At 40.6% G+C, this 61,918-nt stretch overlaps 2 protein-coding genes and 3 long non-coding RNA genes across 6 annotated transcripts in view; 2 read left to right on the top strand and 3 right to left on the bottom strand.

The window, feature by feature from the left end:
• The first annotated feature begins 4,666 nt into the window (after window positions 1-4,666).
• Window positions 4,667-6,803, top strand: LOC145551886 (uncharacterized). The gene is made up of 2 exons (XR_014087750.1): window positions 4,667-6,519; window positions 6,612-6,803. It is a non-coding gene; the product is annotated as an uncharacterized LOC145551886 (long non-coding RNA).
• Window positions 6,804-8,025: 1,222 nt separating this feature from the next.
• Window positions 8,026-9,054, bottom strand: LOC145551961 (uncharacterized). The gene is made up of 3 exons (XR_014087857.1): window positions 8,771-9,054; window positions 8,327-8,471; window positions 8,026-8,150 (listed from the first exon to the last, which is right to left on the bottom strand). It is a non-coding gene; the product is annotated as an uncharacterized LOC145551961 (long non-coding RNA).
• An 8,709-nt stretch (window positions 9,055-17,763) lies between these two features.
• On the bottom strand, window positions 17,764-27,257 carry LOC103470751 (mixed lineage kinase domain-like protein). 2 transcript variants are annotated; one of them, XM_008419400.2, is made up of 11 exons: window positions 26,739-27,257; window positions 24,572-25,025; window positions 24,205-24,291; window positions 22,380-22,545; window positions 21,796-21,896; window positions 21,589-21,724; window positions 19,775-19,859; window positions 19,549-19,700; window positions 19,175-19,224; window positions 18,606-18,752; window positions 17,764-18,488 (listed from the first exon to the last, which is right to left on the bottom strand). In XM_008419400.2, exons 2-11 carry the CDS (start codon window positions 25,023-25,025, stop codon window positions 18,439-18,441), a joined length of 1,428 nt encoding a protein of 475 aa, XP_008417622.2. In that variant the 5' UTR covers window positions 26,739-27,257; the 3' UTR covers window positions 17,764-18,438. The 2 variants fall into 2 exon arrangements, with proteins under 2 accessions (XP_008417622.2, XP_008417620.2); XM_008419398.2 differs by lacking the exon at window positions 26,739-27,257 and having other exon boundaries at window positions 24,572-25,079.
• Window positions 27,258-32,297: 5,040 nt separating this feature from the next.
• On the bottom strand, window positions 32,298-54,324 carry LOC103470750 (uncharacterized). Its single transcript, XR_014087749.1, has 3 exons — window positions 54,129-54,324; window positions 33,595-33,676; window positions 32,298-32,711 (listed from the first exon to the last, which is right to left on the bottom strand). It is a non-coding gene; the product is annotated as an uncharacterized LOC103470750 (long non-coding RNA).
• A 6,355-nt stretch (window positions 54,325-60,679) lies between these two features.
• tmed6 (transmembrane p24 trafficking protein 6) overlaps window positions 60,680-61,918 on the top strand; it is a 7,926-nt gene continuing 6,687 nt past the window's right edge. The window contains exon 1 of the mRNA XM_008419396.3: window positions 60,680-61,918. This exon is cut by the window's right edge and continues 381 nt beyond it. The gene's annotated coding sequence lies outside the window, so the exon portion shown is untranslated.

The raw sequence follows: 61,918 nt of genomic DNA, 5'->3' as shown, positions 1-61,918 counted from the left end.
CTTGTGGCACTCAGATGTGCTCTCCCCCTGTTTCTGAGGCAGAACTGTGTGCACTCAGTTCAGCCCCAGAAACATCCAAACTAAATTGCAAATGGCAACGAGTTAGAGCCAATCGTTATCAGGATAATCTAGGAGCATAGTTCCTACCATTCCTAGTCATACAAAGAAAGTGCAGCATGTCCACCACAGTCATATCCCAGGGTGATTCAAACTCACAGCTCTGTGACTTGCAGACATCTAAATGATTTGAAACAACAAAAATGAAAATAAAAAAATAAAAAAATATCAAAACTAAAAGAAGCTCTGTTCCTGGAGACTGACAGCTCAGATGTACACAGTGTATAACACTCACTAACTGAATGTGATAACAAGTATGTGCAGCCTTAATCCAAGAACACAGTGTAAGTGCATTTAACAAAATATTATTCCTTTCTTTACTGAATAAAAGCTTGACCTCTAATAAGTAACACTCGGGCCAGCTTCTGTTGTCCCCTCCACTGCAGCAGACTTATGTAAACGACCAAAAGAGGAGGACCTAGTTAAAAATCAAAAGCAACAGGTGTGATGTCAGCGTGCCCCAAGTCAGTGGGACATGTGGCCCAGAACACTATACCATACCATACCATACCATACCAACTTTATTTATAAAGCACTTTAAAACAACCACAGCTGATACAAAGTGCTGTACATTAAAACACAGCATAATAAAAAAATAAAAACTCTTACAGTTTAAAAACAAAACCATACACTCTAAAACTAGATCCCGCAGGAGTTAAAAGCCAAGTAAAATAAATGGGTTTTAAGACGAACTTTAAAAGTGGACAGTGAAGGGGCCTCTCTGACCTGCAAAGGCAAGTCATTCCATAACTTGGGACCTATGACAGAGAAAGCCCTGTCCCGTCTGAGCTTCCTCCTGGATCTTGGTACCTCCAAGAGCAGCTGATCTGCTGACCTGAGAGACCGATAAGGTACGTAGGGGTGAAGAAGCTCAGAGAGGTAAGCCAGGGCAAGATTATGCAGTGATTTAAAAACAAACAAAATAATTTTAAAATGAATCCTAAAATATACAGGCAGCCAGTGAAGTGAGGCCAGGACAGGGGTCACATGCTCCCTCTTCCGAGTTCCTGTCAAAAGTCTTGCAGCTGCATTCTGAACCAGCTGCAGACGTGAGAGCAGCGACTGACTGACTCCCAGATAAAGTGCGTTACAGTAATCCAGTCGAGTCGAGATAAAAGCGTGGATCACTGTTTCAAAATGTTGCCTGGAAAGAAAAGATTTCACTGATGCCAATCGCCTTAAATGATAAAAGCTGGACTTAACCACGGCTCTGATTTGGCTGTCCAATTTAAAATCACTGTCCACCTTAAAACCAAGGTCCGTAATAACATGTTTAAAATATACCTCCAAAGGTCCAAGGTCAACAGAGGAGGACTCAGAGGAGCCACTGGGTCCAAACACAATCACCTCTGTTTTGTTTTCATTACAATTTAAAAAGTTCAAGGCCAACCAAGATTTAATATCACCAAGACATGCCAGGAGATGTTTGATAGAGTGGACATTCTTCTGCTTCATGGGCAAATAAATCTGACAATCATCAGCATAACAATGAAAAGAAATCCCATGTTTCCTAAGAATAGAACCCAGAGGCAATAAATAAAGAGAGAAAAGCAGTGGGCCCAGAATTGAGCCCTGCGGGACACCATAAGTCATTGAAACAGCAGATGATTCAGAGTCACTAATTTTCACTGAAAATGTTCTCTCCTCTAGGTAAGACTGGAACCATTTAAGAACAGTGCCATCAATACCAACAATGTGGTGTAATCGCGATATTAAAATATTGTGGTCTACTGTATCAAAGGCAGCAGTTAAGTCAAGTAAAATCAGAACAACATGGTTACCATGGTTACTATATTTCATATGTTTCATGGATGGGAGAAGAAAAAGCGAGGAGCAGGACTATATCGTCAGTCTAGAATCAACAGGGAGCATGAAATTACACATCCCAATAACTAAGGCTATGAGCCAGAGTGCAGAGCCAAAAGACCATAAGGCACTGCCACTTCTAGTATGCTTTTGAGTCAAACTCATGCACCAGCAGCTACTTAGGCACAAAAATGCAAAAACATGTTCCAGGCACTACCTACTAAAGTTACATCAACCTACTCCTGGAAGCATTCTGTCCAATTAAATCATTAAAACAGGGTGGCATGGGAAAAGGTCAAAAATCAGCCCAGAGAACACAAGTGTTCGGATCTAGGGTTTCCAAAGTGAGAAGCAGGACCAAAGCTTGGTGTGTTCATTCGTGTCCAGCTGTCAGCCAGGTGCTCCACTGATAACTGCAGCAGAAAATGTCCATGTGTAAAATCATGCACAAGCGTGTGCAAAAATGTGGCGACAGGCAGAGTCCAGTGTACTGCAGAGAAAAGAACCACTGATTTTATTCAGTCAGAGAGGTCAGTGTTCATCATGGAGGGTCCACTCCTGCAACCACCACAAAATGGCAACAAATGTCCATCATTCTTCCCGTCGATCAGGAGATCTGGTAGTGATCTCAGATCAAAAGGTCCTGCGTGTGTGTCAATATCGTCCAGCTTGTTTGTACTGTGCATCACATCATGGGACCGACGCAGGATCTGGCGCTTCTCTTGGCAGTTATATGTCAGCCGTACTGCCTCCAACAGGAATATGAAGCTTGTGTGGGCATTGTCGAACCCAGTGGCCCTGTTCACCACAATAAAAACACATGTCCCTGCAGTTCACACCTTGTTGACTCCTTCCCCTCACACCTGAGAAACCGGGTGCCCTTTTCCTTTTGCCACGCCATCCTGGAGCTAAATTCTGCCAAGATGCAGCTGCAGACATGCGAGGGCCAGAATGTGTTGCTGGAGCAGGAACCCGACCCAAAACAGGTGGAAAATTTTCTGATAATGTATCAACTCCCACCTGCATTCGTTTTTCATTTTTCATCACTTTGTATCTAGCCTCCTTTATCTGAAGCTTAAGCAAATGTTTCTTTAACCGCTCCAGCACATCAACCGCAGTTCTTTCCGCATCCTGAAACACATGCAAACAATGTAACAGATGTTTCTCCCACTCAGCATGATCACAACCTATCAGCTCCCGATTTTGGGTCATCTTTTCAGCTACAGAAGAAGGGACACCAGCTAGGATGGCCCGACGAAATTGTTCCCTCTGCTCTGAATGATTAGCCGGATGTAATCCCGTATGTTTAATCCAGATTTCAATACCCCTGTCCAAATAGAGTCTGGGACTATTAGTAAGGTCCCAAGTGAATTTTGGAATAAACAAAGGAGCCAAGAGGGGGAAAAGAATCCCTACATCTGAGCTCTGTTTATGGAGATGAACTGTTCCTTGCCAAAAAACCAAGCAACGAGCCCATTCGTGCCTGATCTGCTCTGCCTTCTCCAGGTTTTTAAAAGCGGCACCCTTAGTGAATAAACCAGCTTCACAAAGGTCTGACCGGGCTGCAGTCTCATCCGCGACTGCCCGTTTCAAAGCCTGACTTAAAATTAGGCCCAAAGGCATTTCGGTATTTAAAAGTTTATGCTGTTGTAATACTTCCCGTTTCAAATCGTCTGCCGTCACTTTAACTGTGTTCCACCCCAATTGTTCCAAAACGCTAAGTAAACCTGTGATCTGTTCATTCAAAGTTTTCCACGGACCTGAACAGAAACTCAGAATCCTATCATTTAACAAATCAATATCCATATTTAACTTTACACAAGATCCGCAGCGCAAAACACGAATTCAAATTCACACAAACAGCAGTTTTCAAACGCAGCGTCCCACTCACACTGATTTGCTCACACAGCGCCACAGACACACAGCGCTCTTTACATTCAAACAGCACAGATACAGAGAAAAACAGAGAACAAGAGAGACAGGCTCAGGTAACAGGAAAAACGAAGAAAAGAGAGGACAAAAAATTTTTTGGAGCCGGCTAAAATATAGTTCTACTGCAACGCAAGAAATTCCCAACAACTTCTACATTTTCAACAACTTCTACATTTTCAACAACTTCTACATTTTCAACAACTTTTCAATTTTCAGAGTCGGGTCAAAACTCAATTTCAATATGTTCTTCCATCAATCCGCCCAGCTACATAATTTACGAAGAGCCAGCGAAGAAGGCGACATAATGCCCTATTTTCCAATTAAAATGTCTAAAAGTCCCTAAAATCGCCCAAAACGACAGACTCAGCCAATTTAACCCTTAAAATCATAAGTCCTTGAGGAACGAGCAAATTCCCTGGCCGAATCAAGCCAATTCTACAACTAGAACACACAAAATTAAATCCAATTAAATTTGTTAGTTTACAGGCACAGTAACATTCCTGCAGGCCACAAATTAAAGCCTAGCTTGAGACAGAGACTGCGCGTGGTACTCTGTGCGGGCCCGCCACCGGCCCCCTGTAGTGTGTATTCATTCATTAACATTAAACTATTCTTGCTCTTTTCGGGGGGAATTTTCTATGACATTGCAGAGAATTCCATAATTCTGCGGCGTCGCACAGCAAAGGGAAGTCGGAAGGGTCAAACGAAGCGGCACCGCCCGCAAACTTAACACAGGCTTACCAGACCGCAGCGTCAGACCCAGACGAATTAAAAAGTCCCCACAGGCGCACGTCCGAAACTTCGGAACCGGTACGAGCCCCCAAATGTTAAGGAAGAATTTTTATATTACTGGTAAATTTAGCAAAACTCTGGCTCTGATACTTCCTTTTGATCCCGGGTTTTCTCGCGTGGCCACGTGCGGGGACAAAAACACAACAATGCGTGTTGACGTCACAGAATTACAGGATTTAATCCAATCAGAAGAAAATATAAGATAGTACAGGAAACTGAAGAAACACAGATACAAACATTGTTACCTGAGACAAGAAGACAAAGAAATATCAAGGACGTCCTTGGAGAAAGAGCTGGTGCAGAAGTAAAATAAATCAGCTTTTTTCTGAATTGTTTCCCTTGTGCACAAACTTTTATACCTGTAGGTGTGTTTACCTCTTTAATGTATTCAAATAAGGCGTATCTCTACTTGACCAATTGGAAGACATCTCTGGCCCTTTTAAAATTTAGAAAAAGTCCCGCAGTTTGGTCGCAAGATCAAACACCTTTTGTTAAATAAGGTAGAAGCAGGCTCTCCGAATTCATGGTGGTTTATGGCTTTTCACAGATCAGTGTGAAAAGCTGGAACTTCTTACTGATTGTTTCCCAACAGACAAAGAGCAGATCAGAAGATCTTGGCAAACAATCTGCTTTAACTACAGTAAAATAAAGATCAATAGGCCAGAATATGTTATAAATTTTAAAACTATAATTATGGTATTTCAATCAAGTCATAATAAATTCTAAAACTAACTTATTTTAAATTTATTTTCTTAACAGTATCCGGCCTCCTGTGGCTCTACAGCCATCTGGGCAAAGAGAAACAGATGCAGGAACCTCACAGGTAGCTGTGAAATTCTGGTTTCTCTTCTGCTCTGCCAGGAACAAACCTTTAATACTGTATTTTTAATTCAATGAAAAGTTCTCCAAAAACCCAATTTGTTCTTCTGCACTCAGCATCTCCAAAGTTTAGTCCTGATATCAAACCAAAAGCAATAGATAATATCAACAGAAAATAATGAAGTATAATTCCTGTTTCTAATTAGGAATTAAAAACAAATAAGAATTAAGACATTCATTCACCATAAACCTAAGTATTTTCTAATACTAAACAAAACATTTTCATGTGATTCTAATATAGTCAGAAATAATACAATTTCAAATACATTCATCATTAACTAAATTAATTATAAAACAAGATAATAGAATTTTAGTCAAAACATGTTATTAATAACTAAGAAAAATGTCTTACAAATTAAATGTTAGTGATTTAAAACATTTTATGTTCAGTTTTTTTGCCCCATGTCAGATGTTAGTTTAGAAGAATTCTCATCCTGGTTACGTGAACCGACCAAAGTTCCCTTTCTCAGAGTAATTCAAGTGATACTGTCCTCCACCTCCCTGCATATGTTAATTTATGACCTCCTGTCTTTAATGATAAGACTCCAGGGGTCTGAGCCGAAATTCTCTTGCAGATCCTCTATTCTCCTTTGTATTTTAAATACTTAACCGAGCAATAGTTCTTTGGGTTTTAAATCACTAACACAAACCTGTTCAAACCTAAGAAATTCGTTCTAAAAGGTTTAAACTGTGTTAAACACTCAAAATAATAATTTTTCTCAACAGCACCACCAGCCCCCCTGTGTTCAGTGTGTTCAGATCATAGATGGAAAGATTTTAAGGTAGTTTGTCTCCTTAAGTCCACACTTAAAACAGCTTCACAGTTATTGCCAACATAAACTGATTCTATGACATTGCTGACAATTTTTTTCTACTTCTAACATAAACAGGCAAAGAAGACACCCAGAAATGTTTTTCCACCCCAGGTATCCGGTCCCAGTCATCATCAGTTCTGATGTCACATACACAGCGAGTACAAAACGTCTTAAAATTGTAAGTATTATTTTTTTTATTTGCCATTTTTCTGCCTTCTTTAAAATACAAACGCTTTCTCTGTTTAATTGCTCTATTGTTCTTTTTTGTAGGTTTCTGTAAGGTGCAGTGAACGGGAATGTTCTGTCGTTGATCCTCACTTTCATGTTTTATTGTCACACTTAAAATTTCATGTTGTGTTCACTTTTGACGTGTAAACTGATAATTTATGTAAAGTTCATAAAGTTGTGAGTAAAATTGGACAATTTTAAAATGTTGGTAATAAAAGAAAATATTTGAATTACCTTGAACATCTTGTATAATTAATCCTTCCATGTAATTGTAGCCTAAAACAATGTACGTACTGTAGTGTAGTTATGCATTACAAAGTAGACTTATGAGTAATTAAAATTGTACTTTATTAACAATAGCAGTAAATCAAAAATAAAAATTAAGTGTACTTTAAATACATTACTAATATATTAGTAGTATATTTAAACAGATGGCTGCACAGTGGCGCAGTTGGTAGAGCTGTTGCCTTGCAGCAAGAAGGTTCTGTGTTCAATTCCCGGCCCCGGTCTTTCTGCATGGAGTTTGCATATTCTCCCTGTGCATGTGTGGGTTTTCTCCGGGTACTCTGGTTTCCCCCCACAGTCCAAAAACATGACCGTCAGGTTAATTGGCCTCTCCAAATTGTCCCTAGGTGTCAGTGTGTGCTGCCCTGCGGCAGACTGGAGACCTGTCCAGGGTGTACCCCGCCTCTCGCCCGGAACCTTAGCTGGAGATACGCACCAGCAACCCTCCCGACCCCACCAAGGGACAAGGGTGTATAGAAAATGGATGGATGGATGGATGGATATTAGTAATGTATTTAAATTACACTTAATTTTTGATTTCCTGCGATTGATAAACTACAATTTTAATTACTCGTGAAAGTCTTTATTCCTACGTACCTATTTTGTACATGACATGCATAACTACACTGCAGTACATTACTTGGAAAGATTAATTACACAAGATGCCCAAGGTAATTTAACTATTTTGTTTTATTACCGACATTTTAAAATTGTCCAATTTTACTCACAACTTTATGAACTTTACATAAATTATAAGTTTACACATCAAAAGTGAACACATAAGTGTGACAATAAAACATGAAAGTGAGAATCAACGACAGAACATTCCTGTTCACTGCATCTTACAGAAAGCTACAAAAAAGAACAATAGAGCAATTAAACAGAGAAAGCATTTGTATTTAAAGAGACCAGAAAATGGCAAATAAAAAATAATACTTACAATTTTAAGACGTTGTGGACTCGCCATGTATGTGACATCATAAGAACTGATGATGATTGGGATCGGATGCCTGGGGTGGAAAAACATTTCTGGGTGTCTTCTTTGCCTGCACTCTTTGTGCTTCTGATACAGAATGTTTATGTTAGAAATAGTCAGCAATGTCACAGAATCAGTTGATGTTGGCATTAACTATGAAGCTGTTTTCAGTGTGGACTTAAGGAGACAAACTACCTTAAAATCTTTCCATCAATGATCTAACACACTGAACACAGGGGTGCTGGTGGTGTCCATCTCCAGGAGCCATCAGATGAGAGGCAGGGTTCACCCTGGACAGGTCACCAGTCCATGACAGGGCCCTGAAAGTCAACAACAAATAAATAAAATTAAGATAAATGTTAGATTAACAAGAAGAGAAAAATTCTTTCTAGTTACCTTTAAATCAAATCATGTTTATGAAGCACTTAATGTTGGTAACACAGCAGTTCCTGTTGTTGAAAATGTAGCTAGTTCCTCATTGAAAAAACAAACTTACATCATGAAGATGATGTGGAGGTTCATCCTCAGAGCTGGTTGGTGATCTTTTGGAGTCAGAGCCTCTTCTGAGACATGAAAGTCTTTAGGTTTTCTAACACCCGATCTCTCTGGATTCCTCTTTCATTTTCATTTGCTTAGTTAGACTGCAAACATATGTTGAAGATAAAATCATTGATGAACAAGTTAGAACAACCACATCACAATATCAAAGTCTCTTTTTCTTATGGAGCTTAATTAAAACCAGGATAGTTTATGAATTAAAGTATAAGTCGCAACAAACAACCTCCATGCAGTTATAACATGAAGCTGAATGATCGCTATAGTAATAATCATACAAGTCACAATAAAATTGATAAAATAATTATTTAAGAAACCAACGTAAGTTATATATCTTTAATGCACTGTTTATAATTAAATTAAGATAATTAATAAGCAAACTTACCACCAGCTAGCAACACTTAGCAGCTTTCGTCCCCCCGGGCTCCTTTTGTGACACACATTTAATTTCCGTCGGTTATTATCCCGTTGTGTTGTCGTCACCAGCTTGAATTTACCAAAATTAGTAACAGGCCCTCTCTACTTTTAAGGCATTATGCAAGTACGAATTTGAACAGCGTCTGTTATCTTCCCTGCGTTCAAGTTTTTTCTTCTCTTTGTGGCGTTTTTTTAAATAAATGAAAGTGTGCAATACCGCCACCATCTGGTCTGGAGTATCAACTGGAGCTAATGCCGTTGATTATAAGGTTTTACATCACACATCTGAAAATTGGATACTTTCTTAAAAATTACATCATGATTATAATTTTTTTATTGTATGCAATTTTAATAAATAGTAAAAGATTATTAAGGCACTTAAAAATGCATACATATTTTGTTCACTTAAAGTATAGGCTACTTTTTATATATATTAAAAGTGTATTTTGGTACAATTATATTTAAGTGTGTTTAAAGTTCTAATTTCGAAATTGGTACAAGTGTATTTTTAGTATACTTCAGATATACTTATAGGTAGTACACTTAATATTTAGCATACTTAAAGTGTACTTTCACAAATTTAAGTATGTTTGAAGTATACTTCATATATATACTTTTTCAGTATACTTTTTTTTCACCTAGATGTCTCCTTGAAATCTGTAGCAGAAGCACAAACAGTGCAGTGTGCACTGTCTCAAACTGCATAAAATCAGAGGAAGGGGAGGCTCTGTCTTCAGCTCCCTGCAGAAGCCATGGTGTTAGCTCAAAAGCTATAGGTATACATTTAAAGATGATTTTATGGGGTGCTGCAGGTATAAATCACAACCCATGTTTGGAGGCCTCGGTCCTAAGCACAGCTGTCATGGGCAGTGATGGCATAGTTACTTTGAAAACATAACTTTAATCGGATTACTGATTACTCCTTGAAAAAGTAACTTGGTTAGATTACTGATTACTTGATTTGGAAAATTATTAAGTTACATTAAAAGTAACTTTTTTAGTTACTTTCAGCAACTGCTAACAACAATGCTCTGCCACCTGTGAAAATTACTCTGAGCTTTGCCAATGCTTAATTGCCAATTATTTTATAATGGTAATATCAACAATGTGTCTTCACTTATAAGGTTGAACTGAAGGGGAGATTGTTTAATGGTTACAAGTTGGGTTCGAGTCCCACCCTGATGACCTCTTCTCCCGCTCTCATTACCCACGTTCCTGTTTGACCTCTCTCAAATAAAGGCCACTAGAGTCAATAAAACCTTTTTAAAAAATTATTTTATAAAATATTTTCAAGTATATCTCTGTTTGACATAAATGCTACAATAATCTAATCTGTAGATGTTTTTTATAGTAATAGTTCTGCTCATGTATGTATTTTGAGGTATCTTTGCTGCAAAGTTCAAAACATTAGTGTAAAGGCCCTGTATATCTTATTTTTATCATTTGGTAATTTATTTATTTAGTGAATAGGCAGCCAGTGTTGCAAGATCCATGGTTGTAATACACCAGCAAACGCCCTGCTTTATTGGCCCTCATTGAGGTTTGGCTGAAGGGGTTAATTTGCTGTGGCTCTTCAGCCTGGCAGCCATGTTTTTATGGGCCACACTGAACTCTGTAAATTTCTTATCGAGGACTGAGTCAAATGCAGGGCAGATAAGAGCGATTTCCAATGGCAGGTGTTAACAGGCCTGCTCTTTGTCTTATCTGTGTTTGTTAATTAACCCAGTGAGTACTGCAGAGGCGCAAAACAACAGGGTAATAAAGAGAAAATAGGAAATGTCAGAGGATGGTCAGGCACTGTGAGGTAACTGTCAGGGGCGGAGCCAAAGGGGGACCGGGGGGATGATTGGCCACTAGGATGATTGGCCATCCTAGTCCCCGACCCCCCCGGTGATTGACAAGTAACAGCACCAGGTAATTCCTGTCCATTATTTGGAATCATTCTAAGCCGACCTAATATCTAAAGAAGAAAAACAATAATAAATATATGAAAAGAAAATGTATAAAACTTTATATAAGTCCATGTGATGACATAAATAAATAGATTTATATCAGGCGCGATACCAGCCTCCTTTACTTGTACTCATAACAACAAGCTGATATTCTTCTCCTGGATGTTTCCGTTGTGCTGTGCTGTGGTGCAACTCAAAGGCTAAAGCACTTCATACCTGGTGGTTGTAAAACACCAATAAGTTATTTATTGATCCTCCGCAAAAAAAAAAGGAAAAATAACGAAGAGGGGCCGACAATGTTCGTAGTTTGGAGCTAGAGTTTTTTCGTTGCACGTCAAAGAAAAAAAATCATTTTATTTTCAATTTGTAGTCATCCAACGAAACATTTAGTATTTCTCTGCGAGAACGTTTTTGAAATCAGGTAACAATTCACGAAATTACGTGATTAGAAGACAGCAGAACTCTGATCGTTTCCTGATCCCGCACTCAATTCTCTCGGCAGGAGAAAACCCCCGCACAAGCGGATCAGCTGCGCTAGACGCTCCAAAGTCTCTGGCTCGTTAAAGCGACCAGATCAGAGATGATTCTCTGACAGATATTGTTCTTATAATGAGCTCCGCGATGTTCTCTGTGCGTAAAGTTGAAACTGTCTGCGCACCAAGTGATCAGCTGCGCTTCATCACAGTCTGGACAGAAGACGAGGGTGAGGAGGGAATCTGACATATTAACTAGGTTAAGTTTTTACTGGTTTTGTTTTTAAAACATCATTAACTAAGCAGTGTAACTATATATTGTATATTTGGCGTTTGTCATCTCATGTGTGATTAATTGGAGCATAACCGTGGAGCATTTATGCGCATTTATTGCCCAGCGCACTGCGCTTGTTTCCGTCTAACGAATCTGCACTTTAATTTCTTTCCTCCCTCAACAGTCAGCTGTTATTCCTCTACTTAAACTACAATAAGTAGATCAACACAACTTGATCACACATTCTCTTTAGTTTTTCTCTGTGTGCTGCAAACTCATTAAATGTAAACTCATGAGAAGCCCGAACCACCATCAGGCAAACAATTCTTGTCCGACCAGAACTACTTTTACCTGTCAAATTACCTGTCAAAACATACTAACATAGACTATTTAGCCGCATTTTTATGCGGTTTAGTTAATATTCACCTAAATGAATCCAGATTACATCACACATAAAGCAGATAAATGCATTTAACTTTTTCTCCGTAGTGACACAAACCACTGACTGAGGCTCTAATAACTTATAACAAATGAAATTAAGCGACTCCACTTAAATTACATCTCTTCACCCGCTGGGGTCTGAACGCTCAGCTTCTCAAATTTTTCCTGGTCGCATCTGCAGAGAAACCTGCGCTGGTTTATCGACAGTTGGATCTGTCTGAACCAAACCGAACAATTGAACTCTGCGAGATTTTTCCTTTTTTTTTTATTTTTTATTTTTTAACCCTGTCCGCAGTTCGGGCGTGCGTTTTTGCCGGGGTTTATTTTATTTATTTATTTATTTATTTATTTTTGCATGGTTTCGCTTCTCCAAAACGGACAGATGTTACGTCTGCCGCGCTCCTTCTGAGCATCGCTCTCCTTCTGGGTGCGGAGGGTCACGTCTTCACCTCCATTTGGTTGAACTTGGTAGAAAGCTAATTTCTGGGGAAACAGACACCTGTGTTTTAGATTTCATCTTCTGAATTATGGCTAATAAGACTATAATACATTATGTCCATACACATAGTGAGCATTACTAAAGATTCCTATTCACCCAATATGTTTTTTAAATATACTGCTCAAAAAAATAAAGGGAACACTTTAGTGTTCACTTAAATGTTAAAGTGTTCCCTTTATTTTTTTAGCAGTGTATTTGACAGAGTAAATTACTCTTTATCAGAAAGAGTATTTTTCTTTGCACGAGTTTTACACAGCTGAATTCCTCTTCATTAGCTACACTAAGACCTGTTCACTGTTATTGTCTGACCTGTGGAGTCAGGAAATCCAGAATATATAGAACATTACTGACTCAAGTAGGCTTACATCTCAAAAAACAACATATGACACCCCAACCTAAAGACATTTAAGAATAGATGAGAGACAGTCACTGACGTCTGGAATTAGTTGCAGAGTCTTTTGAACTCTAGTGAACCAAAGTGAGACTAACTAGCCACAGTAGAAAACAATGAGATTCAAACAATAAAAATGAAAAAGCAGTCTTCTTGAAAACAATTAGCTAAAATTGTTGTAGTTAGTATAAACAGATTCATAGAAGAACTGAGAAATAAATTATAAATGATGATGTACTTTGCAGAGTACTTTATGATCTCTTGCAGAAACTGCTGGAGATAACCAGCATTTCAAAAGACAGTTGGATAGAATAGAATAGAATGTGACAGTTTTTCCATCATAATTCTAAATTGGTATGTTCCTCATTTTGACTGGGACATGTAGATGAGAAAATTCTACATGCTTCATAACTTGTTGTTTGCTGCATTAATGACACTGTAGGATGCAGAGCACTCCAATAACATAATGAATGGTGTTTGTGTCTTACACCAGTGAAAAAAAAATGGGACTGGCAAATATTATTGAGAAAACCATGTTAGTATTGTTTCCTGAGAGCGGTGAGAACTGAATGTGAGGCCTGAAAATGAACCTGCTTCAGACTGATTACATAAGCCAGTCCCTTTTTTACATTTAAAATCAATTTACTGAATCATTTCCGAGGAGCTATTTATATGAGATGCAAATCAAATGATGGAATATTGTGTCCTGTTTTCATGTTGTGCAGCAAATTAGAAAAACATCATCTGCACCACAGTGGTTCTTTATATTTCTAATAGATGGTAAATTTGCAGCACTTATTAATCCTTCTTAAGTTTGATATAAATTCACAATATTTCCTTTTTACCCACTGACACTTACACCTGTGCTTCTGTTCACTGTAGATCACATGTTCACTGTTCACTGTAGATCAAACTCGGTGAACAACTCTAGCCCACTAGAGCTATTTATGTGGCCGAGTCTGAGTTTAGTCTAGATTCTAGAGTTTAGTCTAGATTCTAGACTAAACTCTGTGCTTAAATATCATGTTATCAATCAAATCATTGCAGTTTTTATTTATTTATTGCCAAATTATTTCAATCAGTTCCTCCAGTTTCTTTAGAATTACTGTGGACATTCATGCAAAATCTACAAATCAGCGCCCTTTTTTGCACTAATAATTGGAAGTTTATTGTAGATTTTTATCAAATTTGTCAATAACTTTCTTAATTGTACTAAACAGCTGCCTTAGTCTTAACGGATATCAGATATATAAATCCATGATTTATACACCGAGTAATAAAAAGTCACATTTACTGTAATAAATAAGCAGAAATGTCACAAATATGTCCAAATTAGTACCACAAACACTTTGATTTTTATTGGAAAAAAATCACGAAGAATCACAAAATCCTGGAATGACTGAAAAAATGTTCAATAATATTGAATTTTAAAAATCCATTGACAGATGGTGAACAGGTTTTATCGATACATTCTGGCGCAACCGGCCCTTTAAGAGCATTCATGATCTTGATTTGGTCCAAAACTAAAATGAGTTTGACAACCCTGCTGTAGATGGATTTTATTCCACAATAAATTCACAGATCCTCATTTCAAAGATGCCAAACTGAGTTTTTACCTCACAATGTGGGTGTTAAATAATGCATGTTTGCACTGAAATGACGGAAGTACTTTAATGGAGTATTCACTTGAAGTAACACTGGCGTGCTCATTAAACTGAATCTCTAGGTAACATCAGCAATTACATCAGCAATATGAATAAAGTAAGCTCATCCTTTCAGAGTAAAGCTCACCATATCACCTGTCAAAGCTATCTGCAGCTTACGCTCAAGTCTTAAGAGTGCAAGAATTTATTTTTAATTCAAAATTCTTATAAATTTTTAAAATATATTTTTCCAACATAAGTCACAGTACAAACAAACCCAACATTAAAAAGAAATTTGGCATGTAAAAGCAATTCAATAAATGTTTTTTATTACATAAATCAGCAGGTATCTAGTGGATCATCATGTAGGGCAGCATCCATGAAATCTTCACTTCTTGATTTTTCCTCCTATTACATACCAAAACATTAGGCACTGTTGACATTCAGAGGGCCAGATGGAGGGGGTAATGCTCATGACCCCCCCACAAGATGCCATTCCGGGCAGTTGCCTGTGTCGCCCATATCAGAAACTCCCAGTGCTGTAGTACTCGAGATCGGTCTTGGTCTCAAGACCGGTCTCTAGACCATTTTTTTGATGTTCTCAGTTTCGTCTCGGACTCGACCGCATTTGGTCTCGGTCTTGTCTCGGTCTCGGGCGCTGAGGACTTGGCATTTTATTTCAAGACCAGTCGAGACCGCAACTGTGAAAATATCACTAAGCGTACAACATACTGTCCAGTTTATTTGTTAACATCTTTGTTTTTGGTGGATGCAAAATGCACCGATTAAAATCCAAGCAATAACGTGTTTCTGTTACTCCCCCTCCCCACCTTTCACTCACACGCGGCACTTCAGGACATGCGCAGTGGTTTTCTCTGAGCGGCAGAAAGTTGTCTGTCTAATCGTCAGTAATAGAATAGCGCTGCATAAATAATAAGAAATCCGATGGCGACAGCTAACTCAGCAGCACTTCGCTTTCACAGACAACATCTGTGAAAGTTAGACAGACAACGTCTAACTTTTTTCATCACTTAGAAAAGAAGCTCAAAGAAAGGTAAGCTCTGTTGACGTGAAGTTAGCAAAGCTAGCTGTACAGAGACACATAAGTATTTGTGATGGAAAAAAAGTTGTCACTCACTGCACTTAATTATTGTGTGGAGGTGTTGACTGACTTGTCGCAAATATGGGACAGCTGTGTCCAAAAGTCTGCAATATAGTGATGTGACATTCAGGAGCAGTCTGATTCTTCTGAACAGCTCTTTACTTAGAAAATAGGACTGGAGGGTCACTGAGAGCCGTTCTTTGTTCTTGCAATGCTTTGCATACACTGCCGTAGCTATCATTATTTTATTTAATCATATACATTGATATTTTTTTAATTAACAAATAAATAAAACACTAGAACGAAAGAGCATGCACATTGCTCTATGATTGTTTTCGTTCAAACTGGCAGCTGTAATGTCTGCCATGGTGTCAGACTACCTGGCTTCATGTAGCTGGAGAGAGGGTAAAAACAGTCATGGTGAGCGCCTTGTGCTTGGTTACTTCTTTGTTGCTCCCTTGTCAGTGTTCATAGTTGAGCGTTATTTGCCGTCAGGGCATTGCCTCAATTGCTATGTTTAATGGTGCAGACAGTGATGGATTCTGACATGAGCAATATGGGCAAACACCCAGGGTGTTATCTTTTTAGGGATGGCATGAGACCACCGCGGATTGTAGCACAAAGATGGAAGCAGTTAATTTTAATATTGGTAAAATGTATTAAGTATTTAACCCTCCTGTTGTCGTCATTTTCTGTGTATAGGGAAAACACATACAAATCTCGTTCATTTTGACCCGAGGACAACAGGAGGTGTTTTTATGGGAATATGGGTCTTTCAGATCAATTTGAGAAGCAATTTTCATCATATTTAACATTTTATCGTGTCATTTAGTGCGGGCCGCTGGTCTTGGTTTCGACCCGGTCTTGGACCCTAAAAGTCTTGGTCTTGTCTCGGTCTCGATACGCTCTGGTCTTGGTCTTGTCTTGGTCTCGGGTTAGGTGGTCTTGACCACAACACTGGAAACCGCCACTGAGTGTGGCAATAGCATAACCTACCAGCATGCTATTTTACTAATAAACCTCCAAAGAATACCAAGGGAGAAGACTGGAACACAAATCCAGTCTTCAAATTCTTGTCACACAGCAAGGTCAGTTACCATGAAAAATAAAGACTCAATGTCTGAATGCCTTTTATGAACCATAAGTAGACGTGTTCTCAATGTTCTCAATGTTCTCAATCTTTGTCTGTGACCGAAAAGACCAGCTGCATTATAATTAGTCATTCATAATTCAATGTCTATCCAGCTGCCTTGACTCTACTTCTTGAGGGATAAGAATATTGTCATCCCTAGAGAAAATGTAATTGCTAAAATAAATGATTCAGATGCGTTGAAACTTGCAGCCATATAATTCATTTAAGTCTGTGGAGGAAATGAGGTCTTCCTGTCCAGAGAATTTATTCAGTCCACCAGAGACTCTAAACCAGGTGAAAACATTTGAGCTGGTTATAATTAGAACAAATATAATGACGAAGTAACAAAAGACAAACATGACAAAAGTCAGTTCTCTTCAATAAGCACATACACAGTAAGATGCATCCAAAGGAAAGATATGTGAAGCAGAAAGAGTTTTGCTCCTTCCACGTGCTTTTCAGCTCCACTTCTGTTTGTCTTTGAAATCTGCATTAGAAAGAATGAGTTGCTTTTCATTGTAATGGACTAGTGACCTGTACAGTCAAAACAAAAGAGTGCTTTTCTTTTGAAGGGACAATTTAACTCCAAAGGCAGCTAAACAGCAATCAAATGACAGAGGATAAATTGTCATAAATGCCATAAGCAGACAGAGGATAAATTGTAACTGAGTTTATAAGCTCAGTTACAATTTATCCTCTGTTATAAGCTCAGTTACAATTTATCCTCTGTCTGCTTATGATGTAAATAAGAACTTGTTTTAAATGTTGTGTGATTTAAATTGTGCATTTGTTAATTATATGCCAAAAATAAAATTAATTTACGTTGTTAACATTATTTTAAGTTAAAATTCATCTGTAAGTACAGCTAGCAGGCTTGCTGTACAGGATAAATCACCATTGTAACTTATTTGTTACCACTTTTGTGAAACCGAATCAAGGATTACTTAAGCCAAGATATCTCAAAAATCTTAACTTAATCACTATCCTGGTTTTGTGAAGCAGCCCTCTGATCTTTGTCTACACTTTGAAATATTTTTTATAAATTACATCTATAAAAGAATAGAAGAATCTTTTATTTGTTCATTAGTAAGACAATTTAGTACAGCAACACAAAAATGGAAGAGCACGCGAATACACTACAGATAAAGAAAATGAATTACAACTGAATCCAAGGTACATACTTCCACAAAGGACATAAACATATTGTTTTGCAAACAAAGGGAAGCAACACTTACAATTTAAATACTTTTTTTCTAATGAGTGCTGAACTTCTGCTTCTCAGTTGTGGCCTAAATAACACGGTGGAAATAGTTCTATTTTAATCATGTTTTCTGCTCCTTATTTGAAAGAACGTCTGTAAAGAGCAACAAATTTCAGTCTTGATCTGCCAATACAGAAATATCATAATGTAACTCTCTACCTTATAGAAAGGTTACTGTGGTATCATAATGTTTTCTTTGCATGAGTATCAAGTTGAAAGTGTTGGTATTGTGTCAACCTCATAACCAAAGATTATTTAAAGTTACCAGTTACGTAGTTACTATGACATTCTCATGTTGGGGCTGTGGAAGAAAGGAAATGGGACTGAGAATTACAAGACAAAATTAACAAAACTACTAAAAACTACAGGGAAAGTAAAAAAAAAAAGAACAAGATTACAGTCAAAATAGAAATAGAAGAATATTATTATGACACATCACATGAACAAAATTATCAGTGTTGAAGGCTTTCATTGTTTCTCGAACTGTACCAGCACACTTCGCAGTTTATCCACCAACACTGCGGAGAACAAGAGACAAAGTCAGAGACATTTAAGGCTGACTCTACTCCGTTTTAAATGTTCAGTTGTAAAAGTTGGCCCCAGAGTGGAACTGAGCGAAAACAACAGCTCCATACCTCCAGCAGATGGCCTGCGAGAGCTTTCATAAGCCCTGCAGGCATTGATCATCTCCCCTAGGGATTCAGGACAATCAGCAGGGAGCAGCTCCTGATATTTCTCCTCACACACTTTTTTAGAAATGATTTTGTCGTCGTCACTGCAGTCTGGAAGAAGAAAGAGAAAATTTCAATAAAGATCAAGGAGTGACTCAGCCATGGCTCAGATCTGATTGAGAACTTGAAATGTTTGTCCTTCCATACTCAAAGACTGATTGGAACAGATGATTTGTTAAAAATACCAGAGGAAACATGCCAGAAGTTTCTCAGCAATTATATAAAAAAGGCTGGACTACCATGATTCCAGTAAAGGCTTTTCTACTGCATATTGAAGATGATATAAATACTTTTCAACAGTTAAATGTAAAAACAGCAAAAGTATGTATTTCTAAAAAAAATTACCCTCTTTACATGGTCTTTTCTAGTGAACAAAACTGAAACAAACTTCTTTGTTGATGAAAATACAAATAAATCTAAATCTAACAGATTTAGCGAAGATTATTTGCAAAGACAGGTTTCCAGATGCACACCTTCAAAAGGCTTTTTACGAGTGGCAATTTCCCACAAAACGATTCCCAGGCTGAAAAAGAACAAGATAAAATTTTTCTATTATTATTTCATTTGTGACATATTTCCATTCAATCATCCTGATTAAATTTTTACCTATGCAAAGAATAAAAGCCATATTAAAAACCCTGCTGACTTTCTGACTTCTGTTTCTTTCAAACGTCTTGAATGAATCAACTTATCCTGTCTTGCTAAAATAGCACATGAAAGTTTTAGTATTTTAAATATTAACACTGTAAACACTAATTGTGAAACCACTGCAAATCAAAAGCGATTTCTCAAAAAACATCCTGTAAAAGCAAACACTGACTGGATAGTGGCCCCTGGTGATACCAACCTGTAGATCTCGCACTCTTTGGTGTATGCATGGTTGATGTTGCTGAGCTGCTGGGGAGAGGAGTAGCACAGCAAGCTGATGGTTTTATCCTCTTTACTCTTAGTAGTTCTTTTCAGTGATGTCTCTGTTTTGGCTAGTTCTAACCCTCCCAGCTGAAAACAGAAAGAGTATAAGAAGCGATGAATAGTTATCAGCATCTCATTCCAGTGTGTTTTGACTTTTTTACCTTCACTCTGTAGTTCTCGTCCACGAGAAACTTACTGCTAGTGATGCTCATGTGAAGCTTACTTATTTCCTCAGTTAGATGGAGTCTAAAAGACAACATTATTAGACATAATTTTATTCATTTATGTATAAAACCACCCTGAGCTTAGATGATGCTTTAGCCAAACAAGTATATAATACTGCTCATCTCGATTTGCTAGCTTTAAGTTACTACACCACACATATTTGGAGGAAGTAGGTGGAGACCCAAACATCTCTACATCAGCTCCTCATGGTACTTCAGCTCCCAAACTTTAACTTTTTACTACACCTGGTGAAACATGTCACAATCCACAATGCTGCCTTGTTTTGTTTCAACTCAATATGCCCGGAATATTTCTTGATCTGAATTTGAGTATGGAAGTGTAACCTGGTTGTAATTCTCTTTTGTTATAATTACACAAAATGTCTATTTTTTGTTATTTGTCTTGTTCCTTATCTTACTGAAACACCTCTGTCATTGTTTTAACTGTGTTACTTTAATATCGCAAGCCCCTCCTTTTTATTTCTTCTTCTGTGGTATTGTCTTTAAATTGTTTGCGCCCCTTAGACCCTCCCCTTTTGTCATGTTGTCCTGCGGGAGAGGTGTGCTGTTTATTTTTCCAACTAAATACATTCAGTTTATTTATAGATCTATTAAGTACATTTTTGTTATATACTTTTGTTTTGTGTAGGACTTAGAGCAGGCAGCCTTTAACACGGTTGTTTTGTCTTTGTATTCTCGTCAGGTATGTTGTATAAAAATGTTTATTTATCTTATTTGTAAGTTGTGAGAGGTGTTCCCGCCCTTTTTGTCATGTTGTCCTGCGGGAGACGACTTGGAGCAAGCAGCCTTTAACACAATTGTTTTGACTTTGTATTTTCGTCAGAAATAAACCGAGAATCATCCGCTTGAAAGATAAACTGTTACGGTCCATTCACTTGATAACCAGCACAACGCAGAAAAGGATCCGGTTACAGAAGCCCATTCCTGCCATGAAAGAAGAAATAAAAGACCAACAGGAAGCCATAATTTCAACTTTCAAAGTCGAAATTATGACTTTCAATCTCATAATTATGACTTTGAAAGTCGAAATTATGATTTTGTAAGTTGAAAATATGACTTTCTGTTGGCCTTTTATTTTTTCTTTCATGGCTGAAATGGGTTTCCATAGGGGTTACGAGTTCTGAATTTGGAAAAATTAAGTTCTATACAACTTGAGATTAATTGAACCTTTTGGGAAAGTGCTTTGTATTGACATTGGGAGTAATCTGCTGCAATATGAATAAGTCAGAGTTTAAAGAAGACAGTGATGCAATGGACCATTGAGAACATTAAGAACTTCTCTAACAGGCTGCAAACACAGAGCTGTTGGACAAACTTGAACACAGAACAAAACATTCCTGTCTGAAATTTCCGATCTCTGCCTCTACTACTGGGTGACATGAAATCTCCACGATTTTTACTACATTGGATTTAATGTCTTCAAGATCCCTTTGATGGTTTCCACATATTCCCCATATTCCATGAGCACTGAGGAACAAAAACACAGATGTGCTTTATTTAGGACTAGCTGCTGACAAGGCAGGTCAGAGGCCTCGAGCAGATTGTCTGTTGACCATTTTCTTCCACAAAAACAAAAATTTCAATAAGAATTACTTCTCAGAAAGTTTTCCAAAATGTTTCAACTACTTTGGTTTTAGTTCTCTTAAGCTAATTTTCACAAACACATTTTCTAATTCCTCTTTTAATCTTTAAATGTGAGTTTCGCAGACAGTGAACTTTAGCCAACTTACCGGTAAAGTCCCTGTGCTGCATCCAAACACATGGATGCTTTCCTGGTCCATAACAGTTCATGTTTGGAGTTCAGAACATCTCGAAGACTTCCTTTTTCACAATACTCCATGATGACGAGGAACTCAGGTTTTGAAGCTGCAGAATTAAGCGTGACATAACTCTTTGCTATTTGAACTATCTTGAGCATTGTGTGCATCACTACTCACTGTTCTCTTCTCGGATGCAGATGCCGAACATTCGCAGGATGTTGGGTGACTCAAAACGTTTCATGGTCTCAACTTCCTTGTTAAAGACAGACTTTACCATCCTGCAGGTAGAGAAGGTGTTTATGGTAACAGTATGCTACAAAGAGCTGTATTTCTGAGAATTAGGCTATGTTTGATAGTCTTATTCAAAACATATCTAGAGCAGGCATGACTATGAATAATAGATCATAAAATGGTTGTGCTCAGTCCAGTGACACGTCTGTCCCGTTGGTTAGAGTCCTGATCTACAACTCTGCAGAAACTATGAGCAGCAAGGAACTTGTGCATCTGTGTTTTACAGAAACACTTAGACGTCGTGTAAACGTTCTTACAATGAAACGCACAAGTACTTTTTTGATAAAGAAGTTCTTTAATAATTGATATCAATCTGGATATATTGTTTCCAGGGCAGCTGAAAATAAAAAAATTTAGTAGATTATTTTTGATTACACCAAGTTAGATCACAAACATATAGACTGTGCTTCTCAATTTGCTCTTCAATTTCTGAAACAAAGTTCACACATGACTTTAAATAGGCCACAGACCCTAGTTTGGCTCCTGTGTATTTCTTGATGGCCACTGTGAAACCACCAAATTCTCCTTTGTAGACCTCAGAGGTCGGTGTTGTCATGAAGGGCTTTTCTTCAATATTCTTCAGTTCATCTGGTTTAATCATTCGGATGTCCATACTTATGATTCTGGGTTTATTCACTGTGAAAATAAAAGGCAAATACTATTTTCAAACTTACCAAAAAGGTTATGACTTTACTCAACTTGGACATCACTACTACAGTTTTTGCCATTGATTTAAAAATGGTTAACAAACATTATAGCTTAATAAAGTTCTAACAATTGAAATGTCAGTAGAAGGTTTTACAAATAATTGTAAAAAATCTAACTTGATCTGACTAACGGTTTGAGTTAGTGAAGGATGGGCCACACAAGAACTAAAAAAAAAAAAATATATATATATATATATATATATATATCATCTGTCAATTGTCCCCTGAACAAGTTTGCTAGTACCTGTATGTATTTCCCTGGTTGCTTTTGAGTACTGGGAGACTGTTACTGAAGCTTGCCTGGCACACTGTTACTGCAAGAAGCTCAACTGAGTACATATCTATATTTCAAACATAGAAGGGCATTGTGATTAATCATGATTAATCATAGCACTACAGATAAATTGTTAAATTTTTTAATCAAGAGGCAGCACTACAACATATATAAATGGGTTTTTTATGTATACATATAAATGTTTTTATATAAATGCTAAAACTGGTGTGTGTCAGGTTCTGGGCTTTTCTTTAAGAAAAGTCTCTCTCCCCTTCGGCTCCCCGTTGGGGAGTGGTCTGGAGTGGAGCTGCACACCTGAAGCTTGTTGGCTCATCAGTCAAGAGAGGATTTAAGGAGCCATCGGACCTCTCCTCTCTGCCGGATGATTATCCCTCCATGGTAGTCTCTAGCTCGTTAAAGCCTTCTACAGAAACGCCAGCATTTTGTGATTTTCTCGAAGAAACCTCTGCCTGTTGTCAACCCTCCTCACTAGCTCCCTGTTCTTTCATTTTCGGGATCTGGTCAGTTTCCATCGGCAACTCTGCCTGCAGCTCTCAGAGCCTCACCTGCCTGCCCGCTCCAGCCCACTGCTTGTTGCCCCCTCCCCCGTAGGAAAGCCTTTCAAGAAGACGTAAGCAGATAGCCCCGGTTACCCATCGCTCTTTACCCTCCTCTACCAGACCATTAACCTGTTCTCTCCGCTTCCAGGCGTGACTTGGACTCGGACCTAGACCCACGGACCCCTTTGATTGTTCTTTTCTAATAAAGATAGTAACTCACCAGTAGTTTCCGGGTCTGATTCTGCATGTGGGTTAGAAGTCTACCTTCAATCATGACAGTGTGGTTGACTATTAATTTACTGTTTTATATTGTTAGATATTATTTTATAAATATCCTCAGAAGTTATACCCTCTGCTTTACAGTTAAGAGGTGCCACTATTTCCACAACTGAATCTTAACATGTTGCATTTCATGTCACCTTCCACTGTATGACTGAACTGCTGCCTTCGTTGTAATATTCCTGATGAGTGTGCATATGACCATATTCCAATACTCCACTCCAGCTGAATGGGTGAGTGAATATTTTTGGCAAAATAAGGTATCAAAAATAATAATAATAATGATAATAATAACAAAACTCAAGTGACAAAATACTAAACCATTGGAATTGCAATAAGTCATTTTATCATAGTTGAGATTTGTTAAATATTTTTTTTCCAATCACCAAAATGGAAAACATTAACAAAAGAGTAATACCTGAGAAAACTACAGACTTTCTGGAGTTTCAACAGAGTGAAGTTACTGTATACTCACGCATCTCCACGATTTTTACTACATTGGATTTAATGTCTTCAAGATCCCTTTGCATGGTTTCCACATATTCCCCATATTCCATGAGCACTGAGGAACAAAAAAACAGATGTGCTTTATTTAGGACTAGCTGCTGACAATCAACATAGCTGTGCTTTAAAGAAGCAATCTATAATGGAATGTTAATGCAGATATGATCTTTTTTAAAAAGGCAGCCATTTTGTTCCGTCTTGGCCTACACTAATTTTATGTGATTTGTCAAACATGAATCGGATTTATTTTTCAGATAACTACTGTATACATCTGCAGTTTCATTTAACTAAAATCTATCATTTAATCTACGAAGTTAAATTAAAGTCAGTTTTTTTACTTCTTTTTAATTCTGCATCATCTTCCCTGCTGTCAGCTTCATCTTCCTTCTGCCTGGAGATCTGGTCAAAAACCCTGAACAGCTGATTTCCATGCTCTAGATGCAGAGCTAACACTAGGCTTTGGAAGGCATCATTGAGCCGTTCATTCACACTGTTGAATTCATCTCCATGACTGCTGGACTTCAGGATGCGCTTCACCAAGTTTGACAAAGTGTATTTCTCAATGAGCTCCTGAGCTGATTTGAGAGTGATGGAGAGTCCCTTCAGGGAAGTCTCCACCTCAGCAGAGTGATCGACTGCATTCCTCTGTTTGATTGACTTCACCAAGTCCTCCAAGGCTTTTACTCGCTCCACAACACGACAGCAGCGCTTTTTATTGGCCTTAACTTTCTCAACCAGGGTGTAGATCTGTGAAGCAATAGACAGAATGGGCTCTACATAATCCATGATCATCTGAAAGGGAGAGAGAGCATAAAGTTTACAACAGAACATTAGAATATAAGTTAAGGTAAACTCTGTGAGACTCGGGCATAAAAACTACCATAAATATCAAACAACACAGAAATATATACATACACAAGGGAAAAGGGGTGAAAAGTGATGACAATTCTAATGGCCCTGACCAGCAGGGGGCCCTCCACAATTTAATTGCTTTCACTTTGTGATAATATTTTTACACACATTAATTCATTTAATTGAACTAGCAAATGTCAATTGCAAAATGTCACGTGAAGTTAGATTTTGTTGGTTATTTCTATCTGTTCATGACTGAACTGGAGGAGGAGCGATGTTTGTCAGTCTAAAGGCATGTTGGCATTCATTTTTCTGATGGCCTCGCTTTACTTGCTGTGGATATGAGCCATGTTATTTTGGTTAAAGACAAGATGTAAATTTGGACAGCTTCAGACTTAATCCTGGAGAAGCAAAAGAGGTTGTGGATTTTCCTGTTTCCATCGTGGCGGTCTACAGCATGAGGTTGGACATTGCTGTGAGACTTATTCTTAACAGTGGTGATTATAACATTAATATTCTTATTTTGAGCGTTAATGAAAATTTTTATAATGACTATAATTTGTATGTTTTGATAAAAAAATATGAAATGGCGCCGTAAAAATGGTCAGATCCGCCGAATCCACCTCTCTGGCTGCAATGCGCGCTCCCGACACAGGGGGAACAGATTTTCACAGGGGAACAGAATTTCTCACAAGACCGGCCCCCGGCCGGTGCTCTTTATGCCTTGTATTCTAATTAAATTGCAATTATTGTTAGTATTGTGTTGTTATTTTGTTTGTCCTTAAGTTTTAGTGTTTCTCTGAGGGAGATGACTTGAGATGTCTCCTTGCTGCCTACTCATTTGAGACAGGCCTGTGTGCCACAGTTAATTTCTGACGTGGTTCCTCAATGATAACAGACATTCTGTTCTGCAGGGCTAACTTAAAGTCCTCTAAGATGTTATCCAAAAGAATCTTGCTCAATCCACTATTTTCACATGTCGTAAGATTTAACTGTATTAAACACTAAGAATATTTATTTTTCTCAACACACCTTAACTCCAATTAAGGTCAAAACGGTGTATAAAAAAAAGTGTGAGCTCATTAGCATTAAACAATAAATGGTTTGACATTCTGAATCATATTTTGAAATTCAGTTTTAACTCTGCTTGGTCTGCTTTTTGACTGATGTGCAGCTCTTTCAAAAACAAACAAACAAAAAAAACAAACATTTGATTCAATTTACCTCCCTGTGATCAAATTTGTCCTGACAAATGGAAATAACATAAAGTTCATTCCAAAGAAAACTTTTTATTTGGTAAGGTGTTTAGTTGTATGTTGTCCTTGTCTCTTGCTGTGCATGTGGCCAGACATTCTTCTGACACTTGAAGACTTCGTGATCCAGGAGTGTAATAACCTCTGAAAAATGCTCTTTTGATTTGAGCAAGATAAAAAAGGGGTTCTATTCACAACGGCTTTCGAACAGTGGCCTTGAATGTAACATTAAGAATACTAGGTATTTACAAAGAGTCAGCTCAGGGAGTTTTAGAGTTTCTTTTGGGAGTATCATACTGATGAAGAGAAATTGCTTGTATTTGGTGATTCAACAACACGATGATCTGGTAAGCAGAGCTTTCTATGTTACAGAGAATCAAAAGTAAAAAATATAATTTACCTGCAAGAAGTAGCCAGCAGCTAATGCGGCTGCTTTCCCAGTGCTGTGCTATCTGTTAGCATGGGGTGAAAGTGAAACCTCGTAGCTTAGAGGTTCACGGTTCTTCCTGTTTGCCTCTGAAAGTTGCAACACTGTGGGAGTGTCCTATGTTCCTATAGCCTGACATCTTTACAAAGCAGAAACATGACTCACTAAAATAGGAAGGGTGTGTCGAAGAGTTATCCTTGTTGGATTTCTGGAGACTGATTACAATTGCTTTGAGTAATATGTTTTAATGTTTTATTTATTTTTAATAAATTAAAGAAAACAGATTTTAAGCAATAATGCTCTCACTCGATTTTGCACAATGTGAATATTATTGTGGTCCACCAGATGGAAGTGCTGTTTGTAAAGGTAACGACTCAATTCTTCCACCCAAGGAAGCCAGGCATGGGGGTGTTGGTGGGATTCAACAACAGAAGGGGGGCTCTCACCCGGGGGTGCTTGATCACCTGCCCCTTTTTCTCCTTGCCCCCAAGTGCGCTTTTGGTCAATTTTTTATTTGTTTTGGTATTATTTTCTAAGCCCTTTTCTGACACATAACATGTACTAAAATTATTTAGTTTTTGTTGTTTTTTTTTTTTTTTGCACAACATGATAAGCCCTCCGGTCACCTTGTTACCTTTGACCTTTTGCCCGTGACGCATGACGCAATTGCCTCTCGCGCAGTGAGATAAGGCGGCTAACTGCGGAGCTCAACGTAGGGAACGTTCCAGATTACAGAACAGGTTTTGGTGAATTAAAAAAAAAGTTTTTGGTGAATAAAGTGGAGTAGACTTGCTACTTGTCAGATGACGGAAAACAATGAAGTATCGTTTCTGCTTCTGCATGGAGTAGCGGTTTAAGCAGAGAGGTAATGAAATACAACAGACACTGACAGGCCTCTGCGTCTGCCTTTCTCTGTAGAAATACTGAGCGGGACGAGACAGCCAGGTGAGGAAAAACTGTTCTTATCTATCGATTCAGTATTTTTATCATACAGACATTAGACTGTTGTTGATGTGCTATTAGCTAGCTGCTAGCTAACGACTTTGCTAGCAAAGCAAGATAAATAAAAAGCTGCTTCCCTATATCATTAAGATTAATGATATCAGTCATTCTTCAGTATCGCTTATGCAATGGGGGCACATCGCCCGTCCAAAACCGATCATCTCCATAATGGATACATGTCTTCTAATTTCTTTTGCTGCATAATGTACATCGCATTTATTCTGGCATTAAGTAAATGTATCTTGAAGGAGAATAACACTTAAATAAAAGTCCAACAAGGATATTAATTTAGAATTAAAAATAACTCACCCTGAATTACCAAGATAGATATAACGTATGTAATAAAAGTGTGTCATTAATGAACCGCAGCATAATGAATAGAAATTTTAGGACATAATGGCGCGTGGCCCTAACCTCAGTTAAGGAAAATAAAATTGTAATCAAAACTTTTGGAATTGTAATGATTTCTTTTTTTAAAAAACAAAACGTTTTGTTTAAAAACCTTTTTTTAAATTAAATAACTCATTCGTGAACTTAAAAAGTTATTTGCCAAACTTTTATTTGCACACATCAGAAATCTTTTGTTGTGATTTTAGGCCCTGCCCACGATGTCATGTGAGAATCACAAGCAAAACTTTGAGTCATAAACAGAAACTTGGAATAGCAAGAAAAGATTTCTGACATGCGCAAATAAGTTTGTTTTGCAAATTATTTTTTCACTTCATGAGACAAAAATGTGTGATTTTAATTTTTAAAAAAGTTTTTTAAGCAAAACTCAGTAGGCTTTTCTCATGGTGACATGCATTAACAATTAAATTTTTGCTTTTGTTCTTTTCTTTTTTCTGCAGTTCCACATTAAAGTTTGATGCAGATTTGCTTTCCTGAATGGACCATCTTCATCTCCACTGCAAGTGTAGCAAACTGGCAGCTCTTTTTTATAGATTACAGTACACTAAAAGGTTGCATTGTGCCCTTGTTTATATTTTAATAGTGTAATTCTGTAAAGACAAAATATGTCTGGTTGTCTAGCTCTGATTTACATATCTTGCTAAATTTCGGGTTTGAATATTGGAATACTTTCCTATAACAAAATAGACCTGCAGAAAGAAATTACTAATAAAATATCTTACATATGCATAGTTGTATGCTCTATATAGAGATTTTCCTTAGCTTTGATTGTATATCTCACAATTTTGTAATTTATCATTGTTTATTAAACTGTGAAAGCTGAGAGGCTTTGTTAATATTCTGTCCTAAAATGTGGTTAGCTGTGCCCTTTTTTTTTTTTTTTTGAGCACCTGCCCCTTTAGTGGTCTCTGCACGGCCCTGTTATTTATTATTAATTTTTCATTCTCTTAAGAATGTAGAGCTAATTAAATGATCTAAACAAGACCGTAAAGTGGTTCCAGTTTCTCTTAATGGAAAACCTGTTGAAACTGTGGCAAATTTTAAATACCTTGGGTTGTTCTTGGATAGTCAGCTCAACTTTGCTAAAAACACTGATTATATTTTGAAGAACTGTTCTCAGAGACTCTACCTTTTAAGAAGACTTGGTGATCTTGGGGTGACCCAACTAGACTCTAGTTGGGTCACCCCTATGTCTCGAATTGGGGGGGGGGGGGAATCATATTTTATTTATCACTACAGAAGGGTTCAGTGAATGCGCATATAAAACTGGTGGGTTCAGTACCTCAAAAAAGGTTAAGAACCACTGTCCTAGGAGGAGCTGCGTCTCAAAGACGGCGCTACCAACTTCACCATCATGTAACAGGCGTTTTGCACCGCTAAATGGTTGCCCTGAGGGACTAAAGGATTTCTCGAACATGCATGAAAGAATCAAGGCAACACTCCATGTATTTTTTTTGAGGAGAAAATCACATTAAAAACATTATAACGTGATGTAAAGCTCAAAAAAGTTCATTTAACATAACACTGCCCCTTTGATATAACAGAGGCAAGACACTGAAATTCAAGTTATCAACCAATTCTGTGCACGAATGTGTAAATGTGAACATAAGTGTAACTCTTATTTGTTACTACCCAATAGTAAGTCCCGCCTACTCCTTACAACTCTTTGGACTCACTACTGCCCAGTTCTCTGTCTAACAGGTCCGGAAAATCCCCAGAACTTGGGTCTTACCCTAGAGGTAGTTTGTGGAGAATTATCTGTCTAAAGTGGGGTCGGAAAGGACTCGTCTAGCTCTGACTACCTTTGATCCAGAAGTTATGACCCTTTACAGTTGAGGAACAATCAGCTGAGTAGCCCTCGCAGCTGCATAACCCCTACAACCATTCCTGTTAACGGTAGCTCCTCTCCTATAATAACGGCACTTGTTAACGGCTAGATTAAGTTTAGTGACTTAGATTCAAGTCCCAGGGTCATTATTTTAACACTCACCAGAGGAAAACACAAAGCCACCCTGTCTCTAGAATCATGTATGTTAACTTTACCATATTTAGGAGAACCAACAATAATTAAGATTGACACAATTAAACTCACTGTTCACAATTCTCATTGGAATTTTAGAATATAATTTTATTAAGCAAGCTTTAGCAGGGGCATATGACAAACAGGTTAAATTCCCAAAGGTTATAAAAAAAGGTAAAAATATAATAAAATCAAATTAAAACCAATCACATCCTACCCTTATTCTTATCCCTAACCTGTATCACTAAGTTTACTGAGCGAGGCTTTGGGGGAAGCTGGTCAACTCATACCCGATGGTTCTTGGTCTCGGCAGCTGTAATCTTTAGATGTCCTTGGTCAGAGTCTTTGTCCAGTCCTCTTTTCTGAAGAGAAGGGGAGCAAAACCGTACGTTGTCCTTATAACGTGCAGAATCTTTGTCTTTAAATGACCTCCGTCTCTTTTCCAAGTCGGCTGCAACTGAGTTGAGAGCGTTGGGTAGAGGCAGAGGAGTTGGTCGGATCAGGAACCAGGGTCGGTGGCTGGTGGAACTCGTCCCTTCTAGGCGGCGTGAAGTCTTGAAGCTTCCCTCGGTCCCGGGGTGTAGTCCTCTGCTGGTCTTTAGCCTGCTTCCTCTTGTTGGCTCCTCTTCTGCGCCGTGGACGAAGAACCCCTTGCCTTCCCTGTGCTCCAGCTTTTAAGCCCTCTCAACGCAGGGCGGTCTATGGGGCAGGGCTGCGTTACTGTAGAACCTTCCCACTGCGTCTCACTGTCTGTGGAAAGTCCCTACCTTCCCCAACTCTCCAATGACTCATTCATACCTCATCACCACATCCAATTATGGATGTTGACCATCTGTTTCTGATTCTGCCGTGCCCTCGCTCAGAAATGACTCATCCTCCACTGTTTCTCCTTCTAAGTCATTTTTGTCTTACAAAACATAATCAATGTTTTACTTTGTTGACATTTTACTTCAGTATGTTTCTTCCTCACTCATTATCTTTTAATTTTTAATAATCAATACTTATTATACAACAATCAAGTTGTTCAAACCTCACTTTCCATACTGTATTATAACATTCAGCTGATTAAAAGTACAGAACATACATTTTTGATTATACATTACAGACATTCCTTCATTGGCATGTATTATTGTTATTGTAAACTTGTTACAAACCATAATCATCATTAAATCATTATACAAGGTTTACTGTTATTTCTCAGGCCTTTATTCCGTTTTCTGCGTGTACCTGGACAGATCTCACATGCTTATACCAGGTTTCATGAGAATCTGTAAAAGTGCATCAAGGGGCTGATATGCAAGTTGTGTCCATTTAGTATTTTGGACTGCAAATTACTGAAAACCAAGGTTATTGACTGGATAATGTGTCACATCTGTGGTGTTTTGTACGGTAATGTTCATTACGGTAGAGCCAGACATTGATGCAACATTGCCAGGGTTAAGGGGCTGGGCTGGAACTGAAGCAGGGAAAAGGTGAGGGACCATAGAGATGTACCCTGACATGGGGGGGTGGATGCTTGGGGCTGGCACAGCAGTTGTAGGGTTAGACCTTTGAATGGCGGGAGGAACGGTGTGTGTTGTGGGTATGAAAGATGGTGTTGGGAAAGGCAGAGGTGCTGGAGGCCTGAACTGTGGTGTCTGGGAAGGCAAAGGTGCTGGAAGTCTGAATTGTTGTGTTAGGGGAGGCAAAGGTGCTGGAGGTCTGAATTGTTGTGTTTGGGGAAGCAAAGGTGTTGGAGGTCTGAACTGTGGTGTCTGGGGAGGCAGAGGTGCTGGAGGTCTGAACTGTGGTGTTTGGGGAGGCAAAGGTGTAGGAGGTCTGAATTGTTGTATTTGGGGAGGCAAAGGTGCTGGAAGTCTGAATTGTTGTGTTTGGGGAGGCAAAGGTGCTGCGGTTCTGAATTGCAGTGCTTGGGGGGGATAAGGTGCTGTGTGTCTGAACTGTTGTGTTTGGAGAGGATAAGGTGGTGTGGGACTGAATGGTGGTGATGGAGGAGATATTGGTACTGCAGGATGTGGCTGACCAACAGGGGAAAACACTGATGTTGCATGCCAGGGCTCTGGCATTGGGAATGGCAATGGAGATGTCTGTGCAGGGCCATTACCTTCATTAACACTCTCTTTGCTTGAGCAGAGTGAAATTAGCATATCCCTCTGCTCAATCTGCAGTGCTCCTGACAGGACCTGGAAATTATCATCTAGTTTATCATTCATCTTACTAAACTTATCCTCATTAGAGCCAGACTTAATGAAGCCTTCAATAGAATTGGATTTGTGGAATTTTGTCATTAGTTGCTCTGCAGACACCAGTGTAATGCAGAGGTCATCCAGAGCTTGTTGAACTATAGAAGAGATTTGACCAGGTCCCTTTTCTTTAATGGCTTTAACAAGTCTCTCCAGGGTTTGAACTCTTTGGGCGATTCGTTGACAGCGATTTTTGTTGACCTTTGCATTATCAGCCCTATGGTAGATGGTTGTGCATAGGCCAAAGATACGTTCTAGAATGTCCATTATTACCTGTTAAGACAGACAGACAACAGGCAAAGATGTAATTATGTCATAACTTAAGAAGAAGTTTATAACTTGCTAGTTAAATAAACTGGGGAGAAACAAACTAGATAGCAGTCAACTGGCAGTTTGGAATGTAGCTTAGCCAAATAACCTTGACCATAGTCCAATCAAATTTCATTACATGGATTGTGAAGTCATACATTCAGGATAAATTGGTCTCCCAACATTGAACGTATAAAAATAGTTTCAGACTTCCATCCATCCATCCATTTTCTTACAACCTTGTCCCTTGGTGGGGTCGAGAGGGGTGCTGGTGCCTATCTCCAGCTAACGTTCCGGGCGAGAGGCAGGGTACACCCTGACAGGTCGCCATTCTGTCGCAGGGCAACACAGAGACACATAGGACAAACAACCATGCACACTCACACCTAGGGACAATTTAGACAAACCAATTAACCTAAGTCATGTTTTTGGACTGTGGGAGGAAACCGGAGTACCCGGAGAGAACCCACGCATGCACAGGGAAAACATGCAAACTGCAGAAAGACATGGGCTGGGAATTGAACCCAGAACCTTCTTGCTGCAAGGCAACAGCTCTACCAACTGCGCCACTGTGCAGCCCCCAAGTTCAGACTTAAAAAGCTTTATTTTTCTTTTGTTGTTTTATAAACTTGTATTGACAAATGAGATTCGGACATAGTTACTTTAAATATATATTAATAAAAACACAGACATCACTTGTAAATATACCAGATTATAACCCAAGGCAAATTTGGTAGGTTGACATCAACGCATGACATATTTACATAAGGCAACAGGTACAACAAGACTCCACTGAAAAGTGGAAACACAAAAATTTAACACTCATCCATGCACTGATTCTCTTTACCTAATTATTTTGCTGGGCTATGGAGGGGTGCTGCCTGTCTGCAGCGGTGGGTGAGAGGCAGGGCACACCCTGAGCAGGTCACCTGTCCAAAGATCAAAATAAAACAATAAAACACATGGGGAAACATGTAGTTTTGTAATGTGAAAGAAAGGATAAACGTAAGAGTAACCGCAATAAACATGACTGATGAATGTTTGTCAATAGAGATTGCATATTTTAAGCTATATCTCCAATTGTTTTAATGTAAAACACAAAAAGTAGTTCTTCCATAATTCGACTTTTAAGAAAAACAATTTTTGGGAACAGAAGGTTGCTTGTGAAGTTGACCTGAAATCCCTCTTTGCTAGGGATTTTGTTCTGAATGGTTTTGTTCTAGTCATTCATACTGACCTATGAAAAGTGCTTTACAAATTCACCCAATCGCACTCAATAATGTCCATAAATTTATATTCAAACACACATATAGGCAGGCAGACTTGAGATATTATGTAAGTACTTTGGTGACTTCTTGTATTATAATTTATCCTTGAAATTGAAGGTTTAAAGCGTAAATTCAAGCTCGGAAGACTCCAATCGACTCCCCGGCCTCTTCCATTACCACGCCAATGCTTAAATCAACAAGCACCGGAGTGCAGCCACTCAAGCCAATCACCTCACAAGAGTTCCTTCAAAAGCACCAACAAAAATGGGTTCTCCAGCCTTTCAGCCGCGCTTTGACCCACCTCCTCCCCATCTCCACCCCCATCCGGACGAGCACCTTCAGCTGGGCCAGAGCTTCAAAAAAGAATGCAGTTTAATAAATCTTTCTAACTGATGTTTTTTCTCTGTGTGAGTTTCTCCAGATTGAAATGTAATGTGTATGCACTCAATGTTAATGCTGTCTTGTTCTTTGAACAGTTTTGATTTGGGATTTGGTCAAATTAGCTTCTTTTGCACAATTTTTGCAAACAGTTGTTGAATAAATTGGACATAACATAACAGAGCAACTCCAACACGCCAGGAGCGCCGCCAGGAATCTTGGGCCCCATGACAAAAAATTTGATTGGGTATTGGGTCCTCCCACCCCCTGCGCAGCTGCTGTTACAATTTCTTGAGTCTATAATGTGACCCATAAAAAGCATCACAATTGTAAAGGCTTGCAACTGCCTTGCTTTCTTTGGTCCACTACTAAAACTAGCACAATATTTACTGCTTGTGAATTTTACATGCAACAGTCGACATACAGTATGCAAGTAGGTTGCTTAATTTTTTTCTTAGTTTTAGATTACTGAAATGTCTCTCCCCACGAGCAACAGTCAAAAGCAACGAGCAAAATACATATAAAACAATCCAGACTTCTCAAAAATGCTATGTAGTTGCATTTTATGCAAGCTGCAGTATGTAACTTTAATAAAAAAAATGTTTTCTCCATATTTGTTAAAGCTGTCACCATGTCGTGACAGTTTGTTATGAGAGACATAATCTGTGTAATCAATCAATCTTCTCCACCTCCTTCCTGAACTACTATTGCTAGCTAAAGTAATGCACCGCTCTGACCAATAAGGAGGGTCTTAGTGTTATTAATCAACTTCATTCACTCACTGCTAACTGTGTTAATGGTGGAGAAATAACATGTCATTTCAGAAAAATTGTTTATCTGCGCTCATTGGTAGCTATGCTAACTAGATTGAGCATTGCATAGCACAGGCTATGCTAGCTGCAGCGTAGCACAGAGCAAGGGGGTGGAAGGATGAGCAGGCACATGAGATTGTGATTGACAGCGCTAAAACTCTCCTGTCTCTGATTGGTTGTTTCTAGAGAACCCTGGGAGAAAGCAGAGGAAATACATTTTTCACAGATTACCTCTCATACCATACTGTCACAACATGACAGTTTCAACAAATATGTGGGGGAAAAAATATATTTGTATAAAAGTTACATACTGCAGCTTTAATTTCACTCAGGAGAGGACGGGTCAGGAGGGACGTGGGTTTTAACTGCTGCTGACTGACTTTACCTGTGGTAAAAGGTACAGGGAACAAATTAAATATATGAATATGTTGGTAATTTTATTCCTCAATTCATTAAATGCTAGTGTGACGTCCCCCTCCACTTTACATGGAGGGATCCATCAGTTATTAATTGTTTTGTCCCGAGGCGGAGCAGAAGGTGCGGGACCAGGATTCGCCAGGGCCAGCGCGTCCTCGCTATAAAAGCAGCCTGCTCCAGCGCGTGAGAGAGAGGAGAGGAGTTGAAGTTGGCTTGGAGCTGAGTCGGCTTCTCCACCCAGCTCTGCTCTACAGAGATGGCTATTCCCTGACCTGCCTGCCCACCCCGTCTTTGTTTGGGTTTTTTGTTTGACCTTTCTTTTCTTTTGCAGGACTTCTCCGCTCACCACCAGCTTCAGAGATGCCATCGTGCACAGGGGGCCGCCCACTTGTTGCTGTTAGGTTCTGTTTGTTGTATGTGTTGCTCAATAAAGAGCATATTTCTTGTTGAAGGCCGTGTCTCCCTGGCTTTTGTTACGGCTCAACGAGCCGGGTCGTAACAAAATGGGGGCTCGTCATTAGTTGAACTTGGTTGCGCTTGAATAGTTTGTTGTTTTTGGTTAGATTTCGGTTTCTGGAATTTTTTCTTTGTTTAAATGTCCATCGTTTGTTCGAGACACGGCTTGGAATTATTTTGTGGTTGTTGGATGGCGTAATTTTTATTTTCTTTATTTTTTCGGGTGTGGCGCTTCATTTATTTATTTTTCTGTAATCAGTGTGTTGAGTGTTGATCGTGTGCACTTGTTTGCAGCTTTGGTCCCCTGATAGGCGATAGAGGTGTGGCTCCTTTAGGCTTCATCTGGTCGTTATTTTTTGTAGTGTCGCTTCGAGGTGGTTAGTGTTAACTGTTTACACCAGTGTTTCTCAACCTTTTTCGGGCCAGCGCCCCCCTAGCCCTAATCCAGGTCCCTCACCGCCCCCCACCAAATAATTTGTAGGTTACTTTGCACTGACAATTATTTTATTAATAATATTACTATCATTATTGTAGATGTTTTGAATCGGCGCACCGATTATGTTTTCCAGTACACTTCGCGCCCCTTACGCTCCTTCACCTCGCGCACATAACGGGGTATTTACGGGGTAGCGAGTTTTGCCCTAAACGTATCGGCGTCTGGAGGAGGGGGGCTGGGAGAGAGGCGAGCGTATGTTTCTACGCTCCTTCGTGGGGGGCGCCGATTTATGTTTTCGCATCCACCTGAATAATGTGTATAGTTGCGCCCCTGCCCATGACATTTCAACAATATTTTACTTTTTATCTGGAAATAGTGTCTGTTTATTCTTGCCATACAGTCCTCTGTATTAATTACTGCTCGAAAGGTCTTGCCATACCAGTTTATTCCTCCGTATTTACTTTAGTTTCTTAGTTTATTCTTGCATTTTGTTCTTCATTCATTTCCATTTAGTTTCATTTGATTAGTATTATTCTCTCTTGGTTTATTGATATGTCCTGGTTTAGTTTCTTTCCTGTTGCTAGATTTATTTTATCGTTTATTGACCATCAGTAATTTTCATTCATCACCTGCTGCGCCTCCTAATCGTCATGTGTTGATTTTTCACTGTTCAGCGTCGGATTCTCTGTTTTTATGCCATAATTCACATCTAGTTCGTCACTCCGTTTTATGTCCCGCTTCTCCTGTTTCAGAGTTTTGCGCAATGTGAGCGGTTTTTTTTGTTTGTTTGTTTGTTTTTTTAACTCCCTAAGGTGCAGGGCAGTCGGGAAGCGTATCGATGGGGAAAAGGAAGACTGACATGAACCTTTTAAAACAACGGAAACAATTTCTGCATTCTGATTATTGAAATTTTAAAGTGCTGTGTTGTTCTATCACCCCGTTTCATACCCGACCACTTACAGCACCGGTGTTAACGCTACAAAATGAACGCTCTCTATCGAGGTATCACCCATGGAGGGATTTCTTTATTTAAATGGGTTCATTTTTCAGAGGGATACAAAGTGAGGGTATCGTGATTTTAGTAATTACATGTTTATAAGAGCGATTTTCTGTTGTCCTTCCATGGAAGCGGGCAGCTTTCAAACGAAAATAAAACACTTTTTAATATAAATTGCTGCTTTGACATGATCACAGAACTGCCAAAACATATGTAGCCTACATAAATACCAGACAAAGTGAATCACAGCAGCGTCATCAGCCGCTGTAACGCTGAACTGATGCGGAGCTGCGCCATGAAGCTACAAACACTGAATATAAGAAGAGCTGCCATCGATACCGTTGCAGCCAAGCATGATTTAATGTTACACAATACAGTTTTACCAAGTTGTTCAAAGTCTAAACTGGTATTGTTGTGGATTTAAGGTGTAAAGTTTACCTTCGACCAAACGCCCCCCAAAGGCATCCCAGCGCCCCCCTTTTGTAAAAATGTCCGCCAGCGCCCCCTGCCGTCCTCTGAACGCCCCCTGGGGGGCGGTACCGCCCACGTTGAGAACCGCTAGTTTACACGGTTATCTCGGGAGCACGTCCGTGGGATTCTAGTTAGGGTATCTGTATAGATTTCCGTTCTGGCCCGCTGGTTTGAGGTGCATAATAACCCGCCGCCAAAAAGCGTGAAGAGCAGCTGTGTGAACTTGTTGTTTTGGAACAACTTAAAAACTCAATTCCTGAGGTTGTTGCAACTTATATTTGTAAACAGAAAGCTCAGACTGCAGCTGCAGCCGCCGCACTCGCGGATGATTACGTTTTGACCCACAAATCCCAGTTTCCAACAGGGAGTGGTTTCAGGGGGGACACTGGGCAAAGCGATAATTTTTGCCGTCCTACTGGAGTGCGTAAGGTGGAAGTTAAACCTCCTGGTTCTTTTGACAGTAATGATCGGTGTAACTACTGCCATAAGCGTGGTCATTGGAAAGCGGATTGCCATCTATTTAAGTCCAGAGCTCCAACATTTCAGTCCAAGCCAGAGGGCGCTGGTTTAGCAGCACCTGTGTTTACAGGTGTAGAGAAAGGAAAAGAATTGCCGCTCATAGAGCGTTTGGAATCATATTTACCATTTATAAGAGATGGTTAGAAAATACCTGTGAAAGTACTTAGAGACACTGGTGCGTTTAATTCATTTATTCAGGCGGATGTATTGCCTCTCCCTGAGCACGCTGAGATGGACAACTGTATTCCTGTGAGGGATATGGGTTTGAACATCTTGTTGGTTCCTCTCCACAGAGTGTTTTTGGAGTGCCAGCTTTTTTGTGGAGAGGCTTTGCTGGCGGAGCGGCCTGCGTTGCCTATTGACGGGGTCTCTGTCATCTTGGGTAATGATCTAGCGGGTTCCAGCATGTGGACAGATGAATTACCCGCAGCCTCATTGGGTAGTGAGCTGGTGTCACAAAAGTTGAGTCAACAAGAGAAGAGTGAGCGTGAATTTTCGAACGTTTTTACAGCTTGTGCTGTGACTCGAGCTATGTTGCGCTCTCAGATGGACAGTGAGAAGAAAACACTAGATGAAAATAAAGACCACAATTTCTTTTTGCGTCTTGCTGACTTCCCATTTCCTGTCACTCGTACTGATTTGAGAAATGAACAACGTGCAGATTCCTCATTAAAAGAACTATTTCAGCAGGTTCGTCCGGAGGGTGCGGTTCCAGATCACGAAGGTGCATATTTTCTTCGAAACTCGGTGCTAATGAGAAAATGGGTGCCACATTTTGGTTCTGTGGAACATGCTGTTTTCAAGTAGTAGTTCCCTCTAAATACCGTGAGGCACTGTTGAAAGTAGCACATGATGAGTCTGGGCACGCTGGTGTTAAAAAAAACCTTAGAGTCCTTAGACATTTTTTTTGGCCTCGTTTGAAGAGGGATATTTCCTCCTATTTGGGACATGTCATGCCTGTCAGCTAACTGCAAAGCCTAACCAACCTTTGAAACCCACTCCTTTATTACCTATCCCTGTTGCAACAGAACCGTTTGAGCACCTAATTGTTGATTGTGCAGGTCCTTTGCCAAGGTCGCGATCTGGGGCTTTCTATTTGTTTACTGTTATGTGCCAAAGTACTCGATATCCGGCTGCTTACCAACGGGTAAGCAGCCGGATATCGAGTACTTTGGCAGATAACAATAACAGCAAAATCTGTGCCCTTTCTCAGTTCATCTCTGTATTTGGTATTCCTCAAACTATTCAGTCGGATCAAGGCACAAATTTCTCTTCATGTCTTTTTGGCCAGGTGCTAAAACAGCTTCGTGTTAAACACCACAGATCTACGGCTTACCATGAAGAAAGTCAAGGAGCGTTGGAGCGTTTCCATCAGACTTTAAAGTCATTACTTCGCGCTTATTGTATAGAACTGGGGAAGGACTGGGAGGATGGGTTGCCATGGTTGATGAGCAGCCATAGTTGGCTGCTCGGGAGGTTACTCAGGAGAACATTGGCTTTAGCCCAAATGAGTTGGTGTTTGGACACACTGTTAAAGATCCCTTAGCAGCTGTGGCAGCGGAGTGGAAAGAACCAGAACCACCCCAAAATCTGATTGACTACGTGAAAGGTTTTAGGCATAGACTGTATGCAGCGCGGAATTTGGCTAAAGAAAAATTGTCTGCTAGCCAGCATAAAATTAAATCTTTATTTGATCGTCGAGCAGTGGAACGCTAATTTTTGCCCGGGGATCAAGTTTTGGCATTGTGCCCCATTATTACATCTCATTTTCAAGCAAAGTTTTCTGGCCCATATACAGTGTTAAAGCGACTCTCTGATCAGAACTACCTCATTGAAACGCCTGAGCGCAGAAAAAATACTCAATTGTACCATGTCAATTTGCTAAAACCATACTATGCGCGAGATCATGTGGAAAAATCTTCTGAGCACATACGCCCAGTTTGTGCGGTTAATGAGGTTTGTCTGGACGCTTGTTTTAATGAGGAGACAGGTACCTTGGACAGCGCCATGACGCACGGGCGTCTTTCAAACTCTGAGTCGCTGCAGAAATTGGATGTATTATTATCGCATCTTTCTGAACACCATTCAAAGCAATTGAGTGAGCTGATTTATAGCTTCCCGTGCTTGTTTTCCAATGCTCCTGGGCGTACCGTACCACTTTGTTTGAACATGATATTTATGTGGGTCAAGCGAGTCCGATAAAACAACATTTCTATCGTGTAAACATGGAGAAACGAAAATGTCTTGATGCAGAAGTGAAATATATGTTGGATAATGGGATAGCTGAGCCATCTTCGTCTAGTTGGGCATCTCCCTGCATTTTGATTCCTAAGCCGGATAATACATTCCGCTTTTGTTCTGACTATAGAAAATTGAATGCTGTCACAAAGCCTGATTCATTTCCACTTCCCAGAATGGATGATTGTGTGGATCAAGTGGGTTCGGCTAAATTCGTTAGCAGGTTTGACTTGCTTAAAGGTTACTGGCAAGTTGCGCGGGAGTTGGCTGCATTTGTTATTCCTTCTGGGTTGTATTCACAGAAGGAGTGGTTTGACGTGCATGTGGTGATGGCCTCCACCATTTATGGGAAAGATCTAAACAATATTTGCAGTTGATGGTCAAACAAAGAAAAAAAACTTGTGTCCATGATCTTTCGGACCAAATGTTTGTAACAGAGATCCAACATTTGGATCTTTATGACCAAATGTTGAGCTTTCATCGAATGTTGACCAGAACCAAGAAATGGACATTCCCGTCACAAATGCCTGGCCCTAGACAAACATACAAATTAATCCTGGCCCACCTAGCACAGCGACTTTCCTGCTCTCTCTCTGGCTCTTTTGGTGCGTTCACACCAAACGTGTTTTGAATGTCAAGCCCATCTGGTTTACATTCAAAGTCTATGTGGAGGTATGTTAAGGGCCATGGAGGAGCGTTCCGAGCACCTAGAGCGGTGCGATTTGAACTGTTTTTATGATGTTCCACATAGACTGGGAATTTAAACCAGATGCACCTGATACTCAAAATGATTTTGGTAGGAATGCACCAAAAGTGCACACGTGTCAAATTTGAAGTGTGAAGGGCGTTTTTGACATGCGTTACGCGTTTGGTGTTAGGGCACCATGAGTCTGTCTCTTCATCAGATTGTCCTGGATCTGATGAAGTTCCCAACCAGAGGCTGATATTTATTATCCTCATCTTCATCTGATAACTCCAGATCTGAATTTCCCTCTACTATCTTGTGGAGTATCCTGTTTCACGTCTTTCTCCTACAACAATGTGGAGTCATTAAATACACTGAAATAGTCCTGATGTCCATTATAATTGACATTCAGAAAAGGTCTGTTATTTCTAAACAGAAATTATCAAATTGTTTTCACTGGTCAAAATATTATTATTGGTATTTAATTAACAAGAATATAAATAATTATCATGACAAAAATAACAAAAGAAAAAAATATTTGACTCGTCTACCCTCTTTCCATAAAATGTGGTTTCTGGCAGGTAGGCCATTTTGATTTAGGAAAAAAAGAGACTTCCCGGTATGCAACCTATCACATGACACATTCCTGGAAAGCCCAGGATGTCCTCTAAAAAGTACTGTAGGGCTAGAAAGGGTAACTCAAAGTATGAACAAAAAATAAACTTCAAGAGACCTAAGTCTATGGGCCGGGTCTCAGGAGGATCTCTTCACACACAGGAATCACAGGAATTATTGTTGATGATAAGAGGCATGAACACAGTAAAAGACTTTTCAGGTAAATTAATTTGTTTCCATTTTAGAGAGGGGGAACAAATTTTATCAGGCGCTTAAGATATTTTGTTCCCCCATGCTAACTTTGGCAAAAAAAGAGCAAATGTTTTCAAACTTGCAGGATTTCTTATTGATGATAAGGGGAACGAACACAGTAAAAGACACTTTGCAGGTAAATTAATTTGTTTCCATTTTAGAGAGGGGGAACAGATTTTATCAGGCGCTTAAAATATTTGATTCCCCATCCTAACTTTGTCAAAAAGAGAGCAAATGTTATGAAAATCACAGGAATTATTGTTGATAAAAAGAGGAATGAACACAGTAAAAGACTTTTCAGGTAAATAATTTGTTTCCATTTTAGAGAGGGGGAACAGATTTGATCAGGCGCTTAAGATATTTTGTTCCCCCATCCAAACTTTGGCAAAGAAAGAGCAAATGTTATGAAAATCACAGGAATTATTGTTGATGATAAGAGGAATGAACACAGTAAAAACTTTTCAGGTAAATTAAGTTGTTTCCATTTTAGAGAGGGGGAACAGATTTTATCAGGCACTTCAGATATTTTGTTCCCCCATCCTAACTTTGGCAAAAAAGAGCAAATGTTATGAAAATCACAGGGTTTCTTATTGATTATAAGGGGAATTAACACAGTAAAAACTTTTCAGGTAAATTAATTTGTTTCTATTTTAGAGAGTCCGGACACATTATTTCAGGCAGCTGAAATATCCATTCTCTCCTCTTCTCCAATAACTTTGAGAAATAAAAAGCACCTGTTTCCAAATTCTCAAAAAATATTATGTGTGATAGCATACTAGACATTTCCTTAATCCAGTAATATCATATTTTACATTAGAACGGGATTTACCATAAAGTTTACACTCTGATCTTTTCAGGAAGTCTTTATTTTTGTGCCCTGGTATCGGCCAGCTTCCCTCCTCCTCCTTTGTCAGAAATGAAAAATTATAAATGCACACAACGTGTTGGAAATCTGTGTTTGTTGACTGACTTTTATTTGTCAGGCTTACGAGACAAAAGCTGAAAAAAAGATCGATTCACTTCGCGTTTAAAATAACACAAAACAGCGTAAAAAGACCTCCACACAAGACCTCGTTTATTTATGTATGTATTTTTATTTCGATAGCTGCCGATTAAACTGAAAGTTACAACATTGACATGATTATATGAGTAGTTTTTACCGAGAAATCGATCAGAAGCGCCGTGAAAATGGTCAGATCCGCCGGATCCACTTCTCTGGCTGCAATGCGCGCTCCCGACAGAGGGGTAACAGATTTTCACAGGGGAACTGAATTTCTCACAAGACCTGATCTCCAACCTTAAGTTACCGTTAGAAACGGGTGACAGAACGTCAGTGTCCTCATCCGGAGTTAAGCTGAATAAAAACAATGCGCACCCCCGGTCGAATTCACTTTGGTCAATGGAAAGAGAAAGGTCTTTTAAGTGACGGCCTGTTGCAGAGTATATGCTGTAAAATTCTCTGACCGATATCCCGCGGTTGAATTGGGGCTGGAAAGCTTTGGCAGGGATTTGTCTGCCCTCCTGTCACAGCGCCAGGTATTCTGCGTCCATGTGTTTAAAGTTGAAAGGCGACAGGTCTCTCCGTCCTGTGAAAGCTTCGTGGTGAACCATTCCTAGAACGATGTACTTTGGCATGGCGCCCAAAAAGAGGTTCTCTTGAGTATATATCCAGTGGCGCAAAAAGTGGGTATGCAGGATATGCAACGCATAGGGGCGCAGCACCAGAGGGGGCGCCAAAACCCCGTCTGGAGGGGGCGGCGCGCCGATGATGTTTTCCCATACACTTCGGCGCGTGTAACGCTCCTTCACCTCGCGCACATAACGAGGTAAATGTAGCGAGTTTTACCCTTCACGTATCGTCGCCTCGGGGGGGGGTGAGGAGAGCGTCGCTCCTTCACCCTGACGATCCTTCCCTCGGGAGGTTGGGTGGTGGGGGGCGCCGATCTATGTTTTCGCATCCACCTGAATAATGTGTAGTTGCGCCACTGTATATATCCTCGAGTTTTCAGGCATAGAATATGTTTTAACGCTAACTCTGGAAAGCGGGTACAACGCATTTCCTCGCATTAAAGCAGAAGCGTGGCCTAAACGGACCGCAGGAGAAACTGAGACTTTTTTAATAAAAAGAGAAGCTCCTAAAATTCTCAATTGAAAAGTCGAGTAGCGGGCACCCATCAGACAAAATGCGTTGCTGGCTCTTGTTAATTTAATTCTCAGGTCCACTGAATTAAGCATCGCCCTCTCACAGAAAAGTAAACCAGCGTGAAGCGCCCCTAACAGGTGGAGTTCGTTGGATTCTGAGGTGAAGAAGGCTTTTTTATTTAAACCAGCGTTCGGACCGTCGGTTACATCAATAGAGTCCATGGCACCTGCTGTGTCTTTGTAGAACAGCCCCGCGCTAAATTGACTCTGGTCTCAATAATCGCCCCGTATGGGTGGGTGGAGCTTGACTGAGATATCAATCGGTCTCCCAGTGTAATGTCACATTGAGAAAATATGGTGTTAAGAGGATACTTAATTAATCCCACATCCGCATCGTCATCCAGGTTACTGCCATCTGCGTTGGTGATCTTGACGTGTAGATGAAGCAGGGTGTCGTTTAAGTCTAGATATTTCTGAAAATAAATCCAACTCTGCTAGGGCGCATTCGGCCGATTTGTCATGCAAAAGAGCCATTATTTTTTAATGAATCAGCTGTTAGTGAAATATATCACTGCTGGGAGCAGACTTCCTTCCCTTAGCCTTGCTTCTCTCTTTTGATTTCGTTAGTTTAAGCGATCTACGTTTTTGTGAGTTCTGCACGCGCTCCCCCGGCGGACGCTTCCTCGCCCTTCTTGACAAGAACCTTAATTCCTGAGCCTTCTTGATTAGAACCAGATAATTTATTCATGGCTTTTCAGATTACGTCCGTTGCAATGTTGGTTGCGGCTTTTTTAAAGTGGGGTTTAGCCAACGTGAAACCTGATTTAAATAGAGGCGACACAAAGCGGAATAATCTTGAAAATATCGACCCGATCCCCCGGCCATGCATGGTAGCAGATCCATAAAAACCCGGTAAAGCTCCGCCTACTTGGTTATGATAATAATGGACGAACCGGTGAGGGTCATCCCTTAGATTTATCAGTCATGTTAGCGCAGATTTATACGGTCCTGCTGGGGGGTAAAAAAGTAATAATAAATAAATAAATAGTCTCATCCACGCTGCAGCGGCGAGCTCTATGAGTGAATGAATGAACGAACTTGTCATCAACCGTTTTTTATAGAAATGTTTCTGACCAGAGTTCATTCTGTTATTATCTCAGACTTCGTTGCGACTTTGCGGGTCGAAAATGCAATTTCACAATTGTCTTTCCATAGTAAATTTTATCGGGACGTTCTGGTCTGATTTTATCTCTATCTCTATATTTACAATGTGTTTCCGGGTCACAGGAAGATAATCGGGCGGGTTAAAAGTCTGAGTAATTATATCTCCAAATTTCGCTGTATCTTTTCAGCGACTGTAAATAGTTCGTCTGTTTTAGTTCATACCGTTTTTCAAACATACCGCGTGCACTGGAAACTCTGACAAGATCCCCTTCTTTAAATGCTCCCCTGGATGGTTTGCAGTAGCTGTTGGAGGGTTTAAGATACAGATTGTGGAATACTTGAAATGCGTTTTTCTCATTCACTTCCATGGGGGTCATTTTAATACTAGAATGGTAGCTATTGTAACTTTAACTATCTTATTCTGATGAGCGCAGTTTAAGAAATCAGAAAATCAGACTGGAGCAGTCAAAATTTATTTTTTTCTTTTTATTTTCTTTAATTTCATAAAAATGGAATTCAAACATCAGACTGGACAGTCAATTTTTTTTAATTTTTTTTATTTAATTTAATAAAAAATGGAATTCAAACTGGTTTAAGAAAAGATGTAAAATCTAAAACATTTGTAATAAAATGCAATAAAAAATCTAGGGAGAAACTAAAACATTAGTAAAAAATGTAATATAAAAACATTAGCAGAAAAAATTTAAGAAAGTAAAACATTAGTAACAAATGTAATATAAAAAAATAGCAAAAAAATCTAAAACTAAAACATTAGTAAAATGTAATATAAAAAACATTAGCGAAAATCTAAGAAACTAAAACATTAGTAAAAATGTAATATAAAAACATTAGCAAAAAATCTTAAAACTAAAACATTAGTCAAATGTAGTATAAAAACATTAGCAAAAAAAATCTAAGAAACTAAAACATTAGTAAAAATGTAAAATAAAAACATTAGCGAAAAATCTAAGAAACTAAAACATTAGTAAAAATGTGATATAAAAACATAAGTAATAAAGACTAACATTGTGAGGACTTAATCATCATACTGAGAATAGCTGTCTGAAACATGTCGGAGCCGTCTGAGCTTATCGTCAGTAGTCATGCCTTCATACATTTCGCTAATTGCGGTCTGGAGCCTGAATGCGGATTTCAGTTCACATAACACTGTTTCAGCTATGATCTTCACCGCCGAATCGTCCGCTTGTATGTTGTGCTGCTTCAATAGATTCTGAACAGCCGGAATGAAACGCAGATTCAGAAGTTGCCGTGTTATTCCATAAAAATGGAGTTGGTAAAACTCTTCCTCGGATTTTTCAAAACATTGGTGCTGAAGTTGACTTGGATGGTCGGTTATACATCCATAACAGGTTTCTTTGAGGTGCTTCAAACAGGTGAGGTTGAATAAGTGAAGCTGTAATGTTCAGACCTGAGGACCCGAAATTTCAGTCAGACACAAAGTAAAAATCAATAAGTTCTTTATTGAGGACCAGGGTATGGGGACGGGGAACCACGAGCAAGGAACAGGAACCTCTGAGGACAGAGAAACAGGTTAGAGGGTTGTAGGTTTGGAGGGGAAGGCCAAAAGTTGTAAAGGGAAAAGATCACTAACCTTCCTTGTGTTGTGGGGGATGAGGGATCCAGGTAGCACAGTGGAAGAGACAAGTGGCACACCTAGGGAAGGACAGGACTAGGAGGCACAGGGGTTTGGGCAAGCAGGACAAGACAAACGTATCTGAGGGTCAGGCGAAGAGCAGTGGTCAGGTCACGGAAAAAGGGTCCAGTACTTGCAGGCAATCTCAGGCAGACAATATCCAAGGGCGAGGCAGGAGGCAGAGGTCAAAAGGCAGAAACAGGGTCGAGACCAGAAAACAGAAGCCAGTGAAGAATCCGACGTGGGCAAGGCAAGGCAGGAAAATCCAAGGGACAAAAATGTGTTCGTGATCGTGGTCAGGTCAGGAAGAAACGCTGGATATCTACTCACTCAGTGGCTTTCAAAAATCTGGCACCGTCTGCCTGCCTGAGAGCTGAATATAACTGCTGGTGAACAGGTGGAAGACATGAGCCTGATTGTGCTCCAGCGCAGCAGCATGCAGGTGAACCAGATGAGCTTGATGAGAGGAGTACTGAGGAGAGAAACATAGCAGGCAGACGGGCCAGAAACATGACAGAAGCAGGCCGGTCTTGACTACATTTATGAGCGTAGTTGACAACCAGCCATCAACTTCGTCCTGATGTGATGCTGGAGAAGGCGGAGGGGTCGATGGACAGCTGGAGCAATCGCCGGGTTGCTCTGCAGCGTCTGCGGAGAAAATCGGCGAGGCTGGAGGGGCCAGCGGACAGCCGGTGCAATTGCTGGCTTGCTCCGCTGTGGACGGTTGCGGTGTAGAGTGGATGAGGGGGTCAGTCTCTGAAGCATAGTCACGAGGCTGGGGTGATTCAAAGTAGCCACTAACCAAACCTGCAAGCTCCTCCGATGCGGATGGCTGGGGGGTAGAGTGAAATGGTTCAGTCTCTGTGCCATAATCCGGTATGGTAGGCATTAAAAGATTTGTAGGAGACATCGCTGAAGAAGAAGACGTTGAAGAGGAGTACAGGACCGGGGATGGTGGATGATATGGATCCATGTTGTAGCCTGTTGGAGATGCGGGAGAAAACAGACTCTCTGTAGATTGGGCGGATTCATCCCAGCATGGGGTCCACATTGCCGGTTTTTGCGAGCCGATCATTCTCTCACAGGTCGACGTTGGGAGTCTCAGCTCGGCAGTCTGGCAGGAAGAGGGAAATGAGCAATGTGTCTCGGAAACCATCCTGGAATATATAAACGATAAGGGGGAGTGTCCTCAACCACTCCCACACGGGCGGGGATATCCTCAAAAGAGGGTGGGGCCCCCAACTGAGAGAACGGAAAGCTCCAGTTTTCTTTTCACTGATAACATCTCGCACTAAGAACGAGTCTCGAAAGAGGTTAGAGATGTAACCTCCAATTTCCGTCATTATCTGAATCCAGAAATCAAACGGCAGAGCCAGCATCGTTCTGAATACGCCGACGTCTAGATTTTTAACCTCCAAAACGAACAAATCTGGTAGCGTTGGCTTGTTGTTCTTTCGTCTGGTTGCTCGCAGAGTCCAGCGACCGGTTGTGGTACTTTTAGATTCCCATTTTGCGGAAAACGGAATAGGACCCTTGGCTATTTCATCATCGCTCGGGAAGCAGAGCTTTCTGCCAGGGTTTGCTGTTTCATCATCATCAAGTCGAGATATTCTGGCGCGCTTTGCAGAACGAATTCCGAACAGGTGTTCGTACTCTTTTTCTTCTTCAGTTTGATGCTCCATGACTGATTCATCCGAATTATTGAAGTAAGGGATTGCAAGCCTTAACACCGCCCAATCGTTAACGGTGAGGCTGCATGTAGCGGTTAGCGGAGCTAGTTCTTCATCTTTGTCCAGCTCGTACAGGTAAAGTTCGCCCGCTTCGTATTGAAAAACGTACCCCAAAGACCCCCACACCCCGTGCGGCTCCAAAGACCACTCTCGTTTCAGTTGAGCAAATAATGCCGGTCTCTGGACCCGACACACATAAAATGCAGATTTCTTAGGCGCATCCTCCAGATGAGGTGAATAGTCAAAGATTGAGACTGGGGTCTCGCACAGAATAGAAGACCCGCTCATCGTGAGCCCCTTTGGCGCCGGGATGCCTGAACCAGTTGCATCAGACGTGGAGCACTCCTCCTGACTTGAAGCGTCTGGAATGGTCAATTTGGGATACACAGATATTGGGATCTCACATACAAGAGGCAATCCAGATGAGGACGGTCCTTGAGCCTCAGTAAGAGGATGAATTTGTTGAGCTCCATTCATTGAGTCTTCTGTAGAAAAAAAACGCAGCGAGTAGAGCTCTGTATTCTGTAACCCTATTTATACCAGTAAAACCCAAACCATGCCCCCTATCATCTGCTATGGGCCAGAACCTCGAACGTCTGGACCCCATTTCCGGACCACCCACCCACCCACCTTGCCCATCCCCCACTTCCGGACCACCCACCTTGCCCCTCCCCCGCTTCCAGATCACCCACCTTGACCACCACCTGTCAAATTTGATTGACACAAGGGTGTACCTATACTCTCTCCGCAATCATGGGTAATACTGCCGACCTGACTGCTGTCCAGAAGGCCATCATTGACACCCTCAAGCAAGAGGGTAAGACACAGAAATTTCTGAACGAGTAGGCTGTTCCCAGAGTGCTGTATCAAGGCACCTCTGTGGGAAGGAAAAAGTGTGGCAGAAAACGCTGCACAATGAGAAGAGGTGACCGGACTCTGAGGAAGATTGTGGAGAAGGGCCGATTCCAGGCCTTGGGGTACCTGCGGAATCAGTGAACTGAGTCTGGAGTAGAAACATCCAGAGCCACCGTGCACAGGCGTGTGCAGGAAATGGCCTACAGGTGCCGCATTCCCCACACTCTTAGAAATGGCTGTAAATTTACGGCGGAATTCCAGCAGTAACATACTGTTATTCCAAAATACGGTAGGATATTGTCAATTTGATGTCTTCTCTTGTCACAATCAAGACTGACGACAGGCAGTAAACTTCCGCAAAATAATTGTACAATACAGTTTTTTCCTAGGCAAGACATTTTACTTGTATTTGCATCTTAGAGAACTAGCATTTAAAGACAATATTAAACTGAAAGAAAAAAATACTTTCCATAATAAATCTTTTAGGGAATGAATCAAAATCTACAGAGCATAATCAAAAGTGTTAGATTACCAGTGTTGGTGTTGTATGTTAAAAAAACAATGTTAATTAAACATTTGTTTAGTCAAATTTAAAGATAGGTTTGTCAGTTTCCCTAAAGAGATGGTGTTTGATAAAGAGTTGCTCTCACAATCGCAACGTATCTGTGACGTCACGTGTTTGCCCAGGAGACAGCAGTATGGCGTCTTGTCTGGAGCTTATAACAAGGTAAGTTCCGCAAAGCTATTAAAACATGCTCCTTATGTTCGTTCTTTAATGTATTTATGTAATGTAATGGTGATGTATTGTCTCAATGTTTGTAACTCCCTGGCAAACATTATACCACAATGTATGCTGCGTTTATACTGTTATGTATTCTGTATCTTAATAAAGATCTATTAAAAAAGGTAAGTTTCATGTTAAGATCGTCATGTTTTTGATTTTGATTATTTTTTATGAATGCATTAACTTTCTGTTTGCGCAAGAGTATCAACTTATGGTTAACGTAAGTTTATTTGTCTGGATATCGCGGTACGACTGTTAAGTACAGGGGTGCTCAAGTCCAGTCCTTGAGAGCTGCTATCCTGCAACTTTCAAATGCTTCCCTGCGCCAATTAGCACACCTGAATCAAATGAAAGGCTGGTTAGCAGGTCTGTTCAGAGCTGATCCTGGTCTGTTGGAGTAAAATACATCGAAAAGTTGCAGGACGGTAGCTCTCGAGGACTGGACGTGAGCACCCTTGGTTTATTATTTTTGTTAGCAGCTAAAGCTAGCCAAGCAGGTGTAGCACGGGGTGTCGGGTGGTTAAACGAACATTAAAACTGTCAGAAAGGCTGTTTGCGTTAACAGTATTTAGCTACGGAGTCGTTTTCTTGAAGTTTTTGGCTATAGATGGCCAAAAACTTGGCTGGGGAGAGTGGCTGTGCTGGACCGGTGGTTGGATCTATGCGATCAAAGCTAAGCCAAATGTTTTTGTCTTTATAAATAATAATGATAATAAATAATGACATATTGGCTGACTCTTTTTTTCTTCATTAGTATGTCATGTTGATGACTGAAGCCTCTTATGATGACTTCAGCACATTTCTTCTGACAGGTTGGCAGAAGAAATGCTGTCCAGAATGTTTCTATAAGCTGACAAATTTTTATTATGCCTTATGTCTGAGTTGTGTTCATGGTAATTATTTCTGACATTTTTATGCTTTATGTTGTAGGTGGTGAAAAATGCTTGACTAAAGTCCCTGAGGGTTAGAATCCCAGTTAAACGAAGTTTAACTGAAGTCCTAAAAGGGGTGAGGGGTTTTAATGTTTTTATCTTTTTAAAAAAAATCTCTTTCTCACTGTTTATTCAATGTCACATGCTGTTTTTATTTTAAGTATGTAAAGCACTTTGAAATGCCTTGCTGCTGAAATGTGCTATACAAATAAAATTTGATTGATTGATTCTGTTGGTTCATGTGCTTCGTCCTACATCCATAGGCCACAAGAAGAATCCAAAACCCGAGGGAGGGGACCCTGGCGGTCTGATCCTCGGCTGCGGAAGCTGGCTCTTGGGACGTGGAACGTCACCTCTCTGGTGGGGAAGGAACCGGAGCTAGTGTGCGAGGCTGAAAGATTCCGGCTAGAAATAAACGGCCTCACCTCGACTCATGGCTCTGGAACCAGTCTCCTTGAGGGGGGCTGGACGTACTTCCACTGTGGAGTTGCCCACGGTGAGAGGCGCCGGGCTCAGTGCCTCCAAATCCGAGGCCATGGTCTTGAGCCAGAGAAGGGTAGAGTGCCTTCTCCAGGTCAGGCGGGTCATCCTGCCTCAAGTGGAGGAGTTTAAGTATCTGGGGATCTTGTTCACGAATGAGGGAAGAAGGGAGCGGGAGGTCGACAGGCGGATTGGGGCGGCGTCTGCCGTGAAGCGGGCGCTGTACCGGTCCATCGTGGTGAAGAGAGAGCTGAGTCAAAAAGTGAAGCTCTCGATTAACCGGTCGATCTACGTTCCCATCCTCATCTATGGTCATGAGCTTTGGGTCATGACCGAAAGAACGAGATCACGGATACAAGCGGCCGAAATGGGTTTCCTCTGCAGGGTGGCTGGGCTCTCCCTTAGAGATAGGGTGAGAAGCTCGGTCATCCGGGAGGGACTCAGAGTAGAGCCGCTGCTCCTCCACGTCGAGAGGAGCCAGTTGAGGTGGCTCGGGCATCTGGTCAGGATGCCTCCTGGACGCCTCCCTGGTGAGATGTTCCGGGCACGTCCCACCGGGAGGAGGCCTCGGGGAAGACCCAGGACACGCTGGAGGTACTATGTCTCTCGGCTGGCCTGGGAACGCCTTGGGATTCCTCCGGAGGAGCTGGAAGAAGTGGCTGGGGAGAGGGAAGTCTGGGCCTCCCTTCTGAAGCTGCTGCCCCCGCGACCCGACCCCGGATAAGCGGAAGAAAATGGTGGATGGATGGATATTTCAGTTAGTGCACAATGAATCTAAAATATGACAGTTTAATTTTTATCATTACATTATGGAAAATAATTAACTTTATCACAATATGCAAATTTTTTGAGAAGTATGTAACAATCAATCAAGCTGCTCCAGAATCAGGTCGTCTGCAAGTCATTTAGCACCACGTTCTCCACGAACATGCTGTGTGCGATAGGAGAGGGGTGACCATCGTCCGGCCACGCCCCAGCCCAGTCTCGGAAGGCGCTCCTCGCCGACCGGAGTCGGGTATCGGAGTCCGACCGAAGCGATGCGGCGCTACGGTATCGTTACGTCTAGGCGGGATTCTGACTTAGAGGCGTTCAGTCATAATCCCACAGATGGTAGCTTCGCCCCATTGGCTCCTCAGCCAAGCACATACACCAAATGTCTGAACCTGCGGTTCCTCTCGTACTGAGCAGGATTACTATTGCAACAACACATTATCAGTAGGGTAAAACTAACCTGTCTCACGACGGTCTAAAAAGCATGTCATTAATGAAGGGGAAAAAACTCAATCCAGACTTTAAGTAATATTATGTTGTGCTATGGACTGAAAAACATATTGGTTTAAACACAATGGTAAATAATTGGTACTGTGGTCTAATATAGTGTTCTGATCAGAATTCATTATTTTTAGCTTTTTTAAATTCAAACATGCCATGTAAAGAAAGATGTCCAAAAAAAAAATAAAGATCTGCCAGAAGCAGCCAAAGGTAGTGAATTGTTGACCAACTGGGTCAGAACGAGTACCGCAGGTAAAGGTTCTTACCATGATCAACATGCAGTTTTTGGTTGTGAACAATATATTTGATGTTACAAGGCAGCTGTTAAGATGTACTAAATCTAGTTGTATATCTCACAATTTGTTTATTAAACTCCGGAAGCTGTGTGACTTTAAATCCCCTTCCTGTTTCAATTAGAATGTAAGCCAAGCACAATTCATAAATGCGTGACATCACACTCCCGAAATGATTCAGAAGAAAGCTGCACTTTTTCAGAAATGATTCTCCACACTTAGTCCTCTTGTGGAGGAAATATCATTTTAATATTAAAATGTTTTCTCCTAAAAAATCCAGATCATTGGAATAAAATAAGTTGCTGTGCTTTAGAAAATAGCAGAATAAAATATATAGTTACAAGGCAAAAGAATGACATTGGGCAGATAATTAGACAGAACCAGTAAGACCAATAGTTACAAAGGGGAGGAAAAGTTCTTCCTTCCCGTTTACAGGATCACACATAGTCTGATGCCAAATAGTCTCAATATCCCTCCAAATATTGTCACCATTGGGCCATTCTCAATTCTTAGAAGTTCTCGATTATTTACCTTATGGTAGACTGTCAGAAGCTGCCTGTGTTCATGTCCATGTGTTGAAATCAAACTGGCTAAACTCAGGTTATTTCTTTACTGTCTTTTCTGTTTGGCACATATTCAGAACCAGATGCCACAAATATTTCTGCTATAGAGACACCAAAGTTTATCTCTAGGTTGAACCTGAATTTCTGGTTGGAGCATGTCAGAGCCAGTTACTCCACTGTAATTGACTGGCAGCTGTGCTGTGGCATCCACATGAAAGAGGTTCTGAAATGCTAACAACAAGAATAAACATAACAGCATTGTGACAAACAAAATAAAAGACGTTTGTTGTCATTTTTGAGAAGTTGGACCCACGTCCAGACAAGAGTAATTGTATTCATAATGAACTGAATTTTTAATTAACAACCTGAAACGGTAAACAACAGGCTTACAAAACTGCAGACTCCATGTAAGGGAAAACACAGAACCCAGCAGGACAAGAAGTCAGAACCAGAAAAACCCATACCAGGTCTAACATAAATACAATGAGGGGGTATGGTGATTACTGGACCAAGAAGCAGGTGGGAATAAGTCAATAAAGCTCTGCTTCTGCAGCATTGGAGTAATAAACCTGCTGGATGACATGGTGAGTTAGTGACGTATGACCTCAGACCAAAGTGTGTGTCCGTTTCCTCATCCCTGTGAACAGATTTCATTTGATACAAATTGTCAACTGATATTTGCATTACTCTTCATTACTCCTCTGTTAAGCAGTAAAGTAATGAACAGCAAAAGTTACTGAAAATAAAATGGCATATATGGAGCCAGACTCAGGCTGAAAATTTGAGCAGAAACTCATCTGAACCAGTAGAAAACTTTTCTGTTGAGATTTTTTCCCCAAAATCAGACACTCTGGAATCTTTGGTCTTACTGGTTTAGTGGTCAAACTGGGAATATCCTGAAATAATTTTGATGCTCATGAAGTTATAAATTTTATGTGTGCATTAATACAGCAGATATAATCTGAGAGGTTTGTGTCATGGTTGGGTCTAGTTTTCGCACTCACATGCAAGAACACAATCAGGAGGAGTGTTTGAATAATGATTAATTTTAATGAAAACCAAGGCAAATGAAAAGGCAAATCAGGATTCAGGGGAGGAACCAGGTCGTCTGACTGTCAACGAGAGGAAAGTGGTTAGTGGTGAGTTCAGGGGACGTGGGAATTTGCGATTCAGGTAGAAGATAAGGGCGTCTTACGTTCTGGAGAGTGCGCCTGGGAGTCCGAACCAGTTGTGGAGGATGAAGGGGGAATCCAGGTACCGGAGAGCTGGTGAGGAGGAGAACATTGGAGGGCGGAACGGGTAAGAGCTTGCTGCGGGATCGATCGTCAGAACTGGCGGCTGACAGGGTCAAGGTGGAACCTCGATCCCAGGGTAAACGGCGTCCTACAGGTATTACCTGTGGGGTCTTGATGGAAATCCTCTGGGGGTGGACCAGGAGGGATTGTGCACGGAGTAGTGCGAACAACAGGAATCTCCTATGGTGCCGCGAAGGGGACTCAGGGAGATCCAGGAAACTAGTGTCACCGGAGCTCTGGGCAGCAGCGGGAATCACCATAGTAAGCCAACACTCAGGCACTGAGGAGTCGGCCAGCCGCTTCTTAAATGCTGCACCGCAGTCTTCTCCAAATAGACAACAGGTGTGTCTACATGGTCGAGAACATGCCTCTCCACGAGCCCAGCCACCCGGCGACACCTGGTGGAAAGGGAGGGAAGCAGCAGGCACACCCAAAACAAAAAAAAACCCACAACGAAAAAAAAAAGAAAAACAAAACAAAGCTCGGGTCATAACAGTATCCCCCCCTCAACGGTCACCACCTGGCGACTGAGCAGACGTGGAGGGGAGGGAGGAGGTGAAGTCTGAGATCAGGGAGGGGTCAAGGATAAAGGAACGAGGAACCCACGAACGTTCCTCCGGACCATAGCCCTCCCAATCGACCAGATACTGATAGCCCCGATCTCGCCGACGAGAGGCCACGATCTGGTGGACGGAGTAGGCCGGATGTCCATCAATGACACGGGCGGGAGGAGGGGATTCGGCCGGAGGGCAGAATGCGCTGGACTGGACTGGTTTTAACTGAGAAACATGGAAGGTCGAGTGAATGCGGAGAGACGGGGGAAGGCGGAGACGGACGGCTGCAGGACTGATCACGGACAGAATCTCAAATGGGCCGATGTACCTATGTGCCAACTTCTTAGATGTGGCTTTCAAGGGAACATCACTGGTGGACAGCCAAACCCTCTGGCCGTCGGTGTAGGAAGGTGCCAGGGCTCTCTGACGATCGGCAATGCGCTTGTTTTGTGCCGCCGTGTTGTTCAGTGCGGCCATAGCGACTCTCCATACTTTTTGGCAGCTGCAAATGTGATGCTGGACTGACGTAACGGATATCATCTTTTCATCCAAGGGGAGGAGCGGAGGTTGGTAACCTAAGGAGACCTCGAATGGGGAGAGACCTGTGGCCGCAGAAACGTGACTATTATGCGCATATTCCACCCATGGTAAATACTGGGACCAATCCGCGGGATTGGACGTGGTCAGGCAACGCAAGGTAGCTTCTAGCTCCTGATTCATTGTTTCCGTCTGGCCATTAGTCTGCGGGTGATAACCGGAGGTCAGGGCTACCTCAGTCCCTAGCGCCGTGCTGAACTGCCTCCACACCTGGGAGACGAACTGAGGACCACGGTCTGATAGAATTTCCATGGGAATACCATGCAGACGAAAAACACGTTTTATTAGTAGGAGAGTGGTCTGGGAGGCAGTGGGTAGTTTATGAAGGGGAATCAGATGGCAGGATTTAGAAAAACGGTCAATAACAGTGAATATGGCGGTCATACCCTTAGAAGTAGGGAGTCCGGTGACAAAGTCAACAGTGTTGTGTGACCAGGGTCGCTTGGGGGTTGGTAATGGTTGGAGCAAGCCTGCTGGAGGCTGGTGAGAAGACTTATTCCTGGCTCAAACTGAACAGGCTAGAACAAATTCCCTTACATCCTTCTGGATGGAGGGCCACCAAAATCTTCGGTTGACTAATGCAATGGTGCGATTGATTCCTGGGTGCCCGGTCTCCCACATCATAATTTCGTTCTGGTGGGGTTAATCTGCATGAGAAGAATGCACATGGATGGGATCTGTTATCTTTGGAGACTTGAGACAGTACTGCCCCGACCCCTGAGTCGGACCCCTGAGTCCACCTCCAAAATGAACTGCTTGGAGGGGTCCGGCTGGACCAGAACGGGTGCATTAGCAAACAGGGATTTTAACTTCTGAAAGGCTGCTTCGGCTTGGGGCGTCCAGGCAAAGATTGATTTAGTTGAGGTGAGGGTTGTTAACGGTGAGGCCATCTGGGTGTAGTTTCGTATGAATCGGCGGTAGAAGTTTGCAAAACCAAGGAAGCGTTGGAGCTGTTTACGTTTCTCGGGTCTTGGCCAATCCAGGACAGCCCTGATCTTTTCCTCTGACGGTCTTACCTGTCCGCCCAGGAAGGTGACTGACTGGCGGTGAAATTCACACTTCTCTGCTTTAACATACAGTCTGTTTTCCAGGAGACATTAGAGAACCTGACGGACGTGTTTTCTGTGTTCCTCTGGAGACTTGGAATATATCAAGATGTCGTCTAAATACACAAAGACAAAATCGTTAATAAAATCTCTCAAAACATCATTGATTAGAGCTTGGAAAAATGCAGGGGCATTAGATAAGCTGAATGGCATCACCAGGTACTCATAGTGACCCATGGGTGTCTTGAATGCTGTTTTCCACTCATCTCCCTCGCGAATGCGAAGAAGGTGATAGGCGTTTCTGAGGTCTAATTTAGTAAAGATAGTGGCCCCGTGTACCGGTTCGAAAGCTGAAGACAGGAGAGGTAATGGATATTTATTCTTTACTGTGATCTGATTTAAACCTCGATAATCAACACAGGGTCTCAAAGAGCCGTCCTTCTTACCCATGAAGAAAAATCCAGCTGCAAGAGGTGATGAAGAAGTGCGGATTATGCCTGCGGGTAACGAGTCGTTAATGTACTTCTCCATCGTATGGCGTTCAGGTCGGGAAATATTATGCAACCTGCTGTTGGGTAGAGGCGCATCAGACAACAGATCGATAGCGCAGTCATAGGGACGATGGGGCGGCAACGAGGGGGAGATTTTGTCTTTACTAAAAACGGTGGCTAAGTCATGATACTCAGCCGGAACAGCAGATAGATCGGGAGGATCTGCCTCCTGTAATTTTGCCGTCCCTTGACTGGGCGGAACGGCGGCGCAGAGACAAGTGGTGTGGCACTTGCGAGACCAAGCCCTTATGTGGGATTCAGTCCAGTTTATATGTGGATTATTTTCCTGTAGCCAGTCAAAACCCAGCACTATTGAGGGGCTAGCTGAACGGAAAACAAAAAATGAAATTAGCTCAGAATGGTTGCCAGAGATGACTAGGCAAACGGGTTTGGTCTTGTGGGTTATTTTAGGCAGAGCCTCTCTGCTGAGAGCCGAGATGTGGAGAGGAACAGACAGCGGCTCGACCTCGATCGCTATCTGTTGGACTAGGAGGGAGTCGATTAGGTTCTGCTCACAACCGGAATCTTAAAAGACAGACAAAGGAATCGATGACTGATTGTTGAATAATGTAGCAGGTAGGAGCAGGCGTGATTTATTAGATTCTTGCTGACCCGACATTCTCCCCGCTATTACTGCCGGACCTGCGGGTTTAAACGCACGGGACAGTGAGCAATGAAGTGAGTGGAGGCTCCACAGTACAAACAGAGGCGAGAAGCCATTCTCTTCTGCCTTTCCTCGGGTGTAAGACGGGTATGGCCTATCTGCATGGGTTCTGGTTCTGGAGAAGACTGTGGCACCGAGAGGCTTTGAGAGGAAGCGTTAAAGGCGACGGGGTGAGCTCTGACAGGGGGATTTCGGCGGCCTCTTTCTCTGACTCTAGCTCGAATACGGTCTTGTGAGAAATTCTGTTCCCCTGTGAAAATCTGTTCCCCCTCTGTCGGGAGCACGCATTGCAGCCAGAGAAGTGGATCCGGCGGATCTGACCATATTCACGGCGCTTCTGATCGATTTCTCGGTAAAAAACTACTCATATAATCATGTCAATGTTGTAACTTTCAGTTTAATCGGCAGCTATCGAAATAAAAATACATACATAAATAAACGAGGTCTTGTGTGGAGGTCTTTTTACGCTGTTTTGTGTTATTTTAAACGCGAAGTGAATCAATCTTTTTTTCAGCTTTTGTCTCGTAAGCCTGACAAATAAAAGTCAGTCAACAAACACAGATTTCCAACACGTTGTGTGCATTTATAATTTTTCATTTCTGACAAAGGAGGAGGAGGGAAGCTGGCCGATACCAGGGCACAAAAATAAAGACTTCCTGAAAAGATCAGAGTATAAACTTTTTGGTAAATCCCGTTCTAATGTAAAATATGACATTACTGGATTAAGGAAATGTCTAGTATGCTATCACACATAATATTTTTTGAGAATTTGGAAACAGGTGCCTTTTATTTCTCAAAGTTATTGGAGAAGAGGAGAGAATGGATATTTCAGCTGCCTGAAATAATGTGTCCGGCCTCTCTAAAATGGAAACAAATTAATTTACCTGAAAAGTTTTTACTGTGTTCATTCCTCTTATCATCAACAATAATTCCTGTGATTTTCATAACATTTGCTCTTTTCTTGACAAAGTTAGGATGGGGGAACAAAATATCTTAAGCGCCTGATAAAATCTGTTTCCCCTCTCTAAAATGGAAACACATTCATTTACCTGAAAAGTCTTTTACTGTGTTAATTCCCCTTATGATCAACAATAATTCCTGTGATTTTCATAACATTTGCTCTTTTTTTGACAAAGTTAGGATGGGGGAACAAAATATTTTAAGCGCCTGATAAAATCTGTTCCCCCTCTCTATAATGGAAAACAAAGAATTTACCTTCAAGTCTTTTACTGTTTTCATTCCTCTTATTATCAACAATATTTCCTGTGATTTTCATAACATTTGCTCTTTAAAATAAAGTGTTAAAGCGGGGGAACCGTTTATTTTAAATGTCTGTAATGATCCATTCTCCCTGTAACATTGGAATAAATAAATACATTCTATTAATTCTTTATTATTTTTCCATATAAAGTTTGAAGTCCAAAATGGTTTAAATAAATATGACTGTTTCACAATCTTTATTAAATGTATTTTATGTTTAAATATTTATCAACAAATTTAGTACATTTTTTTCTGATATTGCATCTAACAAAGTACATTACAATATAAAGACATACGGTGTTTTCTGGAAAGTCAAAAATCACGTGACACTATTCCTTCAATCAATTATGGAAATATCCATGTCCGCTCGGTGTTTGGCAGGTTGTTTATCACTTTTTGCTTTATGTTAAGCCAAATATTTCATTAATATAAGATAGCTATGGAAAGATGATTTAAATCACACAATGAAGTGCAAATATTTTAAAAACACAGTAAAAGACTTTGCAGGTAAATTTATTTGTTTCCATTTTAGAGAGGGGGAACAGATTTTATCAGGCGCTTAAGATATTTTGTTCCCCCATCCTAACTTTGGCAAAAAAAGAGCAAATGTTTTCAAACTTGCAGGATTTCTTATTGATCATAAGGGGAATGAACACAGTAAAAGACTTTTCAGGTAAATTAATGTGTTTCCATTTTAGAGAGGGGGAACAGATTTTATCAGGCGCTTAAGATATTTTGTTTCCCCATCCTAACTTTGGCAAAAAAGAGCAAATGTTATGAAAATCACAGGATTTCTTATTGATCATAAGGGGAATGAACACAGTAAAAACTTTTCAGGTAAATTAATTTGTTTCTATTTTAGAGAGGCCGGACACATTATTTCAGGCAGCTGAAATATCCATTCTCTCCTCTTCTCCAATAACTTTGAGAAATAAAAGGCACCTGTTTCCAAATTCTCAAAAAATATTATGTGTGATAGCATACTAGACATTTCCTTAATCCAGTAATGTCATATTTTACATTAGAACGGGATTTACCAAAAAGTTTATACTCTGATCTTTTCAGGAAGTCTTTATTTTTGTGCCCTGGTATCGGCCGGCTTCCCTCCTCCTCCCTTGTCAGAAATGAAAAATTATAAATGCACACAACGTGTTGGAAATCTGTGTTTGTTGACTGACTTTTATTTGTCAGGCTTACGAGACAAAAGCTGAAAAAAAGATCGATTCACTTCGCGTTTAAAATAACACAAAACAGCGTAAAAAGACCTCCACACAAGACCTCGTTTATTTATGTATGTATTTTTATTTTGATAGCTGCCGATTAAACTGAAAGTTACAACATTGACATGATTATATGAGTAGTTTTTACCGAGAAATGTCAACATGGATCAGAAGCGCCGTGAATATGGTCAGATCCGCCGGATCCACTTCTCTGGCTGCAATGCGCGCTCCTGACAGAGGGGGAACAGATTTTCACAGGGGAACAGAATTTCTCACAAGAACTCTTATCTAATGTAATTGTTAGACTGATCAATTCTTCGAGCGTCTCGGGTTCATATAAAGTTGCAAGTTCATCCTTTATCTGTTCACTCAGAGCGTGAAACAAAACAAAAAAAAACCCACAACGAAAAAAAAAGAAAAACAAAACAAAGCTCGGGTCATAACAGTTTGATGTGAACCAAATAATTGCTTTTTCCCCCCAAAAAACTTTTTAAAACATTAATGCATAAAACAAACAAATGATTGGGACAGAGTTTCAAAGGAATAGAGACAGAGTGAAAGCAGCCATGTA

The sequence above is a fragment of the Poecilia reticulata genome, chromosome 6, assembly GCF_904066995.2.
Source record: "Poecilia reticulata chromosome 6, P_reticulata-male-v2, whole genome shotgun sequence".
NCBI classification, from domain to species: domain Eukaryota; kingdom Metazoa; phylum Chordata; class Actinopteri; order Cyprinodontiformes; family Poeciliidae; genus Poecilia; species Poecilia reticulata.
This window is presented reverse-complemented; position numbering and strand designations above follow the sequence as displayed.

Excerpts from the sequence above, each read along its gene's own strand:
- LOC103470751 (XM_008419398.2), bottom strand. The coding sequence starts at position 25,064 with ATGTTCTGTTGTAAACTTTATGCTCTCTCTCCCTTTCAGATGATCATG. Across the intron at positions 22,546-24,204 it reads AGTAAAAATCGTGGAGATGC|TGAATAAACCCAGAATCATA; the intron begins GTGAGTATACAG and ends TTATTTTCACAG. Across the intron at positions 21,897-22,379 it reads TACACAGGAGCCAAACTAGG|GATGGTAAAGTCTGTCTTTA; the intron begins GTCTGTGGCCTA and ends CTCTACCTGCAG.